Here is a 70,726-nt window from a genome sequence, read left to right as displayed (position 1 = left end):
AAAGAGATTCAAGGAATTAGAGTAGGTAATGAGGAAATCAAATTATCACTTTTTGCAGATGACATGATGGTATACTTAAAGAACTCCAAAGACCCTGCTAAAAAGCTATGAGAAATAATTCAAAACTTTAGCAAAGTTGCAGGACACAAAATAAATCCACATAAATGCTCAGCATTTTTATACATTACCAACACAATCCAACAGCAAGAGATACAAAGAGATATTCCATTCAAAATAACGTTCCCAAATATTTTATATTTGGGAATATATCTAACAAAGAAAAGTCAGGAATTATATGAGCAAAATTACAAAACACTTGCCACAAAAATAAAGTCATATTTAAATAATTGGAAAGACATTAAGTGCTCTTGGATAGGCCGAGCAAATGTAATTAAGATGAAAATACTCCCTGAATTAATCTATTTATTTAGTGCTATACCAATCAGACTCCCAAGAAACTATTTTAATGACCTAGAAAAAATAACAACAAAATTCATAAGGAAGAACAAAAGGTTGAGAATTTCAAGGGAAGTAATGAAAAAAAAAAATCAAATAAAGGTGGCCTAGCTGTACCAATCTAGAACTATATTATAAAGCAGCAGTCACCAAAACTATTTGGTATTGGCTAAGAAATAGACTAGTTGATCAGTGGAATAGGTTAGGTTCACAGGGCAAGATAGTAAATAAAAATAGCAATCTAGTGTTTGACAAACCCAAAGATCCCAACTTCTGGGATAAGAATTCATTATTTGACAAAAACTGCTGGGAAAACTGGAAATTAGTATGGCAGAAACTAGGCATGGACCCACATTTAACACCACATACCAAGATAAGATCAAAATGGGTCCATGATTTAGGCATAAAGAATGAGATCACAAATAAATTAGAGGAACATAGGATAGTTTACCTCTCAGACTTGTGGAGGAGGAAGGAATTTGTGACCAAAGGAGAACTAGAGATCATTATTGATCACAAAATAGGAAATTTTGATTACATTAAATTAAAAAGCTTTTGTACAAACAAAACTAATACAAGAACAGAACACCTCATCTCCAAAATATACAGAGAATTGACTCTAATTTATAAGAAATCAAGCCATTCTCCAATTGATAAATGGTCAAAGGATATGAACAGACAATTTTCAGATGATGAAACTATTTCCACTCATATGAGTGTTCCAAATCACTGTTGATCAGAGAAATGCAAATTAAGACAACTCTGAGATACCACTACACACCTGTCAGATTGGCTAAGATGACAGGAACAAATAATGATGAATGTTGGAGGGGATGTGGGAAAATTGGAATACTGATGCATTGTTGGTGGAGTTGTGAAAGAATCCAACCATTCTGGAGAGCAATCTGGAATTATGCCCAAAAAGTTATCAAACGTTGATCCAGCAGTGCTACTACTGGGGTTATATCCCAAAGAAATACTAAAGAAGGGAAAGGGATCTGTATGTGCCAAAATGTATGTGGCAGCCCTTTTTGTAGTGGCTAGAAATTGGAAAATGAATGGATGCCTGGAAAATGAATGGATGCCCATCAATTGGAGAATGGTTGGGTAAATTATGGTATATGAATGTTATGGAATATTATTGTTCTGTAAGAAATGACCAACAGGATGAATACAAAGAGGCTTGGAGAGACATCAACTGATGCTAAGTGAAATGAACAGAACCAGGAGATCATTATACACTTCAAAACAACAATACTATATGAGGATATATTCTGATGGAAGTGGATATCTTCAACATAGAGAAGAACTAATCCTATTCCAATTGATCAATGATGGACAGAATCAGCTACACCCAGAGAAGGAACACTGGTAAATGAGTGTAAACTGTTGGCATTTTTTTTCTCCCCAGGTTATTTTTACCTTTCGAATCCAATTCTTCCTTTGCAACAACAACAACAACAAAATTCGGTTCTGCACATATATATTGTACCTAGGATAAACTATAACATATTTAATATGTATGGGAATGCCTGCCATCTAGGAGAGGGGGTGGAGGGAAGGAGGGGAAAAATTCGGAACAGAAGGAGTACAAGGGATAATGTTGTAAAAAATTACCTATACATATGTACTGTCAAAAAAAGTTATAATTATAAAATGAATTTTAAAAAAGAAAGAAAAAATGGAATATAATGAAAAAATAGAACAGAATGTGAAACATAAGAAAATTAACAGATCTGAAGATCAAGAAGAGAAAATATAAGAATAATTGGACTACCTGAAAGCTGTAACCAAAAAAAGAACCTTGCACAATTAATGCAAGAAATAACCCTAGAAAATTGTCCTGGAGTGTTAGAAAATAAAGGGAAAATTAAAAATAGGAAAAAACATCAATCTTCAAGGCAATCCCAATAGAAAATGCCATATGCATCCAGAAGGGAAAAAAAAGAAAAAAGAAAACTATGGAGATTGAATGTAAATTAACACATGCTATAGTCACTTTTTTTTTTGTTTTGTTTGTTTGTTTGTTTGTTTTTTACTTTCTCTCCCATGGTTTTCCCCTTTTGTTCTGATTTTTCTCTTCCAACATGATTCAGAAAGCAATGTATATTTTTTAAAAAGAAAGAAATTAAGAGTATTCATTAGAAGGTCAACAACTGAAGCTGAAACTTACTTTGGCCATATAATGAAAAGACAGAATTCTTTGGAAAAGACCTGCTGTTGGGAAAGATCAAAGGCAAAAAGAAAAGGTGACAACAAAACATGATATGGAAAGATAGTGTCATAGAAACACCAGATATGAATTTGACTCAGGGACATAGTGGAATATAGGTGGTTCCATAGGGTCATGAAAAGTTGGACATGACTTAACAAACATGTGACTTCTTTTAAAATGTGTGTATGTATCATATCCCCTTTTTTAGACTGTAAACTTCTTTTGGGGTTCCTAAAATAATGTACTACATATAGTAAGGTCTTAATAAATATTTGCAGAATCTTTGAAATGAATAAAAACTCTTATGTAAAAAAAAATCTACAATCACCACCTCGAAGAGATCCTTTGTAGAAAACCTGTGGGAATATAATTGCCAAATTTCAAAATCCCCAGATCAAAGGGAAACTTTTGCAAAAAGAGGGAAAAAAAACTATTCAAATATGTTAGAGGCATAATTAGAATTGTACAGGATTTATCAGCAGTCACAATAAAAGACTGCAAATCCTGGAATCATATATACCAGCAACCAAAAGAATTATATCTGCAGCCAAAAATATCATATCCAGTAAAATTACCATAATATTGAATATTTTTAAATGGACATTCAACAAACCTGCAGATTTTCAGGACTTTTTTTTTTTCAACCAAACCCAAACTCACTAGAAAATTTAACATGTAAGAACCAATGTTCAAGATTAATTTCAAGGAACTTAACATAAACAAATTGTTTGTTTTTTACACATATACCACATATTTAAGATTGACATCAGCAATTGGATAGCTCAGAAGAAAGATTGATATGAGGTGCAGAGGAAGCATAGACAAAGGCACTAGGAGGAACATCGTTCTGAAAACCTGCTCACATCAGTAATGGGTTCAATAGGCAACACTACATACATACATGAAGGGTCTAGCACCCTTCACAATGTATAAAGAAATAAGTAGGGAGAGGGATGGGCAAAGGGTGGGGGAAGAAGACAAGGAAAGGTGGGAAGATGATAAGTAACAGCAAGGCAAGTTAAGAAACAGAATTAAAGCAGAAGAGTTAACAGGGATAAGAAAAAAGATATACACAAACACTAGCAAGATCAGGAGTAGAATTTATTAGGAAAAAAAGTACAACTAGTAATCATTGATCTTAGACACAATCATATCTAAAGACTCATTCAAGAGAGAAATTTACATGTCAGCTATACTAATACGGTTTTAGATGCATGGTTATATATGGATTAACATGTGAGTATATGTAGATATGTATGCATGTTGTTCTATGTATATGCATATATAGATCTATGTATATGGAAGTGGGTGTGAAGGCATATGTATATATGTGGGGGCAGAGGGGATATGTATATATAAATATATATATGCTTACCTACAGCCTGTCTGGGGGAAGTAGAGGGAATGAAAGGGGGGAAAAAAGAATAAAGTAAAAAAAGTGCACAGTAGAGAACAAAACGACAATTTACAAGGAAGCAAAGAAAAAAATGGATACTCATGAATAGAATTTCTTCTATTTTGTGTGTGTGTGTATTTGCTGAGGCAATTGGGGTTAAGTGACTTGCCCAGGGTCACACAGCTAGGGAAGTGTTAGGTGTCTGAGGCAAGATTTGAACTCAGGTCCTCCTGACTTCAGGGCCAGCACTCTATTCATTGCATCATCTAGCTGCCCATATATATCCTTTCTTTAACTAGTAATTTATTATTATAGATTTTGAATTCTCCTTGATGTTTTTGCTGGGCATATGACAATGTTCCTTTTCTGTTTTTCTTTTTTTTCTATTTTTTTTCCAATAAAATAAAATAAAAAATTAAGAGATGGAGAAAGGAGGGAAAGAAAAAAAAAGTTAATGCAAATGAATTACTGAGGTAATGCAAACTTAATCATAACAGGCTGGAAAAGACTGTACTATGATTTATATGATCTTTTTTTTTTTTTTAATGGCAATCTCCATTTCAGATAAGGCAATAATAAAAACTGACTATGTCAAAAAACAAACAGGAAAATCAGGTCACACATAAAGGCACTACGAATAATAAAACAATACCATTACTAAATATTTACATATTAACTACAGCTTCTAAGTAGTTTTTTAAAAGTAATAAAGTTACAAAGAGACATTAAAAGCCACACACAATTATGGATACTCTCATATTACTCTTTCAGAACTTGAGAAATCTAATTAAAAGTTAAGAAGGAAGATGGCAGAACAGGATTTTTTAGAGATCTGAATAACTTATGACTACTTTTGAAAAGGTATATTTTTTAAAGTAAGTATTTCTCATCACTTGGTATTCCTTTACCAAAAACTGGACAAGTGCTAACAGAGAAATCATAAATAAGTGTAAAAATAAATATCAAACATTATTTTCTGTATCTTTAAAAATTAGGGGTTAGACCTGTGAATGCATTGCTGTAAAGCAGTGGTGTCAAATGGAAATAGAAATGGGGGCCACAAATTGATTTAGAAAACTACTCATTAACATTATCTATGTCCTATTCCAATTTTATTTGTGTTAAATATTTCCCAATTATATTCTAATCTGCTTCAGGCTTTATTTGTAGACCCAATGTAATTATGTATGTATACACACATGAGCACTAGCGAGATGTTGACCAAAATAACAACATCCATAATAATGAGAGAACAAATTACAGAAATAAAAAATACATTAATGCAAAGAATAACAAATTAAGTTACATGCCAAAACTTTTATGGCATGCAGGTAAAGCAGTCAGCCAATCTCAAAAATAGAAAAGTTGTTCAGGTTAGACAAGCAGGACACAGAAGCAAATGAACAGCTTGGTCCAAGACACCATCAATCCAAGAACCCAAATCCACTTTTCTACTCTTTGAACCAGTAGCAAATAGTTCTGGGAATTACTGCTGATGGCAGAGATGGCAAATTCACTGCCTGAAAAATGACTTCTGCTAGAACTCAGTGAAAATGAAATTGGGAAATGTTTTTAAAAATAAAAACTTAATACAACTTAGATAACAATTTGTGATTCATGTGAGATTGTGGAAAATATTTGAAATAATATTTGTAAAACACTTAGCACAGTGCCTGGCAACTAATAGGCACTATGCTTTTGACTGTGACAATACCACTTCATAATAACATTAACCCCTTTTTAATTCTGCCTTTTACCCCATTATTTCCCCTTGAGATAGTAGATCTTTTGTTCCACTAGATGAATTATATTATTTTCTCTAGTACCATAAATCCACGAGTAGTACAGCAATAAGCTGTGCCATTAATTTATGCAGTAATGTACTTTTTAAAAGTTTTTTTTCTATTGATATAATTATGTTGTTTATATAGTTTGCATAATGATGCTAAATGTCTTCTAATGTTGAATGTTCTCTGGTGTAAATGTTTAATGGTATAAATCTAACTTGGCCATAGCAAACGTTTTAGAATATTTAGAGGCTTATTAATATTTTAGATAAAATCAATATTAGTGAGACTAGCCTATAATTCTTTTTTTTTTCTATGTTATTTCTCTCAGATTTGGCTATGAGTATCATCTTTAAAAAAAACATTTAATATTATGCACTTTCTAAATGACAATAATTTATAGCACAGATATTCATTGCTCTACATATTGGGTATTTAGCAGGATTAACTTGTAGTTCTACCTAAGCCAGACATTACTTCTTTAGCAATCCTCTTTTCTCAAAGTGAGAGACGACCTCTCATACTTTCATTGTAGAGGAATAAATGGTGAGACCCAAAGAGAAGTCTTTAATGGTTCTTTTATCCTATCTTGCCCTTTGCTAATTCAAGTTCACAAGAACTTTGCCCACCATATGGTATTATAATAAAGTTTGACCTGGATACGGCCTGAACCTGTGATTTCATTCCAGATGAATTCCCGCCTTCATCACTTCATCATGACCTGTTTGACTTCATCAGGAAAGATGAAGGAAAGAATAGGGCAAAGGCCAACCTCCCAGGGCCTAAAGGAGGGCTGTGCAGGTAGCCAGGTATTGAGAGGGTTATAGCGGAGTCTCTGCCTCTGTCCCACCCCAACTTAAACTCTTCTCTGTTTTCCTGGGGCAGCTAGGTAGCAAAGTCAACTGAGCACTGGGCCTAGAGGAAGGAAGATAGCTGTGTGACCTTGGGCAAGTCACCAAGTGTTGAACTCAAGCCTTCTTGACTCTAGATCCAACACTATCCAGTTTGCACCCGATGGCAAGAAAATAGAAGCCACATAGCATGAATGTCCTTTTCTCCCATTTTACACTTCAACTTTTCACCATCATTCTCTACTCAGTGCTTTGCTCTAATACTTAATAAAAGAACTCTTGTCCTTTAAAACAAATTCTGCTCCTCGTGAACTTGATTTCAAGTCTTCTGGTTGCTTAAAGGAATCCTTCCCTTTGAACATGTCTATCCCTTTCTTCTTGTTGTGACAAGAAGAATTCAGTTGTGTCAGGTTCTTCATGACATCATGGTTCATGTGATTTTCTTGGTAAATACTGGCATGATTTGTCATTTCTTTCTCCAGTTCATGTTCTTAAGTCTAGATAATCTATAAAACAATAAATCAAGCCCTGATCTGTAGCATTTGCTGATTTTCCAGAAGTAAATGCTTAAAAGGAAAATTTTACAATTGGCTCTTTTAGTCATTTCAAGCACACCCCTGGACCTAGGTAATCCACAAATTTAAGACAAACAAAAACCCGTTGACTTGATCCTACCACTTCCTATTCTTCATCCCTATCTTTTCTTCCCTGATCAAATTCCTGTAAAAAGCTCTTTGTAGATGATCTATTTTTTGTCCTCCTTCCCATCCAGCCCACTTCCCAATGTTTTGAAATCTTGCTTCCAAATAAATCAGTCTACTAAAACTGCCCTCTCCAGTATCTCCAAAGATCTTTGAATTACTATTACCTCCTGTCAGTCCTAATCCTCCATCGCAGCAGCTGTCCCATTTGTCTCCTTCCATTGTGCTCAGTACATATTAAGTGCTGAATAAGTGTGTGTTGCCTGGACTCCCATCCATTCATATGACAACAAAGCTGCTTCAAACTCTCATTACCTTGTAGCTGAGGCCCTTAAAATCCAGCCTCTTGCATCTTCATTCCACCCACCAGACAACTGGCAGACATTCCTAAAGCACAGTTCCATCCATAGCATGTCCCTGCTCAAACAGCTCCAGTGGCTCACTACTGCTTCTCTAGGATCAAATACCAACCCCTCAGTCCAGCTTCCACATCCCTTCACCATATGACACCAGCCTACCAGTCCTGGCTGACTGCATCTAAGAAGTCATTTTTTAAGAGCTGAGGGGGTCTGTTCAAAGTAAACAAAACCAGACTCCATTTTGTTCCAGACTGGCTGGAATTTTTATTCTGTCTGACCCCAGCATGAATTTTGGGACCTGCTTACATCAGCTGATCTCTATGAGTTTCTCTTTTTCCCCCTTGTTTGCTTTAACTGTAACAAAGGAGGACTTCAATAGCTCCCTCTTGAAAGTACAAGGTCATGTCATAAGTGATGGATGTTTAGTGAGACATGTTAGCCTACAAAAGGCACCTTCCTTTTCTATTTCCAGTAACTCATGATTTACATTCTTTTTAAGGTTGTTTTTTTTTTTCCTTTTCTGTTCTATCTTGAGCAGTCATGTCTTTCTTTCTCTCTCTCTGCCTCATGTTACAACTAAATAGCATTAGCTAAGTTGTAAACTGATGGTGGAACGTGTCTCCTAAATTGCAACTTTTTTGTCTCTGTGGACAGTGTTGGTTTACCAGCTGGATAATAAAAAAAAAGATTCTCCCAGCACACCCCACTCCAATCTCAGAAGCCTTGTTCGTGACCTTCATTCTCCCTTTCTAGACATTCTGCAGCCATCCCCCATTCCTGAAATACTCTCCTTACCCCAGTCCAATAAAATCTCTTCCAGGCCCATCTCAAAAGCTACTTTTTATAAGCTTTTTCCTGGTTTTCTCATTCGTTGGTGAATCCCCCCCCCCATAGTTTGTACTGTTTTGTGTGTATTCACTTATCTGTGTTCCCTGTTGCCCCCTTCTCCCTCACAGAACAATGTAAGGTCTTTGTGAGAAGGTTCTAATACATTTCTATCTTTGTATCCCAAGCACCTAGGACACTGCCTGGCATAGAGTAGGTGCTTAATAAATGATTTCGATATCAACTTTGAAACATGTCACTATCAACCACCTGTGTCTTTCTGTCTATTTTCTTATGATCTCCATAATCTCTCCTGGTTTCTACTATCTGCTTTGTCTTTCTCCATTTCCTTGATTATTTCATCACTCACATACTGCTCCATAACTATGGGAGTTCCCCCAATCACAGAGCTCTGAACCAGTTCCTTCTTCTTTAAAACCATCTGCTCCCATGGTTTATTTTAGGACAGCTGCCTGGGGTCTCATTCAGTCCATACTGTCAGTATGTGACAGAGGAAGGACTTGAAATCTCTTTCCTTAGAGTGTGAGATGGGCAAAGAATGGTTTGCAGGGATAGCTTCCACAAGATATAATCTAGGAGGAGATGGACCCACTAGAATCTGATTTGGTTAGCCCAAATCAAGATTATTAGACTCTGTTCTGAGAACATTTTTAGGGAGAATTCCTAAGAAGCCCAATTAGGATGGCAAAGGATTTCCAGTTCAAGTCATATCAGTAGAAGCATTAGTTGAAGAAACTGAGAATGTTCAGCAAAGAAAAAGAAAAGAATGGGGGATGGAGTTTAAGTGGGAGAGAAGACTTGAAAACTTGGTGGGTATCTTTGAGAATCTGGTGAACTTTAGTGTGGACTTTAGTGAATTAAGCTTCAGGTCCAAAAGGGAAGAACTTCGACAGTGGATGAGAATCACAAAGAAGTAAATGGAAGCTTGGTAGAAGGACAATTCTCACAACTAGCGCCATGAAAAAATGAAATGATCTGTTTTCAAAGGGAGGCATTCCAAGTGCCTGGGATCTCGCCAGCGGGATTTAAGCAAAGACTGAGAGTTAAATTGTAGAAAGGAATCCTTTTGGGGGATAAGTGCGATGAGCCAGACTCCGAGCTACTTCCAAATCAGAAATGTGATTTTCTGGGCTGGTGGCAAATTCCACCATCTGCAATCTCTGGTACTTGGCACATGACAACTCTTCATGAAGTTTTCCCCACATTATTTCTAATTAGCATCTGTCAATAACAGGACAAAACTTCTGGTGGTAGGTGAATTAGCCCTCAAAGGTGTTCTTATTAACATTTGTAAGGATTTTTTTTTTTTCCCAATAGGAACTGTCTGAATTTCATTGAAGTTTCACTGTAATCAAGGCATGGGCTCTCAAAGGAATATAAGTGTTTGATTTAGAAAGTCTCTCCTTCTCTCATCTGAATTCCTTCTGAAATTGTAAAGGATTCCCCCTGAATGAAGACTTGCTTTGAATCATCCCCCTCAAAGGGCTTTTCTTCAGGATTTATTCTCTGCTGTAGAATGTTGGAGTCATAACTGAAGGCCTCACCTTCACTGAACTCAAAGGGTTTCTCCACCTTGTGAATTTGCTGATGTTTGGTGAGGTTTCCCTTCTGGCTGAAAAATTTCCCACATTCCTTACACTCAAACGGCTTCTGGCCATTATGGATTCTTTTATGCCCATTGAGGTGGCCCCTCCGGCTGAACACTTTCCCACATTCAATGCATATAAAGGATTTTTCACCAGTATGAATTCTCTGATGGACAGTAAGGTGAACCCTCCGGCTAAAGGCCTTCCCACACTCCTCACAGGTAAATGGTTTCTCGCCAGTGTGAATTCTCTGATGATAAACGAGGGTTGTTCTGTGGCTGAAGTTCTTCCCACATTCACTACATCCGAACGGTTTCTCCCCGATATGAATTCTCTGATGCTCAATAAGGCTCCCCCTCCAGCTGAAGGTTTTCCCACATTCATTGCATTCAAAGGGTTTCTCTCCAGTGTGAATTCTCTGGTGTGCAGTGAGGCTTTTCCTTCTGCTAAAGCATTTCCCACATTCGTTGCACACAAAAGGTTGGTCTCCCGTGTGCATTCTTTGATGCAGAGTAAGCCGGGAGTTGCTGCTGAAGGCTTTCCCACATTCGTTGCATTCAAAGGGCTTTTCACCAATGTGAATTCTCTGATGTTCATTAAGGCTCGCCCTCCTGCTGAAGCATTTCCCACACACGTTGCAGCCAAAGGGTTTCTCACCAGTATGAATCCTCTGATGATAAAAAAGAGATTTTTTGCGGGTAAAGAATTTGCCGCATTCGTTGCATTCAAAGGGCTTCTCCCCAGCATGAATTTTCTGATGGTCAGTAAGACTTCCTTTTCGAATGAAAGTTTTCCCACACTCATTACATTCAAAGGGTTTCTCTCCAATATGAATTTTCTGATGTTCAGTAAGTCTTCCCCTCCGGTGAAAGGCTTTCCCACACTCATTACATTCAAAAGGTCTCTCGCCAGTATGAATACTTCTGTGTTCATTAAGGTGGCCCCTCTGGCTGAAGGCTTTCCCACAGTCGGTACAAATATAGGGCTTTTGTCCAGTGTGAACAGTCTGATGGGCATTAAGGTGGCCCCTCTGGCTGAAGGCTTTCCCACATTCATTACATTCATAGGGCTTGTACCCGGTGTGAATTTTCTGATGTACAATAAGATATCTTCTCTGGCTGAAGACTTTCCCACATTCGTTACATTCATAGGACTCACCTTCACTGTTTTCTACATTAAAGTGAATGAGTTCAGGGTGGTAATTAAAGGCTCTTCTGTATTTATTATACTTACAAACTTTCTTCCCAAAGGATATTCTAGTATGTTTAATTATGTCTGAAAACTGCTTGAAACTCTTTCCGAGGACATCATATTTATGGAACTGCTTTGCCATAGGGACTCCCTGTTGGGGAACGAGGAGGGAACCCTGCCCAAAACCTCTCCTGAACGAAGAACTTCTGTAAGCAGCGGTTAACTGCCCCAGTTGTTTCTCTTGGATTCCCTGCTGATATTCCCAAACTTCTCTGATCTTAGAATCCCAGAGATCATCTCTTTCAAGTTCTTCCTTAGATGACGCTTTCATCCAAATTCCAGGCATTAGGATGGAATCCAGGATTTCGCATCTACTCTCCTGATCGAGGAAATCTGAAAGAAACAAGACAGTGCTAGTAGTGAGCGTTCTTTGTGCTAGAAGAAACCTTTGTGACTATTCTCCATTCTGTTTCCTGCAGTGAGAAGAATGGACCGGCTTCTAAGACTGCATAAGGTGGGCCTTACTACTGCACCCCATTGCCCACGACCAAAGGAATTACATCTCAGGTGGGGAAGACCATAAAGGAGAATCCTTACTCTTAATTGGTAGGAAGAGGCCAAAAATGTTTAAAACAAAACAAAACAAAACAAAACAAAACAAAAAAACAATATCTGGAGGCAGGGACAAGGCCCTGGGTCAAACCCAGTTTTGCCTTCCACCACCTATATTATTCAGGCAAGTCATTTGCCCTCTCTGGGCACCTCGGCTTCCCATGTCATGAGAAGGGTGGATGAGCTGACCTGTCTGGTCTCTGCCAGATCGACTAAGCATCCCGTCACGGCCTTGTGCCCATCTGGGGAGGGGACATTACTGTGACTATCTGACAGATGGGGTGCCCCCTCAGAGGGGGCTGGTGAGAGGCACTTGTGGCTACCCTCTCATAAGCCCCACCTCCCCAATGGCCGGCACTCACCTGCCAAGGGGCCTCCGGGGAGATTCTGCTCCAGCATCAAGGGCACTTCTCCTCTCTCCAGCTGGGAGATCACGTCAGCCCGGGAAGCAGGAAAGCCTGCACCTGGGAGAGAGGACGCAGCTGGACACAGGGCCGGCTCCGAGACCGCACTCGGTACCATTCCTGCGACAGCCAGGGCCCCAGCCAGCCCCCAGGGAGGCCCAAAGAACCCTGCAGGGGCTCCAGGAGGTAAGGGGCAGGCCCGACAGGCAAGGACTCTTCATCCAGGAGCCAGGCCAGAAGGGATGGTGGAAGGGCTTCATGGGCTGTGGGCCCACTGACCCCAGGGAATTCTTCAGACAAGTGAGAAGGGATGAGCTGCCCAGCCTCCCTCACCCAGGACCCCCATTCACAGGACCGGGCCAAGAGGCAGATAAACTGAGGCACAGTACTTCCTGGCTGAGTCACAAAGTCATCTCCCCAATATCTGAAGCCCTGGGCCTTCCACAGGATGGACTCCTTCTGCTGGGACCTCTGGGCTTAGCCAGGGCAGGCTACCCTATCCCCACCCCCCGGCTTCCTTTCCACCCACTCTGTACATCTCCCCATGAGACGGGGAGCCCTTGAGAGCAGGGCCTTTCTTTGCCCAGCACTCAGTGGGGACTGGCGCATGGTAGGTGCTTGATGGATGGCTGCTCATGAGCAACTAACGGCTTGTGACAAACTGACTCCCAGAAGGTAGCCACTCATACCCAGGAAGACGAGGTGCTCGTAGTTCTCCAGCATCACATCCTGGTACAGAGCCCTCTGGGCAGCGTCCAGCCAGCTCCATTCCTCCTGGGTGAAGACCACCGCCACATCCCTGAACGTCACCAATCCCTGAAACGGGAAGCCCTGCCCTGTCACCCAGGGGCCGGCCTCCTGCCCTGGGCCACGGGACACCCAAAAGGGCAGGAGCTCCGGGCACTGGGTCTTCCATCTCCTTGTACTCGCCCTTCATGGAAGTGCCCTTCCTGTGGCTGGCCACGGAGGACCCCCTTCATCCCGGAGGCAGCTCTCAAGTACGGGAGAAACCGGTCAGATGTGGCCCAGCAGCTGTATGGGGCTGATGGCCAGGGGTGGAGGGGAGCAGGGAGCCCCCAAGGGCTGGAAGGGGAGAGGGAACGACTCCAAGGAGAGCCCAAGGGGTGAGAGTCCTAAGGTGAAGGTCACTCCATTACAGAGGAGTCCTGCCCTCCTCACTGCTCTAGGAGGAGAGCTGTTCTCCCTCCTTCTCCCTCCCTCTCTCTGTCTCCATGTCTGTCTCTGACTGGCTGTCTCTCTGATTTTCTGTCTCTGTGTACCTCTTTGTTTTTCTGTCTATGTTTTTCTCTGTCTCTTGTGTGTCTCTCTCTGTTTTCCTATCTGTTTCTCTCTGTTTTTCTCTCTGTCTCTGTTTTTCTCTCTCCCTTTCTGTGTCTGTTTTTCTGTCTCTCTGTATTTTTCTCTCTGTTTTTCTGTCTCTGTTTTTGTCTGTCTCTGTGTGTCTGTTTTTCTCTATTTTTCTTTCTGTCTGTTTTTTCTCTCTGTTTTTGTTTTTCTCTCTGCCTTTGTTTCTGTCTCTCTGTGTGTTTTTCTCTCTCTCTGTTTTTCTGTCTCTATTTTTCTCTGTCTCTGTGTGCCTCTGTTTTTCTCTATTTTTCTCTCTGTTTCTGTGTGTCTCTCTGTTTTTCTCTGTCTCTGTTTTTCTCTCTCCCTTTGTGTCTCTGTTTTTCTCTCTCTCTCTTTTTCTCTCTCTGTTTTTGTCTGTCTCTGTGTGTGTGTCTCTGTTTCTCTCTCTCTCTGTGTTTTTCTCTATTTTTCTTTCTGTCTCTGTTTTTCCTTTCCGTTTCTCTGTTTTTCTCTCTGCCTTTGTTTTGGTTTTTCTGTCTCTCTGTGTGTTTCTCTCTCTCTCTGTTTTTCTGTCTCTATTTTTCTCTGTCTCTGTGTGTCTCTCTCTGTTTTTCTCTATTTTTCTCTCTCTCTGTGTTTTTTTTCTCTCTCTGTTTCTGTGTGTCTCTCTGTTTTTCTGTCTCTGTTTTTCTCTCTCCCTTTCTGTGTCTCTGTTTTTCTGTCTCTCTCTTTTTCTCTCTCTGTTTTTCTGTCTCTGTTTTTCTCTGTCTCTGTTTTTCTCTCTCCCTTTCTGTGTCTCTGTTTTTCTGTCTCTCTCTTTTTCTCTCTCTGTTTTTGTCTGTCTCTGTGTGTGTGTGTCTGTTTCTCTCTCTTTCTCTCTGTGTTTTTCTCTATTTTTTCTTTCTGTCTCTGTTTTTCTCTCCATTTCTCTGTTTTTCTCTCTGCCTTTGTTTTGGTTTTTCTGTCTCTCTGTGTGTTTTTCTCTCTCTCTGTTTTTCTGTCTCTATTTTTCTCTGCCTCTGTGTGTGTGTCTCTCTCTGTTTTTCTCTATTTTCCTTTCTGTCTCTGTTTTTCCTCTCTGTTTCTCTCTGTTTTTCTCTCTGCCTTTTTGTGTCTGTTTTTCTGTCTCTCTTGTGTTTTTTTCTCTCTCTATTTTTCTATCTGTTTCTCTCTCTGTTTTTCTCTATTTTTCTTTCTATCTCTATTTTTCCTCTGTTTCTCTGTTTTTCTCTCTGCCTTTCTGTGGCTGTTTTCTGTCTCTCTGTATGTGTTTTTCTCTCTCTCTGTTTTTCTGTCTCTGTTTTTCTACCTGTTTCTCTCTCTTTCTCTCTCTCTGTTTTTTTTTTAATTTCTCTGTCTGTTTTTCTCTATTTTTCTGTCTTTTTTCTATCTGTTTCTCTCTATATGTCTGTTTCTCTCTGTTTTTCTCTCTGCCTTTCTGTGGATGTTTTTCTGTCTCTCTGTATGTGTTTTTCTCTCTCTGTTTTTCTACCTGTTTCTCTCTCTTTCTCTCTCTCTCTCTCTGTTTTTTTTTTAATTTCTCTGTCTCTGTTTTTCTGTCTCTGTGTTTTTCTCTATTTTTCTATCTTTTTTCTATCTGTTTCTCTCTGTTTTTCTCTGTATGTCTGTTTCTCTGTTTTTCTCTCTGCCTTTCTGTGGCTGTTTTTCTGTCTCTCTGTATGTGTTTTTCTCTCTCTCTGTTTTTCTGTCTCTGTTTTTCTACCTGTTTCTCTCTCTCTCTCTCTCTGTTTTTTTTTTTAATTTCTCTGTCTCTGTTTTTCTGTCTCTGTGTTTTTCTCTATTTTTCTGTCTTTTTTCTATCTGTTTCTCTCTGTTTTTCTCTGTCTTTCTCTGTGCCTGTGTGTTTTTCTCTCTGTCTGTGTATGTTTTTTTCTCTCTGTCTCTCTGTTTTTCTCTCGTTCTTTGTCTGTTTTTCTGTTTCTTTGTGTGTGGTTTTCTCTCTGTGTGTGTATGTTTCTGTCTATTTTTCTTTCTGTCTCTCTCTGCTTTTCTGTTTTTCTATGTGTCTTTCTGGTTTTTTCTCTCTCTGTTTTTCTCTGTCTGTTTTTCACTTTTTCTGTCTCTGTTTTTCCTCTCTGTTTTTGTGTCTTTCTCTGTCTCTGTTTTTCTGTCTTTCTCTGTCTCTGTTTTTCTGTCTCTCTGTGTGTTTTTCTCTCTATTTTTTCTTTCTGTCTCTCTCTGTTTTTCTGTTTTTCTCTCTGTGTGTCTTTCTGGGGTTTTTTTCTCTGTTTTTCTCTCTGTATCTCTCTGTGTGTTTTCTTCTCTATCTCTCTTTCTCTATACTCTTTCTCTTTTTCTGTCCCTTCCTCCCTTTCTTTCCTAGAACCCTATTTAGTTTTTCTTAAATCCCACTTTAGATAAAGGCTTTTTTTTTTTTTTAAACTGGATGTAAAGGTGAGTGAAAAACTCACCCAATAATTAGGAAGTGGTTTGGAAATGCTTTAATCTCTAACTTGAGGCTGTGACAGCCAAGAATTGGCAACAAAACGGGCGTCCCCTAGTGGGGAATGGCTCACAAATTGTGGGATGGGAAAAGGGTAGAACATCCTAGCTAAAGGAAGCTGGGACAGATTTGTGAGGCAGAGCCGAGAGAGCCGAGCCAAGAACACAGTGACTAAAAAATGGCAATGGCAAGAAGAGCCACCACAAAACATCCGAAGATCAATTTTGCAGATGCTGCCTCGCTCTTCCCTAGAAAACAGAGGAAGGTGAAAGTCCTGGAGCCCCCAGGAGTGCCCGGGCCACCCCCAGGCTTCCGGGGCTGCAGGATGACAGGACAGGATGGCGGCATGTGCTGCTGGCATTTTAAAGGGGGTAGACTCCCAGACCAGAGAAGCCCCAAACCAGAAGCCCTGGCCAGAACTGGGGCTTCGCTACTCCGGGGAAGGCCCCTGGCTCAGACAAAGGTCCCCGTTCAATTCTGGGCAGACTCTTGTCGAAGGGAGGGCTTTTCCTGACAAGAGGCTGATTCTGCCCGCTGCTGCTTGCTCCCAGGCCACCCTCCCGGCCTGCGCGGAGGAGCTGCTCGTTGGCTCAAGGGCAGCAGGCCTCCTCCTGGCGGCACAGGAATGGCCGGCCCCCTCTTTGGCTCCAGGGGGCAGCTAGCACAGCCCCTACGCTGCACACACAAAGCCCTTCATTGTCACGGCCACTGTGTTGGCGGCATCCAGCTCACTGACCCCTGAACCCTGTCCTCCAAGGACATCTGCCCAGAGCATCCTATAACTGTGACAAATATGAACCTCAAGAGACAGGGTTTCTGGGTAATTAGAGTCAATTTGTTAAGAAATCAATAAATTGATGGCCACGGACCTCTTTAAAGGAGACCTGACATGTCCTAAATCCCTTCTGAGAGGGGACTCGCCGACAAGGGACAGTCACCCCTGACTGATGGACATTTGATGAGGAGGTGAGTTAAAAGTCTTCAACTCCTCCAGCTGGATCATGAGCCTCCACCCCCTCAAGCCATCTGGGGAAGGGAAGGCCCATCTATCCGGGGAAGGGAAGGTATGGACAGAGGGGAAGGGAAGGCCCATCCGGCCAGCCTCTCTGCTAATTCTCTCCCTCAGGGGCAAGCAAGCTGCCTTAAACTTCCATGGAAGGAGCCAGGACAGGGGGCTCCAATGGGCTTGCACAGACTGGATGCAGCTTAGGTTTTAAGCAGGCCCGGACCTCCCAAATGGGGGACATCAGGAGCACGGGCCCTCTGACCCTGCTCCACACACACCCTAGAGATCTTTTCTGAGCTGAGTTTTAACAGAAACAAAAGGGAAAGGGCAGGCCCCAAACCAACTGGTCAACACAAGAGCAGACTTCCAAGCAGGGTCACTTGCTCCCTCCCAGATCACAGTGGCAAAGACCCCGTCTCCAGAGCCTGCCTTGACCTCAGTGGTACTTTCCATCGGGAACCCATCTCTGCCTTCAGGGCTTGAACAGCCCCCCCGCCTCACCAGAATTAAGCCCTGGGTCTGACTCATTTCCCTCACACCTCTTTGGGGGTATGAACAGAGGGTCCTGAGCAGTGGAGGGCCCTGGAGCCCAGCCACCACAAGTCAGGAGCCTCAGTGGGGATTGGGCAAGCAGAGAAAGGAGAAGGGGAACAGACTCACCGGGGAGCTGGCCGTGGAGAAGCCAGAAGACCTTCCGTCATCCTCCTCCTGGCTCCATTTCTGGCACAGGGCAGAGGCTGGAGAGAGCCAAGCTGGAGGGAAAGAAAGGCATGAGGAGGGAGGCCAGGAGCTGGGCCCCTGAGACCCAAACAGTGCCTGCTGTGTCTGGCTGCAGCCTTTCTAAGCCTCCCATTCCTCCTCCAGCTCCCAGCTGCCTCTCCCGGCTCTTTCCTCCCTTCCCCTGATGCTGCTCTCCCTGATCACTGCTCCTGCTCTGGCTCCCAGGGCCCCCCCCCAGCTCTGGTGTCTTGCTGATGATTCTCAAGCAGACCCCCAGGTGCTCCTTCCGACACCTCAGAGCCAAGGACAGCCCCTGCCACCTGCGCCCCTTCCTCAGTGACTGTACCCCGGGGCCCAAGCATCTTCTCGATCCCAACCCTACTCTCATCCATGGCAACCCAGACCCTCGTGCTGCCAATGGCCTTCACCACCGCAGGAGCTGGGGCCCTCCACTCCCTGCCCAAATGCTCCAGAGCCCGGCCCGCTCGTCCCAAACCCACTCCCCACTGTCTCACACTCTGCACCTTCAAAGAGGGACAGACTGTTGAGCCTGGAGTCAGGAAGTCAGTGGGACAGGTCTGCCCTGCCCCCTGTCGGGGTTCGCTTGGCAAGGACACTGCAGTGGTTTGCCATTTTCTTCTCCAAAGGCAAACAGGGTGCCCCAGGCCCACAACCAGTAAGTGTCTGAAGTCACATTGAATTCAGATCTTCGTGACTCCAGGCCTGGTGTTCTAGCGGCTGAGACACCTGGATTCTAGACAAGTCACTTCACTCTGTCTGGCTCAAGTTTCCTTACTTCTCCGTGGGGGTAGTAACAGCCCCTCACTCCCAGAGCTGGTGGGAGGATCCCCTGAGATCACCGCTGTCAAGTGCTTAGGCCAGAGCCGGGTACACAGTAGATACTTAATAAGAGAATATGCCTATCACTCCTTCCCCTAGGTAAACTCTGTGAGGGCAGGAGCTCCATCAGGAGCTGCAGCAAGTCAAAGGCAGGTCCAGCCAGGAGAGGAGAGCAGCCTCAGCTGGGGGGGGGGGGGGGGCAAAGTCTTGGCTCCTGACCAGGATTCTCACCTTGCTCCTCCAACATGAGGGCCAAGCACGCCATGAGGGCCTTCAGATGGAAGCTTCAGCCCAAGAGCAGCCCCCAGGGAGGCCCGTCCAGAGAGGCCTAAGACAATGGAGAATCATCACGATAACAACAGTTACAATGGGGAGCCCTGGAGAAGCCTCAAGATGGCAACAGTGGCAATAATGAGCCAGGGAGAATCATCAGGATGGCAACAATAACAATGAACTAGGGAAAAAGCCTCATGATGGCAACAGTAACAATAATGAGCCAGGGAGAATCATCATCATGGTAACAATAACAATGAACTAGGGAACAGCCTCATGATGGCAACAGTTACAATGGTGAGCCCTGGAGAAGCTTCAAGATGGCAACAATGACATAATGAGCCAGGGAGAATAATCAGGATGGCAACAATAACAATAATGAACCAAGGAGAATCATCAAGGTAGCAACAGTAACAATAATGAGCCAGGGAGAATCATCATTATGATAATAACAATGAACCAGGGAAAAGTCTCAAGATGGCAACAGTAACAATAATGAGCCAGGGAGAATCATCCTGACATTGTCAATCATCATGATAACAACAGTTACAATGGTGAGCCCTGGAGAAGCCTCAAGATGGCAACAGTAACAATAACAAACATCCCCAGCTTCCAAAAACTTAACATCCCAGGCCCCAGAGCAGGAGAGGAGCTCCAGAGGGGCAGGGTCTGAGAAATGCAAAGTGCTCTGCCAGAACCAGGAGGAACAGAGGCTTCACCTCTGGCAGTCCTGCAGGATAGGGCTAACGCAGGCCCCCCAGGAAAGAGGGCTCAGGGTCTCCGAATGCAGGGGTCCCAGGAAACGAAGGCCGAGCCCCCAAAGCGCCCCTCCCCCCACCCCCTCCCAGGGATGTCAATCGACCAACTTGGGCCCGAATCTGCAGCTTGCTGGGCAAATGTCTCCAGGAGGAATTGTCACTCACTGGAGGTCACTGGGAGAGAGCCGGGTCTACTCCCGGGAAGGAAGACGAGGTGGGTGGGGCCAGATCCAGGAGGAGGGACAGACATGCGAGAGGGCGGGGCGGCCCCGCCCAGGGGGAGGGGCAGAAAGGGGCACGGAGGAGCTCTCCGTTTCTCACCTAGGTTCCAGCTCCCCAAAGAGGGAACCCCAGAGACCCCTCAAACTGTGGTCCCCAAGCTAGAAATGAGGTAATGAAAGTCAGGATAGGACAGGAGCGCGGGAGAAATGGGCGCAAGGAGAGGGCTGCATGATTCTCTGGGCTTGCCGCCAGCGTGTAGGGCAGGTGTGACCCTAGACAAGTCACTGCCTCGGCTCGCTTCAGTTTCCCCATCTGCACTATGGGATTGTGGCAGGCCCCTGGGGGTTGCAACGGCCACTCAAACCTTAAAGCTCCTTGGGAATAAACGCTGTTCCCTGGGAACAATAGCGAGGCCGTGCCTGGACGAGGGCAGCCCCGGCAAAAGCTCGGAGGAGGGAGATGGCAAGGGGGCAAGTGTCAAACCCTCCCCCTCCCGAAAACTGCGCCCGCGAGCTGCCCCTCCACCCCCGCGCTGCGCCTCCCCCCTCACACTGCCCCTCCACCCCCACTCTTTAACTATCCTTCCCAGAATGCGCCGGGACGGTGCCCTCAACTCTCCCAGAGAACCTCGACTCACCCAGAACAAAGTCCTAAAGGCGAACTACGAGAGGAAGTGCGCCTGCGTAGTACCCGAGCGAGAACTACGCTTCCCAGGGTGCATTAGGGCCACCGCCCTCTCAGGACAATAGCGGCCCGAGAAGCGCGCCTACCCAGCCGGCCGGGGCTGCGGCTGAAGCGGGGTGGGTCGCCGGTCGTCCCCCGCTACCGGAGGCGGCGTCCAAAGCCTCAGGGAGGCCGGAACCCGCACTTCCCCCAGCCTCCCTGCTTATAACTCACCCGCCGAGCCGCCTGCCAGCGCCTGGAGGACCGAGGGCGTTCGGCTTGTGACGGTTCTGCGCTTGCGCATGGCTCTTACTCCGTCCAAAACTACCCTTCCCAGGAGACGGCGGGGCGCATACGGGACTTGTGGGAAATGCAGTCCGTCCCGCTTCAAATGTGCATTCTGGGTAGTGTAGTCCGAGGCCGGCCGCCCTGCGCAATGAGCTCAGACTTGGCCCGCGCGGGCAGTGTGGGGGTTCCCTAGTTCCGAGGCTTGATCCCTTCCTCTCGATATCGCCCATTTTACAAAGAAAGAAATTAGGTAGTTACCCTATGGCGCAGGCTGCTCTGGTTGCCTCTTGCTGTCACGCTCACTTTCCCGGCCTTCAAGGCCCCCCCTGAGCAATGGCTGCTGGAAAGGGGGAACCAGGCCAGGGAGGTCTGCTCGCCAACTCCCCCTCCGCCCGCACCGTCGCTAAGAGAGCTTGGTGCTTCCCGAGACGTGGGTGGACTCCCCGGGCGGGCTAGTGGCCCAGCTGGTGTTTGGGAGTGGGTCAGGGTGGAGTGAAGAGAGGTCCCATCCTCTAGCTTCCCATCAGTCACAGCCGGAGACACCAGGGAAACTGAGGCAGCCGCGCCCCCTTGTGCGCAAGTGAAGACCCAGGAGAGAACCCCGGGGCCAGGGTCAGCCTGGCAGGATAGGCCCCAGGGTGGGGGAACTCCCAAAAGAAGGAGCACCAAGAGGAAACTGAGGCAGGAGGCTCCCGAGGTCCTGGGGTTGGGCAGCACTTTCTTCTGGTGGCAGGAGGGCCAGCTTAATAACCACTGAAAAGGATTCAATCCGAGTAGGAACGTGGAGGGGATCAGCCCAGGGGTCCCACGGGAGTCACAGAGAGCAGCTGCTTCTGGTCGCAATCACACGGATGGCAGTGTCCATGTCTTCTGGTGCCAGTGAGCAACAAGCAAGCTTCCCCCAAACCGTGTGGCTGTCTTCTTCCAGCTGCCACTCCTCCTGGGCTACAAATCAGTCTGCAGCCTCGCTTCTCCTTGGTCACTAACCGATCCTGCCAAGACTGGCCAGCCAAAGTCTCCAGAGAACTCGGCACCTTATGGAGGTTCTCAAGGGGATATTTTTCTTCCCAAATAATAATATCTTTTTTTTTCTTCCTGAGGCTCGGGTTAAGTGACTTGCCCAGGGTCACACAGCTAGGAAGTGTTAAGTGTTGGAGACCACATTTGAACTCGGGCCCTCCTGAATTCAAGGCTGGTGCTCTATCCACTGCGCCACCTAGCTGCCCCAATAATTATTATTTTAAAGCAAATATACAGAGGTGAATACTTAAGAAAGTTGGGGTGTTGTCGTTGTTTTGTTTTGTTTTTTACCATGATGACAGAAGTCTCAAGTGCCAACTTAAATTCCTTATTTCACAGCAAAGAGAAGTTCCTATTCTGGGGCACCATCCAGCCCCAGTAATAGCAGTTATGTTTATAACCGGTTCACAGAACTCCTAAAATTTTCATGATCAGCCCTCATGAGCCCTAGAGGGCTCCTTGTCATCCCGGCTCAAATTATATCTACATATGGATCCCTTAGCTCCTAATTTTGGCTCTAGAGGCAAAGGGAGGGTATCCCTCAGGTTGTCTCCGATATCCTCCTTAGCCTGAAATCTGAAACGAGAGCCTTTCCCTGGGGGCAAGAAGAAGAGAAGGGTTGATCTCACCCACTGCTGGCTACTGGCTCAGCCACCCAACTCTCCCCTTCAATACAGTGTCCCATCTTGGGCTGCCCCTCCCTTTCTAGAGGGGACTTAGCCATAATTAAGTCATCGACATCCCCCAGAGGTTCTGCCCGCCCCCCCCCAGAGAATTTTGCTCATCACTGTATGAGTCTAAGGGTACAGTCACTGTATGGGTTGGATAACCTCGATGTTCACTTCCTTATGATCATGTCAAAAGTGGTGGACAAAGACAACGGCACTGTGGACACAGCTGAAGTCCTCCTACAATTATTTCACCTTTCAAGGCTTACCTTGAGCTGTTTTCAGGACAAAAAAAACAACAACAACAACAACAACAACAAACTTCCAGGGAAGAAGTGCAGCCGCTGCCGTTTTGTGGATGGCCAATATATGCAGCCAATGGACACAGACCAGAGTTAGTACCACCCTGTGACCCAGATTCTCTGCCCAAGCAATTCTCAAAGATGTTATGTGTCTCAAGGGAGAACCCAAATAAAGATTTCGGGTCTTGATTTTACTCAAGGATGGGTGAGGAAAATGAGATTTCCCAGATCATAGAGCTAAAAATGTGGGAGGTAAAATCTGAAGCAAGGCTCTCTCCACACCCAGTGCTTGTTCCACTGGAAAAAGAGTGAAAACAAAAAACTCCTATAAAATATGCAAAACAGTTACTCAGAAGGAAGAAGAAACAAGCCGTTTTTCTTCCGATGGTATTCCCTTTGATGTACATTGTTTTAGTTTAAAAAATTGTCACTCCTTAAGTTTTGGTTCATATGTGATAATTTCATGTGTATGAGTATTAAATGAAATGCGAGGGAAAAGAAATGGTGAAAATATCTTGTAATTCATTGGTTACAGAACAATATTATTAGTGTGAGCTCCTTAAAGTAGGGATCCCCCCACCCTTTCTATGTGCTCTTAAAGCCCAGCATGGATCCCGACACATAGTAAGTGTTAACTAAAGGCCAGTCAGCTGACAAACTGGCATAACAGGGCTGACCTCAGGGTCAGGAAGACATGCCTCTGAAACCTATGACCCATATGCCATAGATAGTTTACATCCCAGTACCCCAAGAAAACAGTCCATATCAGTTGCAAATCTGCATCCAGGAGAGACTTTTTCACACTGGGAGTTCTCCATACCAATGAAATTGAGTTTGTTATGTGTATACAAGCCACAAGACAAACAGTCACACCTATGTATGCAGAATCAAACAATATTCCCATAAAGAAAAAGGCCTCTGAAAGGCACAAGAGCATGGGCCAGTATGATGTCCAAGTGTGATGCCAAAGGTAACTGCCAGCAGAGAGCAGGGCAGAGCAGCCCACTTCCAGCCGCTTGCTTTTTCTCTGCCAGCAACACTGGCATGTGCCACATAGGCAATGCAGGATAAATGACCAACAGAATGGCAAGAAAAGAAAGGATCCAAAAGAAAGCACCCACCCGGCTGAGCGTCTCTCCATCCTTGGGTCTGACCAGAACTGGTCGATGGGATGGTCAAGCCTCTGCCAGCATTAGCCGGAGGATTACGGCAAACGGCAGAGGAAAACAAGACAGAATCTGCCAACAAGAGGCCAGTGCCCTTGACTGCACCTCCTGTAGCAAATTTGGAAGTCACCAAAATGATGGCACACAGCTGCAAAGAGCGGCCTTGCTTAGGAAGAGCCAGCCTGGACCTGTGCAGAAAAAGCCATGCGTTGGGCTGGACTTAATAAGAACAGTAAAAGTTCTCGTTTTTCTTTTTGCCAGGTTGGCTAAACTTGTGGATGAGGGAGATGCTGTGGGTAGAGTTCACCTATATGCCACGTCTCATACGGCTCTTACACAGGGCCATGGATTAGCTATCAGAAGGGGATGGAGCATGAAGGGGGAGAGTGGTCAAGGAGATGCTGAAGTTCTAAAAGTGGGAGATGGGAAAGATTGGGGCACAGTAATCATCCTTAAATCTGGCCCCCTCGCCCCTTATGAAGTGGATTCCTATCATCCAGAGGACAGAGGTCCTTAATCTGGATAAGGGCATTTTTTCTTTTTAAATGTTTCATCTCCATTATGATCTCCTTCCCCTCTCCCCCATCCAAAAAGCTGTGCCCCATCCAGAATATATCATTAGAAAAGAGAGTTGATGACCAAACTGGAAAGAGAAATATTACTTTGAAAGAACCAGACTGACCTGTTTCCCTTTTTGTCAGGATCGGTAAACTAATAAATGAGAATGCTGTGTATACATCCTTTCCCTGCATGATGTACCTAATGCCATCCTTATGTAGATTATGTAACAAGAGTGCAGGATGGGAGGGCTTGCTGTTCTCCATTTGTTACGGATGGTTCAATGTCATCACCTCAGCAGATCTCCAGGGAAGCATCTCAGGGATCTGTTTGTCCTTGCACTGTTTCTAGCACTTTATAGCTACTGAAATCTCAGCTCAAATTGTGGGTACGTGTGTGAGAGAGATAGACAGAGACAGAGAGAGGAAGGGAGGACGTATTGAAAAAGGAGGGAAGGGGAGAGAGAGAGACAGACCAACAAACAAAGAGAGGGGGGGAAGGAAAAATGAAAAAAGAGGGAAAGGAAGGGAGAGAAAGGCAGAGACAGAGAAAGAAAGACAAGCAGAAACCGAGAAAGGGAGGAAGGGAGAAATTTTAAAAAGGAGGGAGGGGGAGGGAGAGAAACAGAGACACAGAAAAACAGAAAGAAAAAGGGAGGGACTAAACATCATGTTTCAAGAGTGATCTCAAAAATGAAGCCAGATTTCAGATCCTCCCCCAGAACATTTGCTGCTGTGATTTTTTTATACATTACTGGCACACAGTCAATATACATGCTACAGGAAGGCAAGGAGATGCTTGTTTTGCTTTCTCTGAAATACCAAGATAGCACATCCTGCCATCTTCATTGCCCGATATTTAATGGCTTCTTTATGAAGAATTTCCCCCACATTATTACTTTCCCAGCATTCCCATCCAGCAGGAAACCTCTAATGGAGGATCAATTACATTTCTTAAGTCATTACATTCATAAAAGTTTTCCCCTTTCTGTAGTTGACTAGAATCCTTCTCTTCTGTTTTATCATGGGCAACACAACCCTGGCTTCTGAAAGGAGCAAAGATTGTACCTTAAACTGAACAGACTAAAGTGCGGCTCAGTGACTGATTTTCTATCTGTTGTGGGAGGACCTGCCTAGTCCAGTTCAGAAAGGCTCAGCACCAGATCATATACAGTAATGAACCTTTAGGAGTTTGCAGACTCTCCTATATGTGTTTTTTTTTCAAAACACTTATTTCCCATATGAAGTTTTTCATGTGCATCACAGCATCTGCTCTGGCACAAAACTCCCTGCCTCATTAGCTCACAGAATACAAGTCCAGAAATTATTTTATTTTATTTGTTTGTTTTTTACTGAGGCAATTGGGGTCAAATGACTTGCCCAGGCTCACACGCAGAATTTATTTTCTGAGAAAGCATAACATGAGAATTGTTGCTCATTTTTCCTAAATTCAGTACGGTCAAATGGCTTCCCAACAGCTTGAGTCTTCTGATGTTTAGTTAGATGACCTCTCTGGCTGAAGGATTTTCCACATTCAGTACCTTCAAAGGGTTTCTCTCCAGTGTGTTCTTTGATGTATATGAAGGCTTTCTCTCTGGCTGAAAGATTTACCGTATTCATTACCCCCAAAGGGTTTCTCACCACTCTGAATGATGCCATGCCGATAAAGAGATGTCCATCGGCTAAAGGCCCTCTCCCATTCATTGCATCCTAAGGGTTTCTCTCCCGAATGAATCTTCAGATGGTCAGTAAGCCTTCCCCTCCGGCTGAAAGACTCGCCACATTTGTGACACTCATAGGGCTTTTCCGAGGTATGAATTCTCCCATAGTTAGTGAGCTTTCCACTTGGCGGAAGGATTTCCCACATTCCCTGCATCCAAAAGGGTTTCTCACCAGATAAATGGTGAGATGATAAAAAAAAGGATGCCCTGTGGCTGAAGGCTTTCTCACGTTCAGTATATTCAAAGGGCTTCTCTCCAGCATGATTCTCTCATGTTCAGTAAGGCTTCCTCTCTGGCTAAGGGATTTCCCACAGTCACAACATTCATAGGGTTTCTCTGCTGCATGAATTCTCTGATGTTCTGCCCTTCTAGGGGACGGATTTCCCTTGGTGGCACTCGAAAGGTGTCTCTCTGGTGTGAATTCTTTCATGTTTACTAAGCCTTGTCCTCCAGCTGAAGGATTTCTCACATTCATTACACTTCAAAGATTTTTCTCCTGTATGAATTTTCTGATGCACTCTAAGGCATCCCCTTTGCCTAAAGGATTTCCCACATTCATCCCACACAAAGGGTTGCTCTTCAGAATAAACTTTCTGGTGTTCAATGAGGCTTCCCCTTTGGCTGAAGGATTTTCCAAGTTCTTTCCAACCAAAAGGTTTCTCGCAGTATGAATTCTCTGGTGATGAAAAAGGGATTTCTGGTGGCTAAATGCTTTCTCACATCCCTGACATTCAAAGGGTTTCTCTCCACTATGAATCCTCTGATGGACCATTAGACTTCCCCTCTGACTGAAGGCTTTTCCGCACTCATTATGATGAGGTGGGAGAATTGAGGGTAAGAGATCCCCTCTGGTCTGTGTTGCAGGTTCCTTGGGAAAGAATTTGCAAACCAGAAGTCCGTGGCAAAAGGGGATTTATCTGCACTAAGAAGCAAGCTTTCTTAGTGGGCAAAGAATCCTGGCAGAACAGTTTTTCCGAGGTGGATTTACACTGAGAAGAAAGTATCTTTGTCAATGGGCTAATTCCAGAAGGGCAAATAGCTCCTGATTAGGAATTAGCCAAGGCGGGTTAACACTGAGAAGGGAATATCTTCACCAAGTGGGTGAAATCCTGGTAGGACTTCTGCAAAGATGTCTGGGCATACAGGGCCCGAAATATTGGGGCTGCTTTGATCTTTGGCCCCTAGCCAGGCCTAATCTCTGGATGAATCTGAGAGACTGATTTTCAGTTCAGTTCAATTCAAAATTGAATGAGATTACTTATCTTGGGAGTTTCCCTTATGGGCAGAAGGGTGTGCCCCTCCTAGAGAAGAGTTTGAGACCCTAATCACCTCTCCCCCACAGATTAAAGGGGACACAGTTCACATCTGGGCCTCTCCAATCCTTCCCCCCAAAAGGTCTCAGGGGCAGGAGAATGAGGGAGGGGGATAGGTATGAGCCAGTGATCAGACTACTGTCCATGTCCATTCATTGGGAGGCAGAGGGGTCCAGCTCTGTGACAGATTTCCACAGTGGGAGTGGGCACCGGAAGGAGAACGCCCCATATTAATAAAGAATCTCCTTGTAATTCTTGAGAGCCCAACGAGGTGAATTAGAAACCTAGTAGCATCTGACCTAATGAGGGGTCAGAGACATGTGCTTGGTGTCCAGCAGGAACCCAAGCCCTGAACTGCTGAATATTTTTATTATTGACTGAGATAAAAGCTTGGAGCAGGTCCTTCTCAAATGTGCAAACATGTGTCTCCTTGCTCCAGTCTCTCTCCCTGATTCCCTTGGAATTCAGTCCCCTCAGTAATGGTGTCACATTGCTTTTAATAAACTTTGCCCCTTGACTAGGAGATGGCTCCAAGCTTGCAGATTCTTTCGAGACACCTCTTAACATCGGTCTGGGACTTTTGGGGTCCCCCCTTCCCAACCTCAAAAGGTTCGGATGGATGGGACACATTGGGAGGCTCCAAGCCTTAATGACAAATGGCTAGAGTCATAAAGGTTGGCTATGTGGGAGCCCAAGACCTGAGCGGGGGGCAGCCCTAGAGAGGTAACTAAGGCAGGCTGAACAGGGTCACACAGGCTCGGGAGCCATGGGTGAGCAGAAAGAAAATGCAGTGGACTCATTTTCCTCAAAAACAAAAAGCTCCGGGGGTCGACACCTGTGTCGTTGGACACACCCCCCCCCTATAAAAATGAACATTTCTCCTGGGAGAAGTCAATGAAAGAAGGAATGGGGAAAAGAACTCTGCCTTGGGAGGATGGGGGATGGGGGGCTTTGGGCGTGTGGTCCAGAAAGGTCACCCAGAGCACCAGAGCAGAAGCCTGGGGCTGGGGACCTTAGCTCTTCAAGTGGACAGCGAGCAGGGGTCTCCCGGCCTTTGGGATTCCCACCTCGGGGAGCAGTCGGCCTCTAAAGCCCCCGGGTCATCAAAGTGGGGGAAAGTCAGCCCTACAGGCAGCCTGCCCCCCTCTGAGAGGCTCTAAGGGGGAAGTCGGCTGTGGACCCAAAGGCCCGGAGCAGAGCCGGGCCAGAGCCCAGGGCGGCGCCCACCATCGCACCCTTCCTGGATCATCCACACTTTGAGGCTTCTGAAGGGCCATCCTGGGCTCAAAGCTGGAGGGAGAGGCGCCTTAACTTTACCGACCGGTAGAGACAATTTGTGACCTGGATCCAGATAAGGAGAATAAGCACGGTGCACACAAGGGGAAAGGGAACACCCAAGACCCCCGAGGGGACCCGGGACCCCCCGGACTGCACCGGGGCATCACAGAGCACAACTACGAGAGAGACAAACTAAAATGCCCGGGTGCCCTCTGACCACTCTGCCTCCCGCTAGCTCAAAGGAGACCAGCAGCACTTAAGCACCTAAGGGTGCCGGGCCGTAAGGTGTGCCCCAGGAAGCGACTGGCCCCAAATGGGCACTGATCCTAGGCGTGCTCCCCAACTGAACAAAGGGATGAATGAATGAACCAGAGCAGGAGGGCCTCCCCAAGTAAGCCGGGTCACGACCAGGGGTCAGATTCCTTCCCCAGTATAGGGTGGGGGGAGGGGCAAAACACGCTTGGGGGAACCTGCTTCCGGGGCTGTGGATATCCCCACGTGACCGAAGCAGCGGAGGGAGGGGCCTAGTCCGGGGCGGCCAGATCCTTTGTCAGTATCCCCTCACCCTCCCTCTCCTCCCCAGAACTGCGCACCTGCGCAGAGCCCTCTTTTCCCCAAGCCTTACAAAGCAACGCCTGCTCACACGGTCCCAGCCACTCCCCAGAGCAGGGCGCGCCCTTCCTTTTCCCTGCCCTTACAAAGCAGTGCGCCTGCGCAGACCCCTAGCCCACCCGTTCTCCCGCCTTCTGTCCCTCGGGCCTTCCAGCCTCTTTTCCTCATTCATTCCCTCACCAGCAGAGTCACTCTGTTTTTTCTTAACCAGAGGCCGGGGCATGGCTCTATGCGCATGCGCGGAGGCCTCGCCCGGGAACTACTCTTCCCAAGAAGCAGTGGGGTATATGCTGTTGTCACTGTGATGCGTATCTCCCAAGATTCCTGGGAAATGGAGTCCTGGAACCAACAGTTGTCTTGAGGCCCAAGGATTCTGGGAACTGTAGTCCAGTGGGACTGCGGGCACATAGGCGCTGCTTGGTTGGGGAACTTGACCGCGGGGAAGATGCGAATCTGCCCCTGCACCCCTCGGCAGGCGCCGAGGGCGGGGCCTCCCCAATTACTGACGTCCGTGGGTGCAGCCAGAAGGGAGAGGGTGAGGGGCAGCGTGCCCTGCAGGCGCCTTGTTTCCCGGCTCGCTGGATGCCCATCAGCCACAGCGAGGGAGACAAACCCCCTCCTCGTCCCATTTCCAGACCATTAAATCATCATCGTCACCACAAAGGCAGACGTTTCTGTAACTACGACGTTTGCAAAGTGAAAATCACTAAGAAATATTACCGAGCGCCTCCTTGGCTGCCTCGCACTCTTGCTAAGCTGGGGGAAGGGGAAAGGGGGAGGCGCAAAAAGAGGCAAAAGACGGCCCGATGGTCTGCTGGGGAGCAGAGTGACCCCGAGTGGGAGTGGCCATCCCGATGGCCCGCTGCCCGGGGGGGAGGAGGCTGGAGGCTGGATGAGTGCTGCCCGCTTGGTGCCGGGAGCTGCGCCAGGAGGTGGAGGATGTGCTGGGCCAGATTGGGGCACGTGGAAGCCTTCCTCAGGGCACCCGCGGCCCCACACGGGGTTCCACGGTGGCTGGCCACCCACCTGCCACCCCTGACCGGCCAATAAGCTGCCTGGAAGCTCCCCTTCCTTCTCCCCTCCCCCCCTTTGTCCTGCTCCAAACCAAGCCCCGGTCCCAGGAAGGACCCCTGCTGGAGAGCCGATGTGGCTCCCCCTCCGGCTGGGCCGCCTGGAACAGCCAGGTTGCTAAGAGCTTCCCAACCTCGGTGCCATTGGACCGGCAGCACTCCTAGGAAGGAGGCGCTGTCATCTCCGCTCCTTGGATGAAGGAATGGAGGCGCAGCGTCACAAACCAAGATGGTTTTAGCCACGGAAATGACATTGGAGAAGCACTGTCCCCATCAGCCTTGCGGCTGCCTCCCTCTCCTCCCAGGAGGAGGCGACCTCTCCCTTTTCGGTTGCACCAAGCACTCGGCCTAGTCCTTTTCCCAAAGTAAATATGTAATAGAAGTTTTTTCTTTCGTCCTCCTCTGCTCCGATCCTCCCAACAGCTCGGTGAGCTGGAGGCAGGGGCCATCCCCATTTTATAGACACTGCCAGGGTCACAGGGCTGCTGAGTGGTGGACGGCGGACCTAGATTCAAGGCCTGCTGCCTCCACAACACATGCAAACCGCCCGTGGCCCGCCACAGGCCAGGGTTAAATCGCCCTAGAAAGACAGAAACGGCAACGCCTCCAAGAATGCGTTATCTTAGGAAAAACTTGGAGATGTGGCGCCCCCCATCGGAAACCTGGAATGACGGAGCTGGAATGAGCAAGGGACATCTTGATGAAGAAGCTCACCTAAATACCAGAGGGTGAAGATGGCCGAGATCGCCCCCAGAAAACCCCCAGCCCCCCTCCCCACTATGTGCTTTGTGGCCTGAGGAGTTCACCAAGTTGCATACTAGGGCCATGAGCGGGCCTGAGGGGGCGCCCTCCCAGAAAAGGGACTCTCTCAGTTAGGGCATGGGCCTCCCAAGAGCCTGTTCCTACAGCATTTTGCAGTGGAGAGACCCTGAACCTGAACCAGAACCCTCCCTCACCCCACTATGCACTATGCCAAGCTCACCTCCCCCCCACCCAGTCCCAGGAGACTCCAACGGTGGGGAACAGGAGGGAGAATCCATTTGGGGAAAGGCCCAATGGCTACCCCGGGGGGACCATGACACTGTGGCCAGTCTATACATCATGCATCGAGCTTGTGTATTTAAACATCTAGTAGGGCTCTCCTCCGCCCTTTTCCAAATTGTCTTAGGTTAAGAGTGAAGAAGAAAGAATTTCTACAAGCAGTCACAGAAAATTCAATGGTTATGCAACACAGTAGCAGCTTTGGAAATCAGCAGAAAGGGATACAGTTAATGGGCTTCAGAAAGAAATAAAGAGACCAATGTACTTTTAGAAAAGTTTGTTATATAAAAAATAAAATTCTTGAGTTGTTAAAGGTTCAGGGAACACTAAGTGTCCACTGTGTGCCAGGCACTGTGCTAAGCACCGGGGATACAAAGAGGCAAAAGACATTTGGAGTGTATACATTTCTTTCTGAAGCTCATTAACTGTATCCCTTTTTGTTGATTCCCAAAGCTGCTACAGTGTTGAAAAACCACTGAACTTGCAGTCTGTGATTGCTTAGAGAAATCCATTTCTTCTTCACTGTCTTAACCAAACACAATTTGGAAAAGGGCGGGGAGAGCCGTACTAGATGTTTAAATTAAAGCCAATGCTGCAACTTATTGTAAGAGAAAAAAAAGCATTCCCGTGATATGTACAGTAAATTCAAGGCAGCTACAGAGCTCTCCCAAGTGGCCTTCAGTTCTCTTGTTCATTTTTTTAAATTTCGCAGTGAAATTCTTTTCTCTTTTGTTTTAGGATCTCCATCACTCCCTTCCTTTCCGCCTTATTCCCTTTCTCACCACCTCCCCCTCAACAATAAACAAAGCCTCCTATATCAAAGAAAACAAAACAGGTCCTTGGCTGTGCCCAGAAATGGGTCTCATCCTGGCTCTTTCCAACAATGAGACAATTCAGGCCAGTTCCAATGGTCTTGTGACGGAGACAGCCATCTGCACGCACAAAGGACTGTGGGAACTGAGTATTTCACAACATAGCACTTTCACTTCATGTTATTGTTTGCTTGCGTTTTATTTTTTTTAATCCTTTCCCCCCCTTTTTGATCTGGTTTTTCTTGTACAGCAAGATAAATGTGGAAATATAGAAGAATTGTACATGGTTAACATGTATTGGATTATTTGCCATCTAGGGGAGGAATGGGAAGAAGGGAGGGAGAAAAACTTGGAACACAAGGTTTTGTAAGGGTCCAGGTTGAAAATTATCTACATATATGTTTTGAAAATAAAAAGCTTTACAAAACAACTGTTTGGACATGTATACATATATTGTATTTAATTTATATTTTAATATATGTAACATGTATTGGTCAACCTGCCATCTGGGAGGGGAGAAAGAGGGGGGAAAATTGGAACAAAAGGTTTGGCAACTGTCAGTGCTGGAAAATTACCTATGCATATATCTCACAAATAAAAACTATAATTAAAAAAAATTAAAAACCTTAATCATAAATTTAAAAAAAAAAGAGTAAGAAATGGGTCTCATTCTGCATGCACCATTCGTCCATCACCTTTTATGAGGAGGGAAGCATGTTTCATCATGGCCCCCAGATCACAAAACTGGAGAAGTGAGAAGGGCCTCGATGGCCATTAGGAAAGCAAGGTTTGCTGTAACGGTAGGATGAGCTCATCAGCCTCTTCCCTCTCTGGATAAATGTTGGCTGGGGGTGAGGGGGATGTTTTTCTGTGATCAAGTCTCTCACTGCTCCCAATTTGACTCTGAAGCCATAGGAGGGCAGTTTTCTCGGAGCAGCATGGGAATGTCTCCAGATACCGCTAGCCACCTGTGCAACAGACACTCTGATTTCTGCCCCAAGGGAAGCAGGAGGTTGGAACTAAAAGTTGACCCCTCCCTCCCATAAGAGAGAAGTAATGGCCTAGAATTATAGCCACCTGCCAATCTGCCTAGAATTATACATAACAATTGAATGTTATCAGCATGGGGGATGCAACTTGCAGGTTCAACCCAATTTCTGGCTGCTGTTTCTTTCTGGGGGAAAGTTCTGCAATAAACACACATGGTGAATGGCAAAGAATCCCATTTAAGTCAATAGCAAAACAGAAATCAGAGAAGATACACATCAGACAATATAGAGTTAAAAGCCCTTCTTATTGAGAGTAAGAGGATTCAGCTTGACCAAGGGAGAAACAGACAGAGGCAGAGGAAACAGAGAAGGGAAAGGCAGAGACAGACACCCTCACTCACACAAGTGGGGGCACAAAGAGACAGAGACATACACAATACACACATACATTCTCCCACACACAGGTGGGGGCACAAAGAGACAGACACACACACATACACATTCTCACACACAAAGGTGGGGGGCACAAAGAGACAGACATACACAATACACACACACAGATGGGGGCACAGAGAGATAGAGACATACACAATACACACAGGTGGGGGCACAAAGAGACAAAGACATACACAATACACACACACACAGGTGGGGGCACAAAGAGACAGAGACATACACAATACACACATACATTCTCCCACACACAGGTGGGGGCACAAAGAGACAAAGACACACACATACACATTCTCACACACACAGATGGGGGGCACAAAGAGACAGAGACATACACAATACACACACATTCTCACACACAAAGAGACAGACATACACAATACACACACACAGATGGGGACACAGAGAGATAGAGACATACACAATACACACACACAGGTGGGGGCACAAAGAGACAAAGACATACACAATACACACACACACAGGTGGGGGCACAAAGAGACAAAGACATACACAATACACATACACATTCTCTCACACACACCCCCACACACACACAGAACATATCACTAGGACAGTGGGATGGTGCAATAGATAGAACATAGGGCCCAGAGTCAGAAGGACCCGAGTTTCCTCGCAGACACTTCCTAGCTGTGTGACTCTGGGCAAGACTGTGCCAGTCCATCTCAGTTTCCTCCTCTGTAAAATGAGCTGGAGAAGGAATGGCAACCCCCTCCAGTATCTTTGTCAAGAAAACCCCAGGTGAGGTCCCGGAGAGAGGGCCACGACGGAAACCTGATCTATAATGACAATAGAACATAAGTAAATATAAGGCCGTGCTGGGTGAGCAACACACGCCTAAAGTAACTGATCCCACAGTAACAGGTATTAGATCGCTCTGGCCCTGCTTTGCACCTGCTGCCCTGACGATGGTGGCCAGGGACGTCCCTCATCACACTCAATCTCCTCACTTAGGGAAGCTGCATCCCTCAGGCTTTCTCCCCTCTGATTGGGGGGTAAGGGAGCAGACCACCAAACCCTGCTTCCTCCCTAGAGAGCAGAAGCTGGACTTTCAGACTCTTTCCTCCCCATGTGCTGCCCTACCTGGTTTCAACTCCACCAAACAAGATGCCCCTGGGCTGGGCATCCCTGGTGTCAAATCTCCCCCCTCCCCTTGCCGCTCCCCCCCTGCCATTTTTCTTCCCCCTTTTAGATTCCTCCCCACGCTGTCTCTCCGATTCTCCTTTTCTCCCCCTTTTCAGATTGAAAACTCTTAGAGCGCAGGAAGATGTTTCTTTTTATTAATTGGATTCCCAGAGCTGAGCACAGTGCTCAACATATAGCAGACATTTAATAAGCATTTATTGGAATGGAAATGACATATATCTCGAGGACATCCAGAAAGCCATTGCAAAATGACCATATTTCAAGAAATTATCAAGCAAACTTCCTAAACCTCTTCTTATTAGAGGGAAAAATAAAAATGGAAAGTTCCTGACAATTACTTCCTGAAAAAAAATTAAAAAAAAAAATTAAACTTGCAAGAAAGTTGTGGCCAATATCTAGAACTTCTAGCTGAAATACAAAATGCTTCGAGAGAGAAACCTGGGATTGCTTTTATGGACAGATCGAGAATAAAGTCAACAGTAAACAATGTGTATCATGACAACATGGAAAAGACAAATAGCTCAAAGAACCAGGGACTCGAAGCAACATCTTGGCCAGACACTGAACTAGATGCTCAATGCTTGTAAAGTGCAGGTATTCGGTGTGATTTACTTAATCCTGCAACAACGTGCTAACTCAGTGGAACTGATAAGACAAGGGTTATCTAGTTTAGCATGGTGATTAATAGTTCTCTCAGTACAGTATGATTGAATTAATCTTACAACAAATAATGGTTCCCTAGTGATATAATTATTGGTTTATACTCAGTGTATCAGAATGATGTAATTGTAATAGAGCATATAAACTGGGAAACTCAGCCAGAGACAGACTTGGAGAAGACAGAGGACTGGAGGCTGGAGCTCAAGCTCTGGGATTCAGACTTCAAGATAGAAACCATTGTGATGGCTCTCCTGCATTCCTCCACTGAAACCAAGACCCATTCCAGAAGGCCTCCAGAAAGCTAGCCCAGCCCCAGGCAAGAAGACAGACTGTGTAGGAGACAATAAAGACTTTTGGACTTTATCCCTGGTTATTCTCGTGGTGATAATTCTGCTGAAATGAAGGCTGGTTCTGAGACCTCCAGAAAGCAAAGCAGAACATTACAAATGCTGAAACCTGCTCCCCGCTCCTGATCGGGGCTAGAGTGGTGTAGCTATTCAGAAGGCAGAAGGGGATCAGGCTTTTGGGGCACAATCTCCATAGAAACTTAGACCATCCTTCCAGGTTTCTGTCATTATCCTCATTTTTTTGGAGTGAGGATTGAGAAAGGAGAGAAAGAAGGCAGACTTCCATTGTTTAAAAAAATAAAATTTATATTTATGTCCAATTGTCTGTAACTTCAATTGGATTTTTTGGGCAAAGTCACTAGAATGGTTGGCCACTTCCCTCTCCAGTTTATTCTACAAATGGGGAAATGGAGGCAAACAGGATTAAGGGACTTGCCCAGAGTCACACAACTTTTAAGTACCTGAGGCCAGATTGGAACTCAGGAAGAGAAACCTTCCTCACTCCAGGCCGGGTATTCTATCCACCCCAACACCTTGTTGCCCTAAAAATAAACATACACATTTTTAAAAGACAGATGGACCATTTAAAAAAAAAAATGACTGCTCCAGAAAAAAGTCTAGGTCCCTCCAGGGAAAAGAGATTTGATAAAAGCATTTCTGGCCAAAAGGTCAGACTGAAGCAGAAACTTTGAAGTGCAAAAGCATTAATCAAAAGAAATGTAAGAAATTCTGGCAAAAAAAAAAAAAAAAGAGCCATCAGGAAAGAATGAGCAAGGGTAAGATGGTTTCAGTTGGATCAGAAAAGAAAAAAAGTAGCCCTAAAATTTAAAAGAGCCACATAAACCAGAAGGAGAGCCTGGAAATGGCTTTGTTCTGTTTAATGGTCTTTAAAAAAAAAAAAAGAAAAAGGAAAAAAAAAAAAAAGAAAGAAAGAAAGAAAAGGAGAAAGGAACATGAAATATTTCCTGTAAAATCAAGATCCAAAAGAAGAACCAAAAAATGAAGGAGGAAAAGATGGCTAGGGCAGATCTTACTTGGATCTCCTCTTTATCACTCTTCAGATTTTCAATATTTAGAAATTAATCATTCTCCTTTGACCAAAGGGCCATCAAGCTGTGCATACCCTTTGACCCAGCAATGTTTCTACTGGGCTTATATCCCAAAAAGATCTTGCAGGAGGGAAAGAGACCCATGTGTGCAAAAGTGTTTGTGGCGGCCCTCTTTGTTGTAGTAAGGAACTGGAAACCGAGTGGATGCCCTTGAGCTGGGGAATGGCTGAATGAGCGATGGTGTGTGTTATATTATTATGGAAGAACCAACCCTCCCACGCTGGGCTCTGGGGCTTAGTTGATTTCTGGCTGCTCCCAAGTCTTTGCCCCTTGTGAATTTTCCTTTTTTTTTTTTTTTTTTTTTTTTTTTTTTTTTTTTTTTTTTTTTTTTTGCTAAGGCAATTGGGGTTAAGTGACTTGCTCAGAGGTCAGGCAGCTAAGAAGTCTTAAGTGTCTGAGACTGGATTTGAACTCAGGTCCTCCTGACTTTAGGGCTGATGCTCTATCCACTGGGCCACCCAGCTGCCCCTTCCCTTGTGCATTTTCGTCAAGTGAAATCGAGGCTGTCCCACCGCACGTGTCTAGGAACGGGGAAGCCCTTTCACATGTAGGGAAGCAGGCGAATCCCACCTGACCTGGAGTGGGCGATTTCCCCAGAGTAACTGCGGAAGGGGTGACTGGCCGTCCAGGGGAAAGCCCCCCAGGGCTGTGAGTCCAGAGGCTTGTGGCTCCTTTTACAGAAGCGTGGGATGAACCTGCCGCTTTGGATGACTTGGGGGACTCCACAATGCCCCGTTACTTCCCAGTGCGCAGCCTGAAGCTGGATAAAGTCATTGACCTCGGAGTCCCTCAAGAGCCGAAGCAGAATTCCCCACCCCTCGGCTCCCAGCAATGCCCGCCCCATCGGGAAGCCTTTCCGCACTCCCCGCAGCCCAGGGGCCTCCCCCTCCCCCCACCCCGGTACCGCAGCCAGGCTCTTTGGAATCTGGCTCACAGGGAGCTCCCCACGTCAGGGGCCCCCCCACGGCGGCCACGTTTGCATACTCTCTCCCTTGGACCGTAAGCTCCTGGGGAGCAGCACTTGCTTTTGCCTCTCTTTGCACCCCCAGGGTAACCTGGGCTTAAGCAGGCCGAATGAGGCCGAATGACGGACTGGCTCGTCGCTGCCTTCTTGGACCAGGGCTTGGCTCCGTTCATCATGTGCCTCCCCTCTAAGGGTCACGACCTCTCCGGCCCCATCCCCCTATTGCCTTTGGCTGGATGTGGCTGCCACCCAGCCTTACGCCGGCACGGGCAGGCCTCTCCTAGCGGCCCCTCCCCCAGAGCGGAAGCCCCCCACCCAGAAGGCCGGGAGCGTGCCCAGGGGCCATCCCGGCCTGCACCGAAGGTCAGCGCCGAGAGGGCCGCAGAGGCATCCGAAGCGCTCGGGTTTAGAAAGGCATTTACTCCGGTGCAACAAACACTTTGTTAAAAGACCAGGCTCGCCCCTTTGGGGTTCTAGGGGAGATGGCGGTTTTCAGGCCCCATTTGCTGCCGAACGTCCCTCCCCACCCCCTCCTCTTCCCCTCCTCCCCCAAAAGCCTTCCCAGGTTTAAAAGAGCAGCGCAATGCTGCGAGAGGGACGGGGAGGGGGAGGGGGGCAATGCCACTCCAGCTTGCGCCTCCTCGCCCGCCCACAACGGGGCACGCTACTCCTCGGCCTTCTCCAGCTCCGGGAGGCACGACAGATACCAACACTACATTTCCCGGCATGCCCACGCGCATCCCCGGGCTGAAATTCATTCCGGCCGGCTCGTGCTACCCTCTGGGAAGAGTAGTTCAAGCCAAGAGCGGTGCGCAAGCGCAGAGTGGCGTGGGCCAGTGTTGCTGTTCCGTGGCAGGCGAACGAGAGGGCAGCGCGGCGGGTGAGTGACGATCGGAAGAACAGCACAGTTCTGGAAGGAGAACAGGTCAGGGACCTATGCTCACCTCTCACCACACGACATCGGCAGAAGGGTGCGCTCTGCCTCACGCCTAGACCCGGCCTGAGACGGGGAGGGGGCTCCGCGGGTGGGGCTTTTATGAGCGACGCGGGGGCGGGAAAGAAGGGGGTGGGGTAGGCGGGACTATCACTATGGCATCCTGGGAAGTGTAGTTGGAGGGGCTGTCTTGCGCAGGCGCAGTATCTCTTGGGACCCGCCTTGAGGCTTTTGTCCTATGAGTGGCGCCTAGGGCGGTGTTTCGTGGGACCCTGGGAAATGTAGTTGGAGAAAAGGCATTCTTTGTCCGTGCGCAAGCTCAGTTCATCCTGGGCGACGCCCTAAGGCTTTTGTCCTGTAAGTGCGCCTAGACCGAGGCCTACGTTCCTTCGGCATTCTGGGAGATGTAGTTCTGGGGCCCTGTTTTGCGCAGGCGCACTCTCCCCTGCGGCGCTCGGGCCTTTGTTCTTGGGAGAGTGTGGCGGTCGCGATGCGCGGTGGGAACAGTGCTTTCGGGGGTGGGTGTGCGCGTGCTCAGTAGGCTCGCGGGGTGGGGGCGGAGGAGTCGCTGCCGAGGGAGCCGAGGCCGAGGACAGGCTCTGGCCAGACACAGCCCATCCGCCGCCCCCTCCCCGCCCGGCAGGGCCCCGCCCCCGTGACCTCCTGCCCCGGCCCCCGGCCCAGGTCCGTGGAACCCTGCCCCTCCCCCGCTGCCTCCCCCACTCCCGCATCTCCTGCCTCCCGGCTTTTGCCTCAGCCTTCATCGGGGATGTCAGCCTAGAGAAGGGCCCCTCACCCCTTTGTGGCCGCCCCCGGTGAGCTTGGGGTCCTATGGGGCTCCTGGCCCCTTCTCAGCCTGCGGGCACCCCCCCATATACTGGGGGGTGGCTTCGATTTAACCTCCTACTCCTCCATAGGACGAGACTCGCTGCGGAGCGATCGATCCATCCGGTGATCCATCCAGGGACAGCTCCTCTGTGATGATGGAGGACGGAGGTGAGGGGGAGCTTCGGGGGAGGCAGGGGGGCGGCCCCGGGCACAGCGCGGGGGTGGGGAGGGGCGGCCTGATCTCCCCACGGTGGGGGTGGGGGTGGGGGGCAGCCACTGGGGATCCCAAGAACCACCCGCACCGGGACTGGGAGAAAAGGAGCTGGAGGGCTGAGGGGGCCTCTGGCCCATTCATGGGGTTGTGAGGTTTCAAGCAGTTTCAGACTCCCCATGCCCCCAGCCTCAGGGGAAACTGAGGCAGGAAGGGCCCCCAGTGAGGTCTGTCCTGGGGGGGGCACTCCGCAAGGGGTCTGACCCCACAGTGAGGTCTGCCTAAAGTAGGGGGGCCTGCCCTGTGTGGGAGGTTCCAGGCACAGACCGATGCCGGATGGCTCTCCTGGGGGAGTGCCCAGTGACCTTGGGGGTGCCCAGCTGGCTCAGGGGGCACCCTGGGGTGGAGGCAGGCTGGCCCTGGAGGCTCCGGGAGGTCTCCTGCAGCCCCTGCCCCAGGCTCAGTGGGTCTGCGAGCTCAGGGGGTTGGGGAGGGCGTGTCCGGGGTCAGGGCAGCCACCAGGCCCAGACCCCTCCTTGGCCCCCATGTCCCCTTTGCCCCCTAAACTGGGCCAGTCCCAGGCACTTTCACCTGGGGTGGGGGACCAGCTTGGGGTTCCCGGTGTTCAGCTCCATGATGGGGGGCCGGGTGGAGCCCCCCTCCAGCTCAGCCTCCCTCCCTCAGCTCTGCCCCCCCCAGACGTGGCTTTCTGCCAGAAGAAGAGTGAGAAGGACGTCCCAGAAGAGGAGCGGCTGTCCCCACCGGCAGCCCCTCTCCAGGTCAGTGCAGCTCCGGGAGTGGGGAGGGTGCCGCTGGCCCGGGCACTGTGCCCGCGCTGCCGGCAGGGGAGAGATCCTGGGGGTGAGGTGGCCCGGCCGGACCCCGGGGCAGCCTCTTGCTCCTCCTTGGTCCTGGCCTTCTTCTCACGGCCACTCTTGGTGGGCCCACCCGGCAGCTCTTGTCCTTTGAGGCTCCTTCCGGCCGCCCAGTCCCGGCTCTGAGCTTGATGCCCCCGGTGATGGTGTCCAGGATGCCGCTGCCTCTGCCCGTGGAGGGGAGGGGCTGCAGGTCCTGGGGGCCTCCAGGGGAAGGGTCAGGGGAGGGCTCCGTCTTTGCCAAGAAGGGCCTGCCTCTGCTTCCTTGGGACTGACCACTGTGCCGGGCCAGCTCCGGACTCCCCGCCAGCGCTTCCCTTCCCTGTGCCCCGGCCGCTCCTTCCCCCCTCCCCCCCCATGGGCTCCCCTCTGGCTCTGCCCGTGCTCCCTGGGAGACCTCATTTTATCACAGGAGAGCTCAGCTGGAGGGCCACATGCTTCTCGCCCTCTCAGCCGTACCCCCTAAGGGCCTGTTTGAGGCCGGGCTCCCACCATGGAGGGTGTCTGGATCCGCCAGGCCAGGGAATCAAAAATCGATAATCTTTCATCAGCATTTAACAAGTCCCTACAGCTTATGTGCCCAGCTTGGAGCCGGCCAGGGGCGGGGCAAAACACGGAGGGAGGGGCAAGGGGCGGAACAGGAAACTGGGGGCGGGCCGGGGGCCGGGCAAAACAGGAGGGAGGGGCAAGGGGCAGAGCAGGAAACTGGGGGCGGGCCAGGAGGTGAAGAAAGGGGCCAAGGGGGCGGAACAGGACGCTGGGGGGGGGGGGGGGAGAATGCGGAGGGAGGGGCAAGGGGCGGGGCATGGCACAGTGGGGGAGGGGCCGGTTATGGAAGGAGGGGCAAGGGGAGGAGCAGGACACAGTGGGGAGGGGGGAGGGCGGAGCAGGACAAGGGTGGGGGTGGAGCAGGACACAGTGGGGAGACACCCAGGGGAGCGGAGCAGAACCCAGTTTGGCCGCCAGGTGGGGAGCCCTTTTCCTGGGGCCCAGGTAGGGCAGCTGCTGCCTCAACAGGGTGGCCGGCCTGGCCCGGCTTCGGGCTCCCTCCGGCTCTCTCTTGGTTCCCCGAGTTCCTGCGGCCTAGGATTCTTGGTCCAGCAGCCCCCTCTAACCCTCGAAACCCCGGCGGAGAGGAGAAAGACCAGGCCTTTCCTGGGCCGGCTCCCATTTCTGTCCTGCCGCTAACCCTAAATGCGCCCCCTGTGGGCGGGGACAGGCCCCAGCTCTGCCCTCTCTCACCCACCACTTGTCGCCTGCATAAATGTGGATGTTGGGATCATAGCACACGTGCACGTGCAGGGCGCCCCAGGAGGGATCGCTCTGAGCATGTGCAGCCCCAGGCCCTGCCGTTGGGCTCTACAGCGTCCACCCGGGCTCCACACTCAGGCCACCTCGGGCCTTGGGGGGAAACTTGGCGGCCCCTCCCCCACCCCACCCCCATAACTCACCAGCTACTCAGTCTGTGGGGCCTGTGGGTGCGTGTTCTAGGGCCTCGGGCGGGTGATGGGCGTGGTGCACACGGATGTGGTGTGGACCCATACGGAACCATGTGTAAGAAGCGTGGTGTGTGTGCGCATGTGTGCGGGTTTGTGTGCAGCACAGACCCAAAGTGCCCGGCCCCAGGCGGGCGGGGGCTGGGTGGAGAGTGACCCCGGCAGGGGGCGTGCTTTCTGTCAGACTCTGGTGGGCCACGGGATCCCCTGTGGCATGGACTACATCCTTGTGGCTTTTCCTTACAAAATTGACCCCTTTTCTTTCCCAACATCCCCTCCCCCATCTCCCAAGGCAGATCCTGCCCTCAACATTTCCTTTTCAACAGGAGAAAAGGTCCCCCCAGCTCCTTTGTCCCTTCTGTTCCACCCCCCCAGCTCCCTTGACCCTTGTGTGCGAGACCCCCCCTCTGAGCTCCCTTGTTCTTTCTGTGCCAGGCCCCCCTCTGAGCTCCCTTATCCCTTCTGTTCCAGGCCCCCCCCAGCTCCCTTGTCCCTTCTATTCCAGGCCCCCCCCAGCTCACTTGTCCCTTCTATTCCAGGCCCCCCCCAGCTCCCTTATCCCTTCTGTTGCAGGCCCCCCCCAGCTCCCTTGTCCCTTCTGTGCCAGGCCCCCAAGCTCCCTTATCCCTTCTGTTCCAGGCCCCCCCCAGCTCCCTTATCCCTCTGTTCCAGGCCCCCCCCAGCTCCCTTGTCCCTTCTATTCCAGGCCCCCCCAGCTCCCTTGTGCCTTCTGTTGCAGGCCCCCCCAGCTCCCTTGTCCCTTCTGTGTCAGGCCCCCCCAGCTCCCTTGTCCCTTCTGTGTCAGGCCCCCCCCAGCTCCCTTGTCCCTTCTGTGTCAGGCCCCCCCCCCAGCTCCCTTGTTCCTTCTTGACCCTGAGACAGAAGATGTCATAATTAGATCTGCGGCCCCCCCTCTCAGCAGGGGTGGGGAGGAGGCTGTGGCTAGTGGGGCCGATAGTTCCCAAAGGCCCTGAGAAGGAAAATGGTGCCTGGGAGCCCCAGCTGGGCTCTCTCAACTTCTGTCTGACTCCCTGTCCTCCCTCCCCCCTCCCCAAGTTCACCTGCACCTAACCTGAGCTTTGTCTTTCTCTGTGACTGGCCTCCCAAGTGCAAGTCACAGAGCATTTATGGAGCACCTCCTGTATGCTAAGGTTCCATGCTGAACATGCAGAAAGAGGCCAGGGGCCCCAGCCCCCCTCCCCCCAGTGGCAAGCCAGCGCAAAGGTGCCAGGGCTGAGAGTGGAAGCTGGGGGGGGGGTGGGCCTGGCACAGAAGGGACAAGGGAGCTGGGGGGGCCTGCTAGAGAAGGGTGGGCTTCTTCTTGCCCCCTGGCTGGGGGTTTCCCTGGTCTCAGAGCAGAGGGGAGCAGAGAAGGGCTTTGGAATTGGGGGTTGGCAGGGGAAGACATGGGGGGGTCTTCTCCCCCCTCAGCTGCTTGTGAGGAGCTGGGGCGCCGGAATGAGACCTCTTGGGGCCTCCCCAGGGGCTCTTTGCAGGCTCCCTGGCCCAGGCGCAGGCTTCTGGGGCCGGGCCGCCCCCTCCCCCCAGACCCACAGGGAGGGCAATGTGGGGCGGAGGGGGACAGTGGGCAGAAGAGTTCGGGAGAGGAAGGTCCTGGGCTTTAGCAAATCACTTTTTAGGACAGGGGCGGGGCTGGGGGCAGGGGTGGGGCCTGAGGGGTAGAAGCCATAGGGCAGGGATGGGGCGTGAGGGGCGGAGGCCATGGTCAGGGGTGGGGCCTGAAGGGTAGAAGCCATAAGACAGGGGCGGGGCCTGAGGGATAGAAGCTATGGGAAGGGGCGGGGCCTGAGGGGCGTGTTTGAGGATGGCACTGAGCAGAAATCAGCTGCCCTGCCTCCTCCTCCCCTCCCTGCTTCCTCAGCTGAAACCCCTCCTTCCCTCCCCCAGCTAGCTTCCACCTTTTTGCTCCCCCCCCCCACCGGGAACGGTCTCAGTTTCCCCTCCGGCTTCTCTCCTGCAGCTCGCATAACCCTTCCGAGGAGCTCGGGCCGGGCCCTCTGCCCCGCCTCCTCCCCATTCTGCCCAGCAGCTGGGCTCCTCCCCCTCCCTGGGCACAGAGACCCCCGTGACCCCGCCCATGGTATCGGGGCCTCCGCTCTGTCCCTCCGCCTCCTCACCCGCTAAAACCCGCCCTCAGCCTTCAGAGCCCTTCATAGACCTTTCCCTCCAAGGGCTCTGAGGGGGCGCCTGCGCCTGCGCCTGCCCCCCCCGTCCCTCAGATCCGGGCACCGTCTGCCCGGCGCCTTGGTCCCGGCCTCTCCGTCCCCCTCGCAGCCGGTGCTCAGCCCGGGGCCGTGCCGTCAGGCTCCTGGAGGTGGCTGACCCCCTCCGCCCCCCCAAGCTCCTCGGCCCGGCCCCCTCTGCGCCCCTGAGCTCCGTGCCATGCCTCGGTAAAGACCGTAAGAGACACCCGCCAGCCCCTGAGAGGAGCCCCCTTGTGTGGGGGAGACCAGACCCAGGGAGGCTGACTCCAAGGGGCCGGGCTGGCCATTGTGGGTGGGCACAGCCTCTGCTCACCCCTGCTCGGGCCTCCATTTGTGGGCCTGGAGTTGTCTTCAGGGGACCTGCTGGGTGGAGGGGGGTGCTGTAATGGGGGGGCGGGGCAGTGCACCTGGCGGGTCCCCACAGCAGAGGGATGTACAGCAGGGAAACTGAGCCCGGCTCCTGGCTCTTCCCCTGCTGCTTGTCTGACCTTGGGTTCCAGGATGTCCTGACCCTCCAAAAGAGAAGGGGGCGGGGGAGGGCATTTCTCCCGGGAAGTCGCAGTCTCCCATCCCCACCTTTGAGGCGACTGTGCGAACTGAGGCTGGAGAAAGGCCCAGGGCTGCGGGTGCCCCCTAGAATGCATGGACCATCCGTCCAGGGAAGAGCCCCCCACACTGCGGCCTGTGCTCAGCTTCAGCCCTCTCATCAGCCCAGTCAGAGTCGGGCCTCGGCCCCCCCCAGCCCCCCAGGGGCCTCCTATTGGGGAGAATCCCCCAAAAGCAGATTTCCTTCTCCTTGGTTCTCGGGCCCATAGAAGGCTGAGGGCTCTGGTGTGGGCAAAGACACCCCCCAGCCTCTGGGCCCCAGTGTTGTCGAGCCCCCTTCCATCCCCCCCCCCCCAATATTCTCCATTGTGCTTCCCCTCACTGAGCACTTCTTGGTGTCTCTGGCCTCTGGCCGGGTCTCCCTATGACCCCCCCCCCCCCAAGGCTGTCCCTTCTGCCGGCTTCTGCGGGGCCAAACTGAAGTGTTTGGGTGATGCCCCAGGCCTGGCGCCCGACCCTCTCCCCTCCCCGGCCCCTCCGGCCCCTCCCGCCTCCCTGGCCATTTGTGTGCATCTGGTTTCCCGTTAGGTCGGAAGCCCCTCGTGGCTGGGGCCGTGCCTCTCCTCTGTGTGTCCCCAGCTCAGAGCCCAGCGCTTGGCACGCAGTAGGTGCTTAGTGAGTGCTAGCTGACTGAGCCAGTAAGTCATTGTTCAGGGACCAGCCGCAGGGACTTCAGGCTGGGGGCTTGTGAAGTGCTCTGTGGCCCTACCAGGGCTGGGAGGGGGGCACCATCAGGCCCCATGTTTTGTGAGGAAACTGAGTTAGGAGAGAAGGGGCCTGCCCAGCTTCACAGGAGGCCTCTGAAGGCAGGCCTTCCTGCCCCCAGACCTGGGGCCCAGCACCTCAAAGCCATGACAGGAGGCAGGGAGGTCGGGGGCCGGGTGATGTGACCGCCAGCTCCTTCCTGCCTTCAGGTCCCCCCCGGGCTCCCCGGGACCAGCAGTCCATGGCTGCCCTGCCCCAGCACGGCCGCACCTCAGGAGCCGGTGACCTTCAGGGACGTGTCCGTGGACTTCACCCAGGAGGAGTGGGCGCAGCTGGACCCCACCCAGAAGGCCCTGTACCGGGATGTGATGCTGGAGAATTACGAGAACCTGGTCTTCCTGGGTAAGGCGGGCTCAGCCCTGGTCCTAAAGTTCCTACGTGTGCCAGGCCCCGGGCTAAGCTCGGCACACCAAGCCGACCCAGCCCCCCAGCAGATGCTTCCCAGGAAGCCCAGGGACAGCCCCTGCGGGCATACCCCTATGGGTCCCGGATGGTCCCAGCGAGCAGCAGGAGGTGGGCCATGAGCTCCGTGGGGGTCCCTCACACTTTCCCTGAAGCTGTGGGGGCCCCCTCAACCTCAGCTCCCCTACATCACACGGGGTGTCCTTGGGCAGTCTCTGCCTGGGTGGCGCCGAGGCTCCTGGTAAGGGCTACCCGGCATGCAGTCCATTTGCTAACTCCCCTCTTTCCATCCCTCTAGGGCTCCCCGTGACCAAGCCTGAGGTCATCTGCCAGCTGGAGAAGGGCGAAGTCCCTCCGTTCGTGGACCCCCCAGAATCCTCCTTGAGCCTGGGCTCAGGTGAGTGCAGCCGCCCCGCGGGGCTCTCCCTGGCTGCCAGGAACCCTTCAGTGGGATGCTGGCCAGGGCCGGAAGTCCCCCTGCCTGGGCAGAGCTGCGGACCGGCCTCAGAATCCTGCCCCTCTTGTGGGCAGAGAGCTCCCTCTGGGGGGCCTCCAGGGGGAGGGCTCGGGCAGAGCTCGAGGGGCCCTTCCTTACTGCTCGGGCCAGCCGAAGGACTGTCCGTGGGGATGCCCGCCTGGCAAGGCCGCGGCACAGGATTCAGGGGGCTTGAGATGGGAGCAGGGAACCGGCCTCAGACAAGCCCCCAGCTGCTCAGTGCTGGCCTGCCCAGGGAGGGGGGGGGGTCGCTGGGCCAGGAGGGGACGTGTGGTGCTGTTGGAGGCGGCAGCTCACTGCTAATGAGTCACGCTTGCCTTCTCCAACCTCATTTTCTTCATCTGAGAAATGGGCTTTAGAAGAAGCCCAGCAGTGCCTGCCTCACAACTGGTCCAGAAGATGGTGGTGGTGGGCAGGTCTGGGCGCTCCCACGCCCCCTCCCGGTCCCAGACCTCCCTGTGGCCTGAATGTCTGGGTCGCCTTTTTTAAACTCCCGTCTGAGGTGCCTCAGTGCCCTCCAGGGATGCGGATCTGACTCAGGCCTAGGGTGATAGTGGCCCCTTCCTCGGGCCAGAGTCAGGGCCCAAGTTGGTCCGGCCTCTACCCAGGGAGGGGTGGAGAGAGCCTTCTGTGAGGCAGGGGAAGAAGGCAAAGTCCAGGGGGATGTGCAATGAGGCTGGAAGGGATGTGGGGGTCCGGCATGAAGGAGTCAGTGTTTGATCCAGAAGGGGATTGCAGGGGGCCGAACAGGAGCAATAGGGTCGGTGTCAAAGGAAGACGGGAGTCGTGGGGTTGTTTGAGTGAGGAACTGATGGAAGTGATGCTCTCCCTTCTCTCAGGCTCCTTCAGGCTTTATTTTATACTCTATCATAGACTTTTCTTTAGCTCAACAGACGTGTGTCTGATTATGTGTGACTACAATTTGACATTTAATATTTGAGGAAATTTTTTTTATAGTTCATTATTGCTTACATTATGTGAAGCCAATAACGAAAGGTTAAATGTCAGTGAATTTTGTTAGTTTACTTAGGTCTCCTTTGTCAATTCTATGGATTGTTTGATTCCTCTATTTCCCTGACTTGGAACCATATACACAGGCATTTAGGGCAATTCCTAGTTATACTTTAATCATCTTTTGGTTCCTGCACATACTGATCTTTTCTGAGTCTAAGTTGATAAACACCCTTATTTCTTGGACCTTTGGATCTCTCCCTTAGTAACAATGCTTTCCATGGTGTTCTCCCCTTTATCAGTTGTCTCCGTGAGAGATTAGTTTTATTAGGACAGAAATATCCCTGTGGAATCGTTTCTAGTGAACTTGCCCAAATTCCCCTTGTCACCAGATCTTTTTAGATAATTTTTAGTGTTGTAATCAAGCCAATTAAAAATAATATAGGAAATAGTATGAGAATCATAGAAGGAAATGTTCCTGTATGACTGCTGTGTAAATCTGATCTCAGTGCTGGGCTTTGCCAATCAGCTTAGAGATTGCCGCTTCCAGTGGGGGAAGGGGTGTGAGGAGGAGGAGGGGGAGGGGTGGTGAAGATAGGGAGGGGAGAAGGGGAGGGGGTAATGGTAATGAGGGGAAAGGATAATGATGATGGTGATAGTGGGGAGGAGTGAGGGGGAGGGGTAATGATGATGGGGAAGGGGAGGGGGAGGAGAGGGGAAGGGAGGAGGATGATGGGAAGGGGAGGGGTGATGAAGATGGTAATGATGATGGGTGGGGCAGTAAAGGATGGGGATAGTGGAAATGATGAAGGTGGGGCTGGGATGGTCTGGATAACAATCAAGGTGCTGATGACATTGATCACGGGGGATGATGATGATGGTCCTGTGTGATTGCAGACATGTGAACGTGTCCATGTTTGTGTACATGCAGACATACAGACACACCACACGAGTGCTTAAATTGTGGCCTTCTTGGGGGAGGGGAGGGAGAAAGGGGAAAATGGGTACCCACATGTACGGCCATGTGCACAATCACACGGGGGTCTGCATCTGCTGCTCGGCGCCCTGGAAGCGGACACCATCTTCCTCAGGAGGCCGGGTCATCCACGTCTCTCTTAACGCCATCGCTCTTCATTTCCTGCAGCGCAGCACCTGCATCCTGTCCAGTTGTTGTAGATGTTCTAAAACAACACTGATTGTTGTAGCGACGACTGGTGGAGTTTCCCTGGTTTTTCCTTTTGATTAAGTCTATTTTAGCTTTAACTTTGAGATCATGATTCCTACCCCTGCCGTTTTTGACATGACAAATTCTCCTGATCTTTATTTTGTTGGTGTGTTTCTCTCATTTCCCACCCCTTCTGACACCTCTACTTTCCTTCTATCCTCTACTTTGCCCTCCTATTATTTAACCTACCCTCCCCCCCACAAAGATCCCTCTCTTATTCTCTCCACTCACCCTTTCCCTTTTATCTGAATTTAGAAGACTTAAGGCAGGCAGACAGGCAGATAGATAGGTAGGTAGAAGGGAGGGAGGGAAAGAGGAAAGGAAGGAAGGGAGGGAGGAAGGGAGTGTGTATTGTTCCCTCTTTATCCCATTCCCATTAATCTACACACCTTATCCCATTTCTTCTATGCACCATTCTGTACCCCCCTTATTCTATTCCCTCACCCTTTTTATGTCTTTGTAAATTTAGAAGATTTTTATTCCCTTCTAAATGTGCATGTTCTCTCCTTAACTCTAATGTGAGTAGGTTCCCTTTAAAAGTACCTCTCTCTTATCCTCTCCCCTTCCCTATCCCCTTCCTGTCTTATTTCTTTCTGTATTTATAGTGATTTAAAATTCAGAATGATTTAGTCCCAATGAGTGAATCTTAGTAATTAGATCTTTTCTGAATACCCATAAATTTTATGTTTATTGATGATTTATTCAGTTTGACCCAAAATCAGCATCAGTTTTACCAATTTGTAGTTTTCAGAATTAGCAGATTTCTCCCTTTTTCAAAATAGAGTCATTGGGTGTGGCTAGCTGCCAAAGTGAAGTCGGAAAGACCCGAGTTCAAATATGATTTCAGACCATTAACACTTACTACTTGTGTGATTCTGGGCAAGTCTCCATTGCTTCACCAAAAAAAAAAAAAAAAAAAGCAGAGACATTTTCCCAGTAATTCCCAAATCTGATTTTTGGGGACCATCTTTAAGTGCCTCCCATGTTTTAGAGTAGAATTCATGGCATTTGTCTAACTGTGGGTGCAGTTACTATCTTGTCATCTATCTCTGGGCTTTCAATTTTTCCGAAGTTTTTGCTCCTGTGTCTTTCCTCCCATCATGCTCTGCTCTTTAAAAGCAGTTCCTGTTGAATTTTCTCTTTGTCTCCTGAATACAATGCTTGCTGAATTTCATTGAATTAACAGTGTTTTTCTGACCTTTTCCAGATTGATAATCATTCTCCTAATGGAATTTTCTCCTCACACAAAGAACAGGGAACATTGATACTTCTGTATTTCTTTCAGATTCCCTTAATCAGGAGATTAAATGTGAAACCTTGGACTCGATTCCACAGCACATCATTTGTATGGAAACATCTGATGAGAAACTCACAAAAGATGGTTTCTGGGATTCTAAGATGGGAGAAGATTGGGAATATGACATCATGTTAGAAAGGCAGAAAGCCAACCAAGAGAATCAATATAGTCAACTAGAAACTGTTAATGTGAAAAATTTTGATGAGATGAGCATCCATGGAGGTAGTACTTTTGGGAGAGATTTTGATCTGGGGTCACTCTTTGTTTCACAACAAAGAACTCCTTCGGGACAAAATCTTTTTAAATTTGATCCGCTTGGAAGCAGTTTTGATCAGTTTTCAGACCTGATTTTATTTAATGGAATGTCCTTAGAGAATAAACATTGTAAATACAATAAATGGAAGAAGCCCTTCGATTACCCCCCAGATCTTTTCCCATTCCCTACTGTAAATCCTGGAAACAAACCTTTTGACTATAATGAGTATGGGAAAACCTTCAGCCCAGGGACATCTCTTATTTATCATCAGATAATGAATACTGGGGAGGAACCTTTTCAATTCAATGGGGAAGGCTTTAGTCAGAGAAGCTACTTTAGTGAACATAAAAGAATTCATGCTGGAGAGAAACTCTTTCACTGTAATGAATGTGGGAAGTCCTTCAATCACAAGGGTAACTTTACCAAACATCAGAGAATTCATACAGGAGAGAAACCCTTTCAGTGTAACGAATGTGGGAAAGCCTTCAGCCGCAGGGGAAACCTTACTGTACATCAGAAGATTCATTCTGGAGAGAAGCCCTTCCAGTGTAACGAATGTGGGAAAGCCTTCATCCGTAGGGGCAGCCTTATCGAACATCAGAGAATTCATGCTGGAGATAAACCTTTCCATTGTCGTCAGTGTGGAAAGACCTTCAGTCAGAGGGGAAGCCTTACTGAACATCAGAGAAGTCATACTGGAGAAAAACCTTTTAAATGCACCGAATGTGAGAAAAGTTTCTGCCAGAGGACATCCCTTTTTTATCATCAGAGGGTTCATACTGGGGAAAAACCCTTTTCCTGTAAAGAATGCGGGAAAGTCTTCAGCCGCAGTGGAAGCCTCTCTAAACATCAGAGGATTCATACTGGTGAGAAACCCTTTGAATGTAATGAATGTGGGAAATCCTTTAGCCAGAGGGGAAACCTTGCTAAACATCAGAGAATTCACGGTGGAGGGAAACCTTTCGAATGCAATGAATGTGGAAAAAATTTCACCAACACCTCGTGTCTTGCGATACATCAGAGAACTCATACTGAAGAAAAACCTTTTAAATGCAACGACTGCGGAAAAGCCTTTAGTTGGAGGGTACGCCTTATTGTGCATCAGAGAATTCATACTGGAGAAAAACCTTTTGGCTGTAACGAATGTGGAAAAGTCTTCAGTCAGAGGGGCCACCTCAACGCACATAAAAGAATTCATACTGGGGAGAAACCCTTTGTGTGTAATGAATGTGGAAGAGCTTTCAGCCAAAGGATCTGCCTTACAGAACATCGACGAATTCATGCTGGAGAGAAGCCTCTTGAATGTACTGAATGTGGGAAAAACTTCAGCCACAGAACATCCCTTTTTTATCACCAGAGGATTCACACTGGAGAGAAACCTTTTGAGTGCAATGAGTGCGGGAGAACTTTCAGCCAGAGCGGCAACCTTACTGAACACCAGAGAATTCACGCGGGAGAGAAACTCTTTGAGTGTAATGAGTGCGGAAAAGCCTTCAGCAACAATTCACGCCTTGCTTTACATCAGAGAAGCCATAATGGGGAGAAATTTTTTCAGTGTAACCAGTGTGGAAAAGTCTTCGGCCAGAGGGCCCATCTTAATGCACATAGAAGAATTCATACTGGAGAGAAACCCTTTGAGTGCAGTGAATGTGGGAAAGCCTTTAGCTGGAGGGTGAGCCTTACTGTGCATCAGAAAATCCATACTGGAGAGAAACCTTTTGAGTGTAGTGAATGTGGGAAGGTTTTTAGCCAGAGAGGGCACCTTAACACACATAAGAGAATTCATACTGGAGAGAAACCCTTCGAATGTAATGAATGTGGGAAAGCCTTCAGCCAGAGGGGCCACCTTACTGAACACCAGAGGATTCATGCTGGAGAAAAACCACTCGAATGTAATCAGTGTGGAAAAAACTTCAGCCACAGGACATCTCTTTTTTATCATCAGCGAATTCATACAGGAGAGAAACTTTTTGGATGTAATGAATGCGGCAAGGTCTTCAGCCAAAGCGGAAGCCTTACAAAACATCAACGAATTCACACCGGAGAGAAACCCTTTAAATGTGAGGAATGCGGGAAATCCTTCAGCCAGAGAGGAAACCTGACAAAACATCAAAGAATCCATGCTGGAGAGAAACCTTTTGAATGCACCGAGTGTGGGAGGGCCTTCAGCCAGAAAGTGCACCTCACGGAACATCAGAGAACACATGCTGGGGAGAAGCCCTTTGAATGTAATGAATGTGGGAAAAACTTCAGCCACCGGTCATCTCTTTTTCATCATCAGAGACTTCATACTGGAGAGAAACCCTTTGGATGTAATGAATGTGGAAAACTCTTCAGCCGTTATGGAAGTCTTAGGAAACATCAGAAAATCCACATTGGAGAAAAGCCCTTTGGGTGTGATGAATTCGGGAAACCATTCAGCCAGATCAGACCCCTAAATGAGCAAGAGATAATCCACGCTGGTGAGAAACTCATAGATGAAATGAACGCAGAAACGACTGCAGCCCTGGGCGATTCCTTGGGAAGCATCAGATAATCGAGTGCGTCAATGTGAGTGCTGCTTGTGCTAGCACAGACAGCTCCTGCATGATTTAGAAGTTCTTTTACGGTTGCTTTAGCTGAAAAAGTTTATCTTGTAGCCAGTCTGAGTGAGCCTGTTCGAACTTTCCCGTAGCCTCTCGACCTTAGTGTAGGACTTGACAGCTTTCATTCCTTTGAATACCCATAGAGTTGCCTCTATGCCACAATGAAGAGAAGGACTCGATTGGAGTAATAGTAATTGTCTATCCTTTGACCATTTATCTTTTGGAGGATCACTTGATCTTATGCATTTGCCAACCCCTTGTAGATTCTAGATGTCAGAGAGAGCAAAAATAACTCGTATAAACATAAAAGGGCATGTTACAAAAATAACTGCATGGAAGTACTAATCACAAATAGTGTTGGGGAGAATTCGCAACCAGATGAGGGAGGGAGAAGATTATAAAGAAAAAATGGTCATTTTCAGTTGTTTAAAATGAAAATACTTTTACAATAAGAGTCATTGGAACCGGAGTAAAGTAAAAAGTTTTCAGTTTAGCAAAGAGTATTTGCAGCAAATATCTCGGACATTCAGAATATGAGGGATTAACAACAATAGGGCAACAGTTATAAAAAATCCATTCCATAGTGGATAGATGGCCAAAGGATTCTGACTCATTAACAGTGAGAGTAAGGAATCAGTGGAAGTGAGAGATCACATCTGTCAAGTTGGTGAAGATGGTAAAAAATGGAAATGGTCTGTGCCGGAGGACTCTGGAAAGACAGCACCTTAATATACTGTTGATTTACAAGTGGAATCAAGTTCTCTGGAAAACAATTTGGAATCATGTGAGCAGAGTTACAGAGCTGTTCCCCTCCGTTGGTCCCACTATTTCACCACAAGTTTTATATCCCCAAGGATGTCATTGAAAGAAAGGTCCAGTATGCAGCAAAATTCATCACAGCAGTATTTTATATCTGCATTTCACCTTTTGTTAATTCACTTCACTTGTTATTCACCTCACTTTTCCCACACATCCCCAAAATGAACCCTTTCTCTTGACAAAAAGTTATATAGAAATAGTGATGCTGAGACCTTATGTGACTAATTGTACTATATTCTTCCTAAAGTTGTATATTATTTAGGCTTTGGGACCTTAGCCTTTTAAAATATTTGACTCATTTTTATATCATAGGTTTTTTTTCCCACCCATTCCTTCCAGATTCAGCCATCCCTTATGACAAAACAAAAAAAATTTTTTTAAAAATATGATAAAAGAACTTTGTGTGACAATGTAAACAACATCTTACATTAGTATTCCCCCATCTCTCTGCCATGAGGGGAGGGGATTTTGTTTCATCATATCCCCTAACCTTCCTTGGTTTTCTATTACTCATTTTGACTTGGTTTTAGTGATCATTTATGTTGTTGTCATCATGTATTGTTCTCTTGTTTCTGTTTACTTTACCCTGCCTCATATATATCGCTTTCCATGGCCCAGGAATAACCCTTTACAATTACTTTCCACCATCTTGTTCCTCCAACAAGAGGCCACCTGCTTCATTTCAAACATCTTGCTATCATCAAGAGTGCTGCTCTTAGATATTTTTTACAGATTGGACTTTTGTTTCTCTCTTTGACTTCCTTGGGCTATGTACCCAGTAGAGCTATCTGGGTTAAAAGTATAGCCATTCTAGCCAATTTACTTGGGTGATTTCAAACCAAAAGCCACCATGTTCGGACTGCTTCACAGTTCCCATCATTTCTTCACCATGGTTCCCATCTTTTATTATCTAAACCAATTTGCATAGGGTAAGGTAAAACTGAGAAGTTATTTTAATTTCGATTTCTTGTACTGTTAGTGACTTAGAATATATTTTCATATCACTTGAAGTTTGCATTTGATTCATCTAGTACCAAAAAAACCTGGAAATTCCCAAAAGTTGAGAGAATGATGGAGCAAATTGTGGCGTACAAACGTATCCAAACTAGTATTCGATATTCAGAGAACCATCTGGCTGGCGTGAAGAAGCAGAAGGCCAACATGTGGAGTGACAGAGGCAACTTTAGAGTCCAGAACACCAATCTTGGTCCCCAAGACTCGGAGTAAAACGTGGTTCCCTCTTCCCTGTTCAGAAATGCTCAAGAGTGAATGAAGAGCCAGATGTGCTGTTCTTCGAAATCACCACATTCAGTGTTTTTGCTAAACGAAGGGACCGTTCATGGGGTTGGGGTGGGTGGGAGGGGGGCATTTATGGGGAGGGAATAGCTTATAGGGAAATGATTATGTCCCAGAAAATCCATAGAAAATTACACGAGAACTCTTTATAATAGAATGATTTTATGCCATCTTGCTACATCCCACGTGCAAAACTTCTTCCTGGATGTTAGTGGCAGGGATGGGATCCTGTGGGAAGAGTTAAATAGAGAAGCCATTTGTTGACTCTTGGAGACTGAAGATGGCAGAGTCTCCCCGCATGCCCAGGCCTCTGGATGTTTGGAGACTGCCTCGCATCTTGTCGTTCCATTAGCTGCCTCCGGTGGCAGGAGCCCGAGTCAGTGCAGGGGGTCCACGCTCCTGCGCTGAGTCCAATAGTGCCTCAACTGTGCGATTCCTTCAGACCACTGACGTGTAGATATGTATGTATGGGGGGGTGTATAACTTACCTACATGCATGTGTAGATATGTTTGTTGGGAGAGACCCCCCACGGTCTGTCTCTCCGATCTTCCTCCCCCCCCCCCCCCCCCCGGTAACAGAGAAGGTGAGAAGAATCCCAGCCTTGCTGGAGGCTCTCCCGTCACGGGAGAGCCCAGTGGGAGGCCGGTGACGGGGTGTGGAGCTCAGCCCTGCCACTCTGCACCTGGATGATGCAGGCAGGTGGGTGAGATTCAGCACCTCTGACCAAGCCCTCACAGTAGCACTTTCCACTTGGGGTCGCTCTAAGAGTAAGTTTTTGCTTCTATGGAAACTACATTTACCTCTTTGCAGCATCCCCCCGCCCTTGCTCCCGTTTCTGCCCTTGAGAAGACTGGCCATCCCCCTCCCACAGGATGGCCTCTCAGATACTTGAAGACAGTTACCACAGTCCTCAGGTCTTCTCTAGGCGCCAAATGCATGACCAGAGGCACTTGGACAGTGTTCCAATTTATCCCAGTTCTTCCTCAGTTATGGCCTCCGAACTGAACACTGTGGTCTGACCACGGGAGCCCACAAGGGGCCCTCTTTGCTCTTGGAAGCCATACCTCTCTTAGAGCAGGCAGCCTGAAATCACCCTCGATTTCCTGGCTGTTGAATCCCATTTGACTCATATTGAGCTTTTAGTCCACTAGAACTGCCAGGTCTTTTTCAGACAAAATCCCGTCTGTCTAATCACGCCTTCCCCCATTGTGTATTTGTGAAGTTGTTTTCTTGAACCCGAGAGGAAGATTTTACATTTGTTCCTATTCCGATTCCATATCATTAGGATCAGTCTTATTTTCTTTATGTAATTCTAAGCTTAGTAATCATCCTCCCCCCAGTTCCAGATGCACAAAAACAACCCATTTAGTAAAACTACTGAAATGCTCAGTGTACGTGTATATGTATTGTGTATGTGCGTGTGTGTATATACATATATATAAGCTACTCATGGCTAACATTTCTATAGTGTCATATGCATAACTAGTTACAAGGGACTTCACCTCTTTTTTTCTTTTCTTTTCCATTTTTCTAAACTTAGTAGTAATCCACAAAAAAAAAAGCATTCAACTACACAAGCAAAAATATATTATATATGAAGCTGTAATACTGAGTTTGTTGAATTAAAAAATAAATAAAATATCACAAGATGAAGACCAAGTCTGCATTGTTTGTGTCCCTTTTGGAACTCATCCTCGGGGATAGTTTTCTGAATTTTGTTGCTGTTGCTTAGTAGAACAGAAGAAAATTGGAAGGCGGGAGGTGCCATTTCCGTCCCGTGGCCCTCCTGGGCTGGCATTGAGAGTTTCTGTCACCCTTCAAGCAGCTACAGAGAGCAAGCTCCCATTATTAGCTTAGTCAAGTCGCCAGATCTTTTATTTATCAAGAGCCACGGTCGGGATGGGGGCTCTGTGGGTTCTGCTTTCCACCTAACATCAACTTCCGTCCACCACGGAGTTTCCAAGGAGGAAAGGAAGTGTCTGCATCTGGGCAGGGTGAGGAGGGGGTGGTCAGCTTTGCCCCAACAGGGATATCGGCAGGCGTAAGCTCCAGGAAAACTTGAGGAGAAAATGGGTTTTCTGGGAGGTGTCGGGCAGCAGTAATCTCAGGAGAGTTTGAAGGTGGTCTCCCTTTGGAATCTTCAGCCCAGAGCAGCCCTATAGCCTCCTGATCGACCTCCCTTCAGGGTGCAGTCAGGAAGAATGCTCCAGGGGCCTCTGAGCTCACTGACCTCCCTCTCCACTCCCCTCGCAGTCACTGAGGAGGCACTGCCTGCTGGTTGGAGCTGCTCCCAGGAGCCTCCAAATTGGGCACCCTTCTGCTCACCCAGTTATCTCTTCAGGAGCTACCCAAACAACTCATGGTCTCCCTCTCAACACCTAAGCAATCAGGCTGTCCTGCCCGCAGGAACCTCCTGGTGGGTCTCCCTGCCTCCAATCCACCAAGAGCGCCACTGTCAGTGATTCTCTTACTGCACCATCCTGGCAATTCCTCTGACTGTTGAAATCAGCCTTGGTTTGGTTCTCTGCCACTGCACCCTGCCTCAGTTTCCCTGCAGGAGACTTCTTCCCTGGGAGCCCTTGCAGTACTGGACACTTCGGGGCCCTCAGAGACATCCTTGAGCAAGGCTGCGCCTCTGAGCCTGGGCCCTGGGGCCGGCACCTAGGGGAGCGCTTCTGCCCTCTGGGAGCCTGGGGAGCCGCTGGATGGGCTTCTGCCTCCTCCCTGCGAACTCACCCGCTGAGGCCAGGAAACGGGAAGCAGCCCGTTCCCCCGTGGCAGCCCCTTGGATGCCCACCCACCCTTTGGAATATTCCTCCAAGGTCAAGGGGACGGCTTCCCTCCGTCCCACTGCAGACTGGAGGAAGGGATCCTGGCTACCTGGGGTCAACCTGGAAACAAGGGGCGTCTCCACTTTCTGGGCCCCACCCCACCCTATAGTTCCCCTTCGGCCAATGTAGGGGGGAGGGGCAGCAGGCCCAGAGTTGGGGATCTCTACCTGCCCCCCTCTCACCCCACCCTCAGTGAGTTCCCAGTCTAATGGGAGATCCCCGAAAGGAGGCATTACCCCAGAATTCACCCGGCCTGAGGGGGCTCCTGAAGGGTTATCTATACCCCGCCCCTGCCCCCCTTCTCCTGTCTCCCTGTCTAGGCATGGGCAGCCCCTGACCCCCATTAAAGCCTGAGCTCCAGAGCCCCCCCCAGCTTCCCAGTGGCTTGTGGCCTGGGGTCCCATGCTTCTGCCACATGCTTGTTACCCCCGAAGCCCTTAGGGGCTGCAGGAGGCCCAGCCATGGGGGAGCAGGGACAGTCTGGCTCCTGGGGCCATACCTTGGACCAGGTCGGGCGGACCGGAACACTTCCTCCCCTCCCCCCTTCGCATCTCTGGCTTTTTTTAAGGCCGAGCCCAAGCACCCCATCTCCTTCCTCTCAGCCCCAGAGACCTCTGGGCTGCAACTTATAGATGGGGAAACTGAGGCCCGGGCCGGGGGGCCGCCAAGGCCGATAGCCTCCTCTCACAGACTCCATCTCACCTCCTTGGCGTCCAGCCCTAAGCACAGCGCCTGGCACGTGGTTGGCGCCTAATGGATACTGACGGGCCTGGCATCAGGAGGGGAGAAACTGGCCTGTGGGAGGGGAGGAAAGCATGAGCATTTATTAAGTGCCTGCTGTGCGCTGAAATGTCCAAACAGAAAAGCAAGTTTCACTAAGTGTTTACCTAATCCTGATTTACACTGGAAGGGGAAAGCCCCCATGTTAGGAAAAGTCGGAGGGCAAAAAGCCCTCCCTCCAGTCCCTTTAAAAGGGAATAGCAGGAAGGAGGCCGAGACCTGAGCAATGAGAGCTTGGAGGGAGGCCGCCTCCGCGGCCACAGTGGGCCACCCTCAGAGGACCATCCTGGGGCACTCATGTTCCCCAAGCGCCCGACCCGGAGCAGGAACGCGGTGGGCCGAGCCGGCTGGGGAAGGGGAATCTGAGGAAGGGCGCCCGGATTCAGCCGCCACAAAAGTGGCTTTTAATCCGCCTGAGCCGACGCCTAGAGCACAGGCAGAATGCGCTACAGCACGCACGTCGAGGACCCGCACCCCTGGGCCGCCCGCCCTTCACAGCTTGTCAGGAAAGTCCCGCAGGCATGTTTTGGAACCATCCTGAAATGCCTTTTCTGCTCACAAGCTGTTGTTCTTTCTCCTCTGTCTATACCCCTAGCAGTGACTTCCAGTCCTGCCACCCCTCAGTCGTGTCCTAGACCTCTCCCTGCCCCTGCACCAGTCCACTGGACACCACCCTCTCCCAAGCCCCTTTCCCCCATCATCTCACCGATTGTGCTCTGCCCAGTCTTGGATCATGTCCACCACCCCTTCCTTCACTCCTCCTCCTCCTCCTCCTGCTACTAAACGAACCCGAGAAAGTCTCAAAGGGATTTGCACTGGGCCCACTACAAATTTTACATAATCTCCATTGGGCCCTCTCTGCTGCCTGGCAATCCTACTGAACCTTCCTTTAGCAACTCATTCTCCCACTTTCCCCATGGGGGAATTCCAACCCTTTTCTTCTTCCCAAACTCCTTAAACCTCTCAAAGCTTTTCTTGCTCACGCTTTTTATTGGAGACCTTGCCTCCTATTTTATAAATGAGGCCATTCACTATGAGGTCCCTGTTCCCCTCCCTTCCTCTCTCCTCCTCCCCAGATACTTCATGATGAGGTAGCCCGATTCCCGACCAAGGCTGATCCCTCCACTGCTCAAGTGACCTCCTTCCATCCAGCCTCCTCCAGCAGGTTGCTCCCTCTGTCTTTCCCCTTTCACTTAATTTTTTTTAATTTGTTTTATTTTTTCCAACCCCATGTTCAAACAATATTTAACAGCCTTTTTCAATTTAAAATTCCAAATTCCGTTCCTCCCTCTCTCCCCCCTTATTGAGAAGGCAAGCAGTTTTATATAGGTTATGCATGTGCAGTCATGAAGGAGATACTTCCATATCAGTCATCTGGAGTCTTTCATTTCTCTTCAATCTCTCTCTCCCTCCTGGCCCATTTCCTACTGCCTGCAAACATGCCCACAGTCTCTCCTATTCCCAAAACTCCCTTGACCTGCTTCTGTGGCTAGGTGGTACAGTGTAACCAGAGCACCAGCCCTGAAGTCAAGAGGACCTGAGTTTAAAACTGGTCCCAGACACTTAACATTTCCTAGTTGTGTGACCCTGAGCAAGTCACTTAACCCCACTTGCCTCAACAAAAAGAAGAAGCCCATATGTACCCAGAGCCTGCACTTCCTCTCCTCTTACAATTGGCTTCCAGCTCTTCCAAACTGCTCTCTCCAAACTCAACAGTGATCCCCCCAGGGCCTTTTCTCAATCCACATTCTCCTTTTCCTCAATCCACATTCTCCTTTTCCTCTCTAAAGCCCTCAACACTATTGATCACCATCTCTTAATGGAGACGTTCTTTTCTCTACAATTCCAGAACACCTTTCTCTATTCCTGTCTCTGTCTCAGTCCCTTCCCTTCTTTTCTTCTCTCCCTCTCTCTGTCTCTCCCTTTCTCTGTGTCCATCTCTTGTCTCTTCTCTTTGTCTTTCTCTTCTACCTCTAAACTATTTTACTGGGTGATCTCATCTGCTCCCCTTAGAATCACTTCTCTCTATGCTAATCATCCTAAGATTTACTTTTCTAGCCTAATTTCTTTCCTGAGCTACTATATCCCACATCACCAACTTCTTCCTGGACAACTCAAACTTTTTTAAAATTTATTTTATTTAGAATTTTTCCCCCACAGTATATATGCATGAGTAATTTTTTTTATAATATTATCCCTTGTATTCATTTTTCCAAATTATCCCCCCCTCCTTCTACTCCCTCCTCTTGATGACAGGCAATCCCATACATTTTACATGTGTTACAGTATAACGTAGATACAATATATGTGTGTAAATCCCATTTTCTTGTTGCACATTAAGTATTTGATTCCGAAGGTATAAGTAACCTGGGTAGAAAGACAGTAGTGCTAACAGTTTACATTCACTTCCCAGTGTTCCTTCTCTGGGTGTAGTTATTTCTGCTGGACAACTCAAACTTGCTGTCCTATAGACATTTTAAGCCCAGCATGTTCAAAACTGAATTCATTCATTCCCTCTCCTCAAGTCCCCACTATTTCCCCAGATTTTGTGATCCCCAGAAACACATCATTCTGCAAGATAAATTCAACCGTGTAACTCACACCTCCTCAGACCCTTTCCACCCTGGCTCCAGGACTTCATCCTGTCTCCTACCCCTACCTGCTCTGCCAGGGACCTTTCTTTTCAGTTCCTTTTCATATGTTTTTATATGGACCTCATCAGATTGGGAACTCCTCAAGGATAGGAACTGTCTTTGTATCTCCAGCACTTAACACAGTTCCTGACAAATAGTAAATGCCTAATTCATGTTTGTTGATTCTGACACCTGGCCCTCTTCCTGCCTTCCCTATTAGTGAGGCTGATGACTTTTCACAGCCCTCACTCACTTCAATCCAACTCACTTGCATGTCATGGTATCACTTCCCTGACTCCACGGTCCTCTTTGAGAACAAAGGACAAAAAACAACAGCAGAAGAGACCACCAACCTCTTAGGCCCTCAGTCCCCAACGTAGGAGTCACCCTAAACTCTTTCACCCCAACTGCCAGCAGATTCAGTATAGTGCCAAGGCCTATTGATTTCCTCTCTATAGAGTCTCTGGTCTATTTCACTTCTGCTCCATCTCTGGTCCATTTCACCTCCGCTCCATCTCTGGTCCATTTCACTTCTGCTCCATCTCTGGTCCATTTCACCTCTGCTCTATCTCTGGTCCATCTCACCTCTGCTCCATATCTGGTCCATTTCAATTCTATGGTATCTTTGGTCCATTTCACCTCTGCAGCCTTTCTGGTCCATTTCACCTCTGCTCTATCTCTGGTCCATCTCACTTCTGTTCCATCTCTGGCCCATCTTACCTCTGCTCCATATCTGGTCCATTTCAATTCTATGGTATCTTTGGTCCATTTCACCTCTGCAGCCTTTCTGGTCCATTTCACCTCTGCTCTATCTCTGGTCCATCTCACTTCTGTTCCATCTCTGGCCCATCTTACCTCTGCTCCATATCTGGTCCATTTCAATTCTATGGTATCTTTGGTCCATTTCACCTCTGCAGCCTTTTCGGTCCATATCACCTCTGCTCTATCTCTGGTTCATCTCACCTCTGTTCCATCTCTGGCCCATCTCACCTCTGCTCCATCTCTGGTCCATTTCACCTCTGCAGCATCTCTAGTCCCTTTCATCTCCATGCATATACTTTTAAAATAAAAATCTTAAAAAAAGAAAAAAATTAAAATAAATAAATGCTTGTTGCCAAAATGTTTGTGGCAGCCCTTTTCATAGTGGCTAGAAGCTGGAAGATGAATGGATGTCCATCAATTGGAGAATGGTTGGGTAAACTATGGTATATGAATGTTATGGAATATTATTGTTCTATAAGAAATGACCAACAGGAGAAATACAGAGAGGCTTGGAGAGACTTACATCAACTGATGCTGAGTGAAACGAGCAGAACCAGAAGATTATGATACACTTCAACAATGATACTGTACGAGGATATATGCTGATGGAAGTGGATTTCTTCAACATAGAGAAGAGCTAATCCAATTCCAATTGATTAATGATGGACAGAACCAGCTACATCCAGAAAAGGAACACTGGGAAATGAATGTAAACTGTTATTTTTACCTTCTGAATCCAATTCTTCCTGTGCAACAAAAAATTTGGTTCTACACACATATATTGTATCTAGAATATACTGTAATATATTTAACATATATAAGACTGCTTGCCATCTGGGGGAGGGGGTTGGGGGAGGAAGGGAAAAAATCTGAATAGAAGTAAGTGCAAGGGATAATGTTGTAAAAAATTACCCATGCATATGTACTGTCAAAAAAATGTTATAATTATAAAATAAAATAAAAATTTAAAAAAAATAATAATTTTGGGAGACAAGAATTTTAAATAAATGTGAGGAAAACTAAAAAAAAAATGCTTGTTGACACAATGGAAGAGCTGAGACTCTTCCCACTCTGCAGGCTAGACAGCAGCTGCACCTGCCCTCCTGCACTGAGATTCTCTCTTATTCACTTCCAGTCTGTTCTTGTCTTTTCTCTTATTTCATTCTCACCTCTCAGCCCCTCAAGACAAATAATTGGTGCAGACCTCTCCTGCTGCCTCCTCACTACACATTCTCTCCTCTTGCTACATCTCTGACCAACTCTTCCCCAACAGTTTTGCCAGATCAAGACATCATGGATTTCAAAATGATTCCTTAAATTCCACTCTGTTCCCTTCATGGTTCTGCCTGCTGGGGGACCCAGCAGCAGCCTCTGATTCAGCCTCCTGAGGCCAGGCCTTGGGATTATGGGGCTTGGCTCTTTTTGCCCCAGATCTCTTCTCTCCAGGCTATTTCCTATGATGGGGAACCAAGGTCCTTCCCTGTACTGAATACTCTTCAGGTGGTCTGACAAGGCCAAATGGCAGTGAGGCTGTCTCCCTCATGCTTCCTGCAATATTACTTAAGATCTCCTTAGCATTTTGGCCACTTCACCATACTGCTGACTCCCATGGAGTTTACGATCCACTCAGACCCAGAAAGCATCAGCCAGTCAATAAATGCCAACTGATTGTGTCTGTCTTGGGTGAGTTGGAAGGGAAGGTTAGAGTCCAGTAAGAAAGCCACCAGGCAGTTGCTATAAGGGGAATATCTGGCAGCCCTTTCAAGCCATTGTCTTCCATAGAGAAGCTCCCAGGAGGACAGGATGCTTGCAACATTCCCTTTGTCCCAGAGATCCCATTCCTTGACATATGTGAGGTCAAAGATGGAAAGGAAGGATCCACATCCACCAAGATATTTCTAGCGGCATTTTCTATAGGAGAAAAGACTGGAATGTGTATTAGAAAGTAGGTGTGCTTTCTGACGGGGAAATGTCTGAATCATGAATGGATGGATGGATGGATGGATGGATGAATGGATGCAATAGCTTAAGTTCCAACAATGATGAAACACACTGAGCCCAGAAAAGCCCAAAAGACTTAGGAGGAACTTGGCCAAACACAATAAGCAGAGCCAACGAGACAACACACACAGGACTAGAGAACTATAAATGACAAGGACAGGACAACAGAAATCCCAATGAATCAGCCAGCAAATATAATGACCAGGTTTGGCACTGTGGGGATGGGGTGGAGGGGAGTGGTGCACTATAGACACTTCCAATTTGGCTCGATACTTGGTTACTCATGCTGAATTGCTCTTTTTCTTTTTGATTCTTTGTTACAAGGATTGGCTGAGGCTGCCATGGGGCAGGGGAGAAGGATACATTGGGAATTAAAGGTGATGATATAAAACCAAAATGTAACAATGAAATATATTTTAAAAGAAAATTTAGGCCAGGGGATAAGAGGATATCTTCCTTAGTTTCTTCATCAATAAAGCAGAGACTAAAATAGCATCCATTTCCCAGAATTATGAGGATAAAATGGGACAGCTCTGTAGTGTAATAGAGTTGAATTCAAATCCAGCCTCCATTATTGACTGATTGCATGACCATTCTGTCAGCGTGTCTCAGTTTCCCCATTTGTAAAATGAGGATAATTATAGCTCCTAATTCCCAGGATTGTTGGGAGGATTCAATGAGATAAAAATTGTAAAGTGCTTAGTACAGTATGCTACACACAGTGTTACATAAGTTCTAATTATATTTGTAAAAATTCTATGAAATCCTAAGGACACAGTATGAATGTTGTCATCATCATCATCATCATTGTTATCATTAACTATTCCACCAGGAATTCCCATGCCCTGCCTCATCTGATGGCCAGGAGGTTGTCTCCTGCCTTAGACCTCTAAGGTAAGTCCGGTCGATAAAAGGAAGAGGCTGCCTTCTTCCCAGCAGCATTCACCTGTCTGAAGGCACATCCTGAGGAGCACTTGCCATGAGGCTGGTGATATGAGCCACCCAGAGGGCCACATACATCTTGAGGATCTCAGAATACACCAGGAAAGGCTCAGGAAAGGGATCCTTCATCTGGAAAATGCTTGTCCGAAGTAGTAGACTGACCAGGTCTTGGTCAACTAACATTACAGCTGAGGAGAGACCTTGAGAATACAGAAGCACTCCTTACTTGTCCCATAGGAAGAATCTTTTTGAGGATTGGCCGTGCACAGTCAAACAGGTAGGAAAAATCTGGACACAATGGCTCAGGGAGCTTTCTGGTGGGAAGTACCAGAAATAGAATCCTCAGGAATCACCTGGAAACATTAAAGTTGGCATTTGAAGACCAGTTTAATTGATTCACAAAATACCAGTGATGTCTTTCCAGCCGATGGAAAGTTTGTTCCCCTGGCGACTCACTCATTATTGGAGAGATCATTGACAGCAGGAGCTACTTTAGGATAGAGAGTTAAGAGTAGTGAGACAGAGTGTGAAGCAGAGGAGAGGAGATTTCAATTTTCCTGAAGTAGAGAAAGGTTAACTATGGAAGGGATAGGACTCAGGAATACAAATCTTATTGTAGGAGAAAGAACCTCTATACTGCTAGAAATGGGGGCAGAGGGTGGGGAGATAAGCGTCGCTAAAGTTGTTTACCCATGTAGTTTCCACATGGCAGGGATCCAGCCAAGCCACCTTCCTAAACTCAGGGATTAATTCACTGAAATAATTCAGCTGTGTTATTTGGAACATGAGGAAATAGCATTAAATGGGAGAAGAACCAAGGGTTTTGTCCAATGCTCTTTTGATCAGAATAAAAAGTACAAACAGGAAGATTTCAAAGAGAAAGGTTGTATATAAGTCCATCTCTCCCACTCCACTGAGGAACAATAGTGAGATACAGCAAAGGAAGAAAAAAGGTAAACAGAACACAATGGACGAAGACTGCACACTGAAGGTGAGCAATGTGAAAACATCCTCATTAAAGAGATAACAAAACCAGGAATTCTATGTAATCTCCAGAAGAAAGTAAAAAACTCCTTAAGAAAATAATTAAAAGAAGAATAAAAATGAAAATTAGTGCAGAAATTAGAAATCTCAAAGAAATATAAAAGAAAAAGAAGAGAGTAGATAATTGTAAAGTGATGATGAAGAATCTAAAACAATGTAGTGTCTGAAAAAGAATGTTCTTTTTGTTACTAAAAAAGACAGAAGTAAAATATAATTAGACAGGGTGGAATAAAAAAGACATCAATCCTAAAAAAAACCACATGAGTGCACACATTCTTAGGGTTAGGGTTTTTATAAATTACAGTGACTGACTTTGAAATGAATATTATTTAAAGATCATAGGTATTCCAGAAAAGGACTATGAATTTAATATTCTGAATGTCATACTGCAGGAAACAATTAAAAAAAAACACAACACCTTGGCCAGAAATATTGGAAACAGAAGACCAAGTACAGATTAATAAAATTTGTAGGCTCTCAATAAAGATAAATCAGAAATTTAATTCACTCGAAAATGTAGTGGCCAAACTTCAGACTTTCAATGTCAAGCAAAGAAAACGAATAATAACTTTATATGGCATTTAAGGTTTGCAAAGCTCTTTACACAAATGCCTTTTATTTTTATCCTTATAGCTATAATATAAATGACTTTATTATCCCCATTTTACAGATAATGAAACAGGGACTTAAATTCCAGAAGTGAGATTCAGTCAATCCATCATAAGCATTATTTTTTTTTTGGAGAGGCAATTGGGATTATGTGACTTGCCTAGGGTCACACAGCTAGTAAGTGTTAAATGTCTGAGGCTAAATTTGAACTCTCCTTAAGCAGGAGTTATTTAGCACCTAATATGTACTAGGTACTCTGCTAAAATCCGGAAATAAAAAGAAAGGCAAAAGATGGTCCCTGTTCTCAAGGAGCTCATAGCATAATGGGACAGACAACACAAAAACATCTATATACCAACAAAATATAGACAAGAAAAACTGGAGACAATCAATAGAGATTTAAACCCAATGTTCTTCTTGCACACTATTCTACCTCTCATATCATTAACTACCAAGAAAAATCAATTCAAATAGTCCAGAGAGACTCGTGACTCATAATAATGAAAAAAAAAAAAAAAAGTAGGCTGTACCCCCAATCAATCAACTAGCATTCATTAAGCACCTACTATGTGCATGATGGGAGGAGCAGTATAGAGGCATGGAGCCCTTCCTGATTTCCAGCCTCTTGAAGAGGGATCTCAAAAGATGAACAGAATCCAATGAGTTACTGGGGCTAGCCCAGCACTCCCGTACCCCTGCACTTGATCATACTTTCCAACTTGGCTAAGACGGACTCCTGACATGCTCCAGGCTGGCTAAATTCCACCTCCTCCTTCACAGCCTGGATAAAGGCCCCTGGCCTCCTTAGCAGGATGGGCTGCCTGTCCTCTGCTTCTCAAGAAGGGCTGATTTCTCCATTTGTTGCCCAGTCATGTCAGGAGCCACCCTCCAGCTCTGCTCCTAACCTTTAGTCATCAAGCTAAAAAAAAAAAAAAAGTCAAAAAAGGAGATGACTTATAAGTGGAGAAGGCAGAGCAGGAAGTTAATGTTTCCCTCCAAGCAAAGGGCAGGGAGATTTTGCCTCCGCAGATGGAGAAGCAAAAGGGGGTGATCACATAGGGACTGTTTGCATTTTTCTTATCACCTGGGCTGCTCCTGCCAAAGAGTTCATCACCAAGTGGGCAGTGATAAGAAGGGAAAATGGGGGTCCTCAGTTGCCAATCCAGTATTTAGCATTTGGCGCTGTCACACAGTGGGTGCTTAATGAATGTTGATGGATGGCTAAATATTAACTAATGTTTAATCTAAACATTAACTCGACAATTGTGCTCACTCAGTGTGACATCCTTGTCCACAGATGCTCCAGAAGCATCCCGTGTTCATAAAAAGGAGCCTAACAGAAAGAAGACCTAACTGTGCAGGAGGGCAGGGAAACATGGCCCCAGAGTCACAAGGAGGGAAAGGGAACTCATCTGTGCTTCTCAAGAAGGCTAAGGTCAGTCCCAAGGGCTCAAAGCAGGGGGAAATATGTGAGCACACCATGAAAACGGAAGGCTGGGAGAGACTTGGTCAAAACTCTCTGAAATTGAAGACGAGGGGCAGCTAGGTGACCCAGTGGATAGAGCACCAGTCCTGAAGTGGGGAGGATCTGAGTTCAAATGTGACCTCAGTCACTTAACATGTTCTGGCTGTGTGATCCTGGACAAGTCACTTAACCCCAAGTACCTCAGCAAAAATAAATAATAAAACCAATAAATAAATTGAAGATGAAAAGCCATAATGGCCAAGAGAGAAAGAGCAGCTCTTAAATGCACAAACCAACTCATCAAGAAGAAAAAAGTGGGGAAAAAGTGTTCCTGAAACGATGGACGAATGCTGTGCTTTAAAGATAAGAGAATCCATCAGCCAATCAAAGAAACAAAAACTAACAAATGAAAAAAAAAGAACAAGGTAATGAATTCTGAAGCTCCCCCAGAAATCATGTAATGATAGTAAGAATGTTTAGAATAGTTCAAAAGTAAATAAAACTTTTAAAAGAAAATTAGAACTCTGAAAGAAGAACGTAATAAAACAAACAAGTAATAAGACAAATGTTGGAAAATCTTGCCAAGATAGTACTGAATCTGAATAAAAGAATTGATTAAGTTGGAACTCAAAAATATAGAAATGGAATTAAATTTAACAAAGCAGGAAAAAAATAATTTTGAATGAATACATAAAGCCAAAATGATCAACCTTCAAAAAAGGATATGTAATATTGTATTTAACTTATACTTTAACATATTTAACATGTATTGGTCAACCTGCCATCTGGGGGAAGGGATGGGAGGAAGGAGGGGAAAAGTTGAAACAAAAGGTTTCACAATCGTCAATGCTGGAAAATTACCTATGCATGAAATTTTTGTAAAAATAAAAAAAATTTTAAATTTTAATTTTTAAAAAGCATATGTAGGGGCAGTTAGGTGGTGCAGTGGATAAAGCACCAGCCCTGAAATCAGGAGGACTTAGAGTTCAAATCTGGTCTCAGACACTTAACATTTCCTAGCCATGTGACCCTGGGCAAGTCACTTAACTCCAATTGCTTCTGCAAAAAAAAAAAAAAAAAAAAAAAAAAAAAAGAAAGAAAAGATATGTAGAGTGAATTTAATTATCATAATTCTCCCATAAAATATAATTATGTAGCATAAATATTAGATAACAGGAAAAATACAAAATAATTGCATAAAAGTACTGAAAATAGAAAAACATACCAATTGACAAGATAATTGAGAAGGAAAGCTTTAAGAACTTACCAATAGAAAAAAATGGAGGCTATTCCATTGTAAGCCAGCATAGCAGTTGCTTAATAAATGTTCATTCTTTGGTTGACTAATGGGGAAGATGTGGCCAGCGGAGGAAGTCCCAGGCACTAAGGGAAGTCCCAGGGTGAGACAGCAGCTAAGGCGTGACTTTGAAATCAGGAATGAGGTTGGGAGGGGAATGGAGGCAGATTGGCTTAGGCCCCTTCACAAAATGGAGGATTTAGGACGAATACACCGATGGAAGAATGGAACATGCTCCAGAATGTTCAACCTTCACCACACCACAGGAATGGTAGGAAATTGTGAGATCCCTTTTCCATACCTGGGTTGGGCCTTCCACTCTGAAAATCTTTAATTCTCTATTCTAGAAAAGGGATTGATAAATCATGGCCCATGGACCAGATGTGACCTGCCATCTGGTTGGGTTTTACTTGTTTTGTCTGTTTGTTATACTCCATGAGCTAAGAATGATCATTATATTTTAAAATAAATGTGCATTGTAGTTTAAGATGTAAAAATCATTCTTAGCTTTTGGGTCTTACAAAACCAGACAGGAGGCTGAATTTGACTCTTGGGTCAGTTTGCCCATCCCTGTGTTAAAGTCGGGTGAGTTTTGTAGGGTAAAGGACCTGCTGGTCATGTTTGCAGATAAATTCATTTCAATTCGACCAGCTTTTGGCTGAAAGTTTTAGGGTCACAAACCAAGATTAATGGGCAGTCTAAAAATGCCTAATTCTCGGTCCCATCTGCCCCCCTTTCCAGCACTTTTCTATTTTACCACTGATGGTATTTTGTTGTTGTGGAGACATGGAGCAGCCCCTCTGGACCCATGCTCCCCAACTCACTGGCTGCTGTTCGTCCTTCAGTTCTGAAGAGGATCAATGACATCACAGGGGATGGTTTGACTTGTGAGTGAATTG

The 70,726-nt window shown here is 47.6% G+C and overlaps 2 protein-coding genes across 8 annotated transcripts in view; one reads left to right on the top strand and one right to left on the bottom strand.

Annotated features, from left to right (window-relative positions):
- Positions 1-20,990, bottom strand: part of LOC141564543 (uncharacterized) — a 22,778-nt gene extending 1,788 nt beyond the window's left edge. Inside the window, exons 1-6 of one of the 2 annotated variants that reach the window (XM_074307124.1) lie at positions 20,893-20,990; positions 18,974-19,070; positions 17,843-17,934; positions 13,094-13,220; positions 12,363-12,464; positions 1-11,781 (exon numbers count right to left, since the gene is read on the bottom strand). The exon at positions 1-11,781 is cut by the window's left edge and continues 1,788 nt beyond it. In XM_074307124.1, coding sequence (XP_074163225.1) covers positions 10,001-11,781; positions 12,363-12,464; positions 13,094-13,220; positions 17,843-17,934; positions 18,974-19,007 — 2,136 coding nt within the window. In that variant the 5' untranslated portion in view covers positions 19,008-19,070; positions 20,893-20,990 and the 3' untranslated portion in view covers positions 1-10,000. The other variant, XM_074307126.1, reaches the window with a different exon arrangement.
- Positions 20,991-38,993: 18,003 nt separating this feature from the next.
- LOC141564540 (uncharacterized) lies at positions 38,994-57,122 on the top strand. Of its 6 annotated transcripts, none has more exons than XM_074307120.1 (6): positions 38,994-39,120; positions 40,047-40,125; positions 40,853-40,947; positions 46,285-46,477; positions 46,836-46,934; positions 50,495-57,122. In XM_074307120.1, the coding sequence occupies exons 2-6, from the start codon at positions 40,110-40,112 to the stop codon at positions 53,296-53,298; spliced, it is 3,207 nt and encodes a 1,068-aa protein (XP_074163221.1). In that variant the 5' UTR covers positions 38,994-39,120; positions 40,047-40,109; the 3' UTR covers positions 53,299-57,122. The 6 variants fall into 6 exon arrangements, with proteins under 6 accessions (XP_074163221.1, XP_074163219.1, XP_074163217.1 ...); XM_074307118.1 differs by having other exon boundaries at positions 39,003-39,075; XM_074307116.1 differs by having other exon boundaries at positions 39,025-39,166.
- The last annotated feature ends 13,604 nt before the right edge of the window (positions 57,123-70,726 follow it).

This window comes from Sminthopsis crassicaudata, chromosome 3 (genome assembly GCF_048593235.1).
Source record: "Sminthopsis crassicaudata isolate SCR6 chromosome 3, ASM4859323v1, whole genome shotgun sequence".
NCBI lineage: Eukaryota > Metazoa > Chordata > Mammalia > Dasyuromorphia > Dasyuridae > Sminthopsis > Sminthopsis crassicaudata.
This window is presented reverse-complemented; position numbering and strand designations above follow the sequence as displayed.

Excerpts from the sequence above, each read along its gene's own strand:
- LOC141564540 (XM_074307120.1), top strand. Across the intron at positions 46,478-46,835 it reads CGAGAACCTGGTCTTCCTGG|GGCTCCCCGTGACCAAGCCT; the intron begins GTAAGGCGGGCT and ends CCATCCCTCTAG. Across the intron at positions 46,935-50,494 it reads CTCCTTGAGCCTGGGCTCAG|ATTCCCTTAATCAGGAGATT; the intron begins GTGAGTGCAGCC and ends TATTTCTTTCAG.